Genomic DNA, 72,089 nt, shown 5'->3' with positions numbered 1-72,089 from the left:
ATTGCACTTTCTCCCAATCTCATTGTTAGATGTCTGTGTTCCCTTTCGCCTGCTTCATTTGCTGCATTTTTGTATTTGCTCGTTTCATCAATTAAACTGAATGTCTCCTGTGATTTCCAAGGATTTTTACTAGGCCTTGTGTTTTTACATATTTGGTCCTCTGCTGTTTCCAGTATTTCATCTCTCAAAGCTACCTATTCCTCTTTCACTGTATTTCTTTCCCCTGTTTCAGTCAGTCGTTGCCTAATGCTCCTTGAGAAACTCTCAGCAACCTTTGGTTCCTTCAACTCATTCAGATACCACCTCCTTAATTTCCTACCTTTTTGTAATTTCTCCAGTTTTAATCTAAAATTCAAAACCAATAAATTACGCTGGGAGTCCACTTCTGCTCCTGGAAATGTCTCACTGATTGCAATCTGCTTCAGAAATCTCTGGAATACTATTATATAAACGATCTGAAACCTTCCAGTGCCTCTAGGTCTCTTCCACGTATACAAACTTCTTTCATGATTCTTAAACCAAATGCTAGCTGTGATTGAATTACTCTCTGTGCAAAATTCTATTAGACGGCTTCCTCTTGCACTCCCCTCCCACAGTCCATATTCTCCTGTTAATTATGCTTCCTTTTCCATCGAATTTCAGCCTCCCATCACAATTAAATTTTACTCTTTCTTAAATATATGAATATTTTTTTTTACCTGATGACACATTCTTTCAGTCTCTTCATCATCTCATGAGCTAGTTGGCATATTAACCTACACTACTGTAGTACATGGTTGCTACGAGTTTATTTTTGCTACGACAATGCGTTCACTGTGCTTTCCACAGTAGTTTACCCATATTTCAGTTGTCTTATTCACTATTAAACCTACACCCGCATTATGCGGACCTGACCAGAAATCCTCTTCACCCTGCCATCGAGCTTCACCAATCCCCACTCAACGTAATTTCATCTTATCCCTTTCCTTTTTTTAAATTCACTAACCTACATAACTAAGGGCTCTAACATTTAATGCTCCAAATCATAGCATGCCAGATTTGTTTTTTCTTCTGATAAGATCCAAATGGGGAACTATTTTGTCTCCAGGAGGATGCTGTCATCATTCACCCGTACAGTAGAGGTGCAAGTCCTTGAGAAAAACATGACTCTAGTTTCGCCTTGCCTTCATCTGTGGACAGTACCAGCACAGCAAGGCCATGTTGGGTAATGTTACAAGGGCAGACCAGTCAATCTTCCAGACTGTTGCAACTGCAACTACTGAAAATGCTGCTACTCCTCTTCAGGATAGGATGGGAATATTTATTTATAACATAATAGGGGATAATACATGTGTTATTTGTTAATAAGCTCTCACATGTATTATCCCCTATCATGTCATAGATAAATATTCCCATCCTATCCTACTGCCCATTACAATCGTAGCACTATTTAGTAAGCTGTATGATGTCGACAGATGAAAAGACTTTACGATATAAAGCTTATAAGTTGAATCCTTGGTGTGCACTACCTTTGCTACGTGCACAGGCAGTATCTTTAGTAAATTTATTTTCGCGCCAACTGACTTAGCTACACATGTTTTCAGTGCACCTGAACCTGTATATGTGATAGATTATTAGAACGATGGTAACATCGACAGTTCAGTACATATTTAACAACATATTACGATGTAATAAGTGTCGTTCTCATCAGATCTTGTGGGACTCTCACAGTCAAAAGGCTGCATTTTGAGAACGACGTGCACTCATGTCAGATAGTTTTATATTCCGACAGAAAAAAGTAATGTACATTTATCTCCAATTTTTATAATTGAGCTACTTTCTAAACGAAATCGTGTACTCAAGTAATGTACATTTATCTCCAATTTTTATAATTGAGCTACTTTCTAAATAAAATGTTTGATTATTTATGTATATACAGCCTGTGCTTCACTTTTGTATTTTTGTGTTTAGGTAACTTTGCAGTGTTACTTGAAAATGGCCTTAAGGCCGAAATTACAATAGTAACAATAAATATTTTATACAGTCAACGGCGACTATGATTTTTAAGAAATATTATATGAATGTGAATCCCGACCATGAGAAGTTAATCAAAAAGAAAATAGGTGAATATTTTGACAGATCGTAGTAGCCACCAAAAAAAGAGGAAAATCAAACATCAGCTCTAAAATGCGAACTTTAAGAGGTATGAACACATCATATTCTTAGAGCCCATCTTTAATGTGCATTTCTTTCTTGTTCTGGTCAATACTACCTTCACCATAAATATGGAAAACAAAGAGCTTGCAGCAGGACGGATGTGTTGCATAGTATCGAAGATGAACACGATGTGCTCATGGCTCTTAAGGTGTGCATTTTGGAGCCCATGTTTACTAGACATTTTTCCTCAGTTTGAAGGGTACTAATAGCTCTAAATATATTCGACACTTTTTTTGATGCTCTGTATATCGAGTCAGCCCCTCAAGACTACACTATGCACACTAAGAGAGTTTATCATGTCCGTGGCGATTTGATACGCTGCGACAGGGCGCGCAGTGCTTCAGAACGGCCTAATCCCTAGCCAAAAGTCGAAAAGAGAGAATAATTATTCCAAAATTTCCAATTTTAGGTTTTTGGGGTCGCTGATTTGGAATTTGATATCAAAATTATGAAACACAAAATTCCGGACAAAAAATGGCGGAAATTTTGGAAAAATAAACACTTTATCGATCCGAAAATTTGCACCGATAAGTTTTCGAGGTCGCTGATTACGAATTTGGTATCAAAATTATGAAACACAAAATGCCGGACAAAAAATGGTGAAAATTTCGCAAAAATAATAACTTTATCGATCCGAAAATTTGCACCGATAAGTTTTCGAGGTTGCTGATTACGAATTTGGTATCAAAATTATGAAATTCAAAACTTCGGACAAAAAAATGGCTGACATTTTCGAAAAATAATCACTTTATCGGTCCGAAAATTTGCACCAATAGGTTTTCGACGTTTCTGATTACGAATTTGATATTAGATTCATGACATTTGAAATTCCAAAATGAAAAACAGTTTTGTAGAATATTTAAATCTCTATTTTACTTTGTCCGTCCCGATAGCGGAGTAGTCAGCGGGACGGATTGCCGTCCTACGGGCCCGGGTTCGATTCCCGGCTCGTTCGGGGATTTTCTCCGCTCAGGGACTGGGTGTTGTGTTGTCTTCATCATCATTTCATACCCATCCGTGGCGCAAGACGCCCAATGTGGCGTCGAATGTAATATGACCTGCACCAAGGCGGTCGGACCTGCCCCGCAAGGGGCCTCCCGGCCAATGACGCCAAACGCTCATTTCCAATTAATTTTACGTACATAATTCCATACATTACATTGGCTTAATTAAAAATCATAATCTAGGTCAGAAGGATCCGTCGTACATGTTTCGATTTCTGCTGAGGGTAAGCTATTATTTGCGACATACTCTTCTGGTTTTTCCAGTAGAAATTCTAGAACATCAGAAGGTAATGGTGCACTACTTTTCATTTTTAATTTTTGAAAATTAGCTATCAGTGGGTCCGAGGACGCAAGGAGCCGACGAAAAACGTCAGACATTGTCTTCTCTCGCGTACATTTTCGAGAAAAATTTTGACGCTACCGACATATGTCCTTGTTCCTCGCTTCTTGAGCGTCCTCGGAAAGTTGTCCGATTGGCAAGACATTCATTTCAATTATTGCGTAGCCATGAATTAAAACGGTATGTACCAATGTTGGCATCGGGTACCAGGAATATTGCTCAACATATCGTTTCGCAACGTCTAAGCAATAAACCCTGAACTTTTCGGTATGTACGGCGAAACCTCTCGCCATTGTCTGCAAAATTACTTTGCAACTTGCTACGAATTTCTCGTCCGAATTCAAAATTTCTGCTGTTCAGCGTTCTCAGAAACACGTCGGGCTGTATTGCCGTCATTTGTACTGCCAAATCGTTGCTTACGCATATCGATATTTAAACCTAAATCAGCTTTAAATTTCTTTTGTATTTGTTCCCAATGAACTTCAACTACTTTCTTTTCATCCACTGATCGCGCCTGCCTTTTTACTCGTTCCGTCATTCAGTTTATATGCAATATGAAGCATCCATTCCATAAGCCTTATCCACGTGTGTAAGGAAGAAATTCCAAAATTTAGTTTCGAGCTATCACATTCTGTTTGTTCCACCAATTGTAAATTGTTGAAATTTTTCTACGTCAAATTCCATAACTAACATCTTTGAGCAGATTTAGTGTAATAGCATTTCTCACCATTCCACCCATCATTGTAAACGATAAGTCATATTTTACTTCAACGTTAATACCCTCCGTTACTGTAGCGAATGTGATGAGAGATGCTATTCGCTTATCAATGATATTTTTTTCATCAACAATTGACTGTGCGGTTTCTTTCAAAAAATGCAATTTCAACGATTTGCAGTAACGGGGTCAAGAAGGTCTTGGGTTCTTCCAAACGACAAGTTGGTGCTCAGATTTGTCGTCTGAAGCTAGTTTTTGTAACGGAACCACGGAAGTAATAAATACATGAGCGTCAGAGCTGTCGCTTTCGTCAAATTCTTGTTTATACTGCTGCGATGAGGAACCATCCCATCCCCACTTCAAAATTAACTTCATGTTATCCGTGAAGGAATTGTCGAGCGTTTTCATGACGTCAAATTGTACTTGAAACAATCGAGATGTAGTATGGTCTATTAAAGCCTGCAATGAAACTTCCGCGCTTGTTTCCGTTATACGTATTGGAACACACTGGTGGGTAACAACGAGATTTAGCAGCTAATATTTCACGATAACTGGGATAAACCGACCTGTCGCTGTTTTCATTGGTTAATTCCTGGACCATATTGTACGTTTCTTTCGTCATTTTACCGCTTATTATCAAGTTTAAAGCAACTTCTGCGCTAATTTCTTGACGTACTTGTCTATAACTTTGTGCGAATGCTAACTGATAGGGAGAGGTTCGCGCAGCAGAAGTGGTTGTCTAATATCAAATGGTTCAGATGGCTCTGAGCACTATGGGACTTAACTTCTGAGGCCATCAGTCCCCTAGAACTTGGAACTACTTAAACCTAACTAACCTAAGGACATCACACACATCCATGCCCGAGGCAGGATTCGAACCTGCGACCGCAGTGGTCACGCGGTTCCAGATTGTAGCGCCTAGAACCGCTCGGCCACTCCGGCCGGCTGCTTAATATCCTTGAGCATCTTTGCTGCAGCGTGCGACCCAGAAGCACGATGATTCATTTCCGTTGCGAATGCCAATGCCCTTGGACTTGTTGATCTCCGAAGATCATCGACTTTTCGTCACTTACTCCGTTCGCTGGATTATGAAAAGTCCAATGACGGTCGTCCAAATTTCTGGCTTTTATCCGATCCTGATGAATCAGAATTAGGAGCAAGTCCGTCCCTGTTTTTTAATTCCGCAGTCTACAACAAATCGCAATAACGTTAGCTCGAAAGTGTAAAATTTCAGTGATACGCTGGAACCTCGTTTGTACTGACTCGCGTGTATGTTCACTTCCCTCCTCTCGTTTATGTTGTCAACACTCTGAAAAGCATAGCGGAATGCATTTGTGTTGGTGCGCAGAGGGGGAACGTGGAAGGAGATGGTCATAGTGGTGGAAATCCTCTCGAGTCAACATAAAAGCGCCGGCCAGAGTGGCCCAGGGGTTCTAGGCGCTGCAGCCTGGAACCGCGCGACCGCTACGGTCGCAGGTTCGAATCCTGCCTCGGGCATAGATGTGTGTGATGTCCTCAGGTTACTTAGGTTTAAGTAGTTCTAAGTTCTAGGGAACTGATGACCTCAGAAGTTCCCATAGTGATCAGAGCCATTTGAGCCAACATAAACGCGAGGTATACGTTTCGTGCTCCAGAATTCTGCGGCTATCCTGCCATTTTTCTTCATTGTAAATAGGAGGTTCCTTAAACATTTCCTTTCATCAGTTGAAATTGCTAAAGGACGTCCTTCCGATTCGGTAAAATATTTTTCCAGAACTTTTACTTGTTTGTCAAATTTTGAGCTCCAATCGTCACGCAGGACCAAGGATATTTGTCTGCGTGTACAAATAACTTCTTTGCATGTATGTCCTGTTAACATTACAAAAATGTTATATATATAGTTGAGAAAGTCCAAATTGGAGGGAAGTGCTACAAAACCATTGAAACCAACTGTTTTGCCTTCGCTGACGATCTCGCCTGTTTAGCTTACACACAAAAAGACATAATAAAACAAATAGAATTACTTAAAGAAACTGCTGAAAAAGCAGGCTTGCAAATTTCATTTGAAAAGACAGAAATCATTACAAATATCAAAAATCCACCAAAGAAAATAACTACGAAATACGGGAAAATACAGGTATCTAAACATTTTAAATATCTTGGTGAACTAATTCAGCCTGTGGCAAAAGGTCATCCAGCCTGCAGGGCTAGAATACAAAAACTAGGACAGCAACTCACTACTGCAGACAAATGTATTCAAAAAAATGTATATCCAAAAACATTAAACTCAGACACTATCAGACTGTCATTAGACCGCAGATACTATATGCATCAGAAACACGGGCAAATTTTACATACGCAGAACAGATAGAAAATCGTGAAAGAAGAATTGTGAGGACAATTCTTGGACACAGGAAAATAACAGATGATCAAGGCAAGCCTGTATACAGACTAAAAAGCAACAAAGAAGTGTATACGAAGTGCAGCAAAATTACAGACGAAATTAGAAAAAGAAGATGCTCCTTTTATGCTCACATCATGAGGATGAACCCGAATAGGCTTACAAAACAAATATTTTCGTACATCGCAAATCTAAAAAATAAAAATTTATGGTTTATCAACACAGAAAGAGATCTAAAAGAAATGGACATAGATCAGGAAACAATATTTAACAGAAACCTTTTTAGAAAAAAACTGAATTAATTCACGGGTTTCGGTGTGAAAATTAAGAAGACTTGTGGAACTAAATGGTCTGAAGAGAGAAAAGCCGCCTTCAGCGCAAGAATGAAAGAAGTGTGGACTGAGAAAAAGAAGACTTCCCAGAAGCGCAAGAAATAACTGTTTTCACGGTCTTTAACGGCCAAATTTGTATAATATATATATATTCTACGTAACGGAAAAATATTATAAGCGATCCTACAGTCATGAACAATCGATTGAAAACTATATTATTATGTTTTGCGAAATGTGTTTATTGTCCATGAACAATGTTTGAAATAGTATTTGTAAAAATTTTTCGATATTTCTATTAAAAATGGTCATTACGGTTGGAATTTTATTTAAAATCTTTATTCACAACGCTACACCGTTGCAATAAAAACCGTACTTATGTCCACAATACTTTACAAAGAGATAGAAAACATCTACGAAAAACCCTCCATACCTGGGACATTTCAAGCCTCAGGTATAGAAAGTGGAGGGGAGGATATCGCCCTTAGTCACAGTGCGTAATACGCACGACAGCGTGCGCGGTAACACTAAAATCGTTATTATTCAAAATGGGCAACTTTCGAGCAGCTAATTCTTGAAAATTTCATTAATAGATAGTTCAACAAATATGTCCCTGTCAATGCCAGCGCTAAAATGTGTTAACATTTTTTTTCTATATATCGACACAAATGTATTTCTAAAGAAGCGAAACAACGACTACCTTTAGCATAACGTTTCATAAATAACAACAAACATTTTCGAACATTGAAGTACATAAATTGTTTCTACATACCTTCATCAAAATTTTCCATTTTGGAAAATAGGAATCGGACGCGTCGTTGTAAAATTCTGTATGATTTTCACAGCACTGTATAACTGCGCACTGAAGCGTCGCGCGTGTGTTTCTACGAGAGGCAACTTACGACTTCGCAGGGAAGCAGGCACGCAATATTGTGACCTCTGCTAATACGATCTGAATGCCCCATACCCCCCTCTACAATAATCCATTCCAAACATATCGATCTTTCAACCTTCATATCTCGACTTTTGGTCAGGGAATCGACCGTCCTGAAGCACTGTGCGGCGTGGAGAAAGTGCGATGCAGCGCCACCGCTAGATGCATCATACAAATGGACACTGCTGGTAAGTAAACAGGAAACTGAAAATGCAGCCAAAGATCGTCAACAGACAGTTGCGGTGTAACACAGCCACACTGAACCATTCTTCCTCTGTTCCTCTAGGCGTTGCATCTCTCTTCAGCGTAGATAATTTTGGTTGTTGAGGGCGTATGTTGCAAGTGCTACTCAGAGATGAAGAGATTGGCGCAGGAGAGGAATTCGTGGTGGGCCACATCAAGCCAGTGGTCCATTGATCGTGACCGGGCGAAATATCGCACTAAATAAGCTTCAAACGAAAAAACTACAATGACCGAAACTTGTCTAGCTTGAAGGTAGCTTGAAGGGGGAAACCAGATGGCGCTATGGTTGGCCCACTAGATGGCGGTAGCATATATCAAACGGATATCAATTGCGTTTTTTTTTTAAAAATAGGAACCCCCATATTCGTGTAGTACGTAAAGAAACATGAATGTTTTAGTTGGACCACTTTTTCCACTTTGTGATAGATGGCGCTGTAATAGTCATAAACATATGGCTCACAATTTTAGACGAACAGTTGGTAACAGGTAGGTTTTTTAAATTAAAATACAGAACCTAGGTACGTTTGAACATTTTATTTCGCTTGTTCCAATGTGATACACGTACCTTTGTAAACTTATCATTTCTGATAACGCATGCTGCTACAGCGTGATTACCTGTAAATACCACATTAATGCAATAAATACTCAAAATGATGTCCGTCAACCTCAATGCATTTGGCAATACGTGTAACGCCATTCAACAGCGAGTAGTTCGCCTTCCGTAATGTTCGCGCATGCATTGACAATGCGCTGACGCATGTTGTCAGGCGTTGTCGGTGGATCAAGATTGCAAATATCCTTCAACTTTCCCCACAGAAAGAAATCTGGGGACGTCAGATCCGGTGAACCTGCTTCGACGACCAATCCACCTGTCATGAAATATGCTGTGCAATAAACGCTTCAACCGCACGCGAGCTATGTGCTGGACATCCATCATGTTGGAAGTACACCGCCATTCTGTCATGCAGTGAAACATCTTGTAGTAACATCGGTAAAACATTGCGTAGGATATCAGCATACATTGCGCGATTTAGATTGGCATCGATAAAATGGGGGCCAATTATCCTTCCTCCCATAATGCCGCACTATACATTAACCCGCCAAGGTCGCTGATGTTCTAGTTGTCGCAGCCATCGTGCATTTTCCGTTGCCCAATAGTGCACATTAAGCCGGTTTACGTTACCGCTGTTGGTGAACGACGCTTCGTCGCTAAATAGAACGCGTGCAAAAAATCTGTCATCGTCACGTAATTTCTCTTGTGCCCAGTGGAAGAACTGTACACGACGTTCAAAGTCGTCGCAATGCAATTCCTGGTGCATAGAAATATGGTACGGGTGCAATCGATGTTGATGTAGCATTCTCAACACCGACGTTTCTGAGATTTCCGATTCTCGCGCAATTTGTCTGCTACTGATGTGCGGATTAGCCGCGACTGCAGCTAAAACTCCTATTTGGTCATCATCATTTGTTGCAGGTCGTGGTTGACGTTTCACATGTGGCTGAACACTTCCTGTTTCCTTAAATAACGTAACTATCTGGCGAACGGTCCGGACACTTGGATGATGTCGTCCAGGATACCGAGCAGCATACATAGCACACGCCCGTTGGGCATTTTGGTCACAACAGGCATACATCAACACGATATCGACCTTTTCCGCAGTTGGTAAACGGTCCATTTCAACACGGGTAATGTATCACGAAGCAAATACCGTCCGCACTGGCGGAATGTTACGTGATACCACGTACTTATACGTTTGTTACTATTTTCAGCGCCATCTGTCACAAAGCGAAAAAAGTGGGCCAACGAAAACATTCATATTTCTTTACGTACTACACGAATATGTTATAAAAAATTGGGGTTCCTATTTAAAAAAACGCAGTTGATATTCGTTTCACCTATGGCAGCGCCATCTAGCGAGCCAACCATAGTGCCATCTGGTTTCATCCTTCAAGCTAGACAAGATTCGTTCTTTATAGTTTTTTCGTTCGACGCTTATTTCGCGAGATATTTGGCTCGGTCACGATCAATGGACAACCCTTTATATATATACACTCCTGGAAACTGAAATAAGAACACCGTGAATTCATTGTCCCAGGAAGGGGAAACTTTATTGACACATTCCTGGGGTCAGATACATCACATGATCACACTGACAGAACCACAGGCACATAGACACAGGCAACAGAGCATGCACAATGTCGGCACTAGTACAGTGTATATCCATCTTTCGCAGCAATGCAGGCTGCTATTCTCCCATGGAGACGATCGTAGAGATGCTGGATGTAGTCCTGTGGAACGGCTTGCCATGCTATTTCCACCTGGCGCCTCAGTTGGACCAGCGTTCGTGCTGGACGTGCAGACCGCGTGAGACGACGCTTCATCCAGTCCCAAACATGTTCAATGGGGGACAGATCCGGAGATCTTGCTGGCCAGGGTAGTTGACTTACACCTTCTAGAGCACGTTGGGTGGCACGGGATACATGCGGACGTGCATTGTCCTGTTGGAACAGCAAGTTCCCTTGCCGGTCTAGGAATGGTAGAACGATGGGTTCGATGACGGTTTGGATGTACCGTGCACTATTCAGTGTCCCCTCGACGATCACCAGTGGTGTACGGCCAGTGTAGGAGATCGCTCCCCACACCATGATGCCGGGTGTTGGCCCTGTGTGCCTCGGTCGTATGCAGTCCTGATTGTGGCGCTCACCTGCACGGCGCCAAACACGCATACGACCACCATTGGCACCAAGGCAGAAGCGACTCTCATCGCTGAAGACGACACGTCTCCATTCGTCCCTCCATTAACGCCTGTCGCGACACCACTGGAGGCGGGCTGCACGATGTTGGGGCGTGAGCGGAAGACGGCCTAACGGTGTGCGGGACCGTAGCCCAGCTTCATGGAGGCGGTTGCGAATGGTCCTCGCCGATACCCCAGGAGCAACAGTGTCCCTAATTTGCTGGGAAGTGGCGGTGCGGTCCCCTACGGCACTACGTAGATCCTACGGTCTTGGCGTGCATCCGTGCGTCGCTGCGGTCCGGTCCCAGGTCGACGGGCACGTGCGCCTTCCGCCGACCACTGGCGACAACATCGATGTACTGTGGAGACCTCACGCCCCACGTGTTGAGCAATTCGGCGGTACGTCCACCCGGCCTCCCGCATGCCCACTATACGCCCTCGCTCAAAGTCCGTCAACTGCACATACGGTTCACGTCCACGCTGTCGCGGCATGCTACCAGTGTTAAAGACTGCGATGGAGCTCCGTATGCCACGGCAAACTGGCTGACACTGACGGCGGCGGTGCACAAATGCTGCGCAGCTAGCCCCATTCGACGGCCAACACCGCGGTTCCTGGTGTGTCCGCTGTGCCGTGCGTGTGATCATTGCTTGTACAGCCCTCTCGCAGTGTCCGGCGCAAGTATGGTGGGTCTGACACACCGGTGTCAATGTGTTCTTTTTTCCATTTCCAGGAGTATATATATATATATATATATATATATATATATATATATATATATATATATATATATATGTGTGTGTGTGTGTTTGTGTGTGTCACATGATGAGTCTCTTCATTCGAATCAGAAGAGTTTTCAAAAAAGAAACTGCTAATCGGTAATATGGCTACTTTAATTGAAGTATACTGAAGAGAGACTATTCTGCCTGTACATTGAGCAACCACTATAGGAATCCAAGGATAAATTTGGAAATGGATTTTAAAGTGAGAGATAGGACAAAATAAAAACTTTGATAGTTCTCGACGACATAGTAACTGTGTCAGAGACGCCTAAGGACCTGGAAGAGTAGCTGAACGAAAGTAATACATCAGAGAAAAGTAGCCGAATCAAATCAGGCCATGCTAAGGGAATTAAACCTGGAAATGAGACACTAAAAGTAATGGGTTCGGTGATACACGAGGAGCAAGGGTAGGAAAAGGAGACTGAAAATAGCACGAAAAAGATTTCTGAAAAAGAAGAATTTATTGTTGTTGTTGTGGTGGTCCTCAGTCCTGATACTGGTTTGATGCAGCTCTCCATGCTACTCTATCCTGCGCAAGCTTCTTCATCTCCCAGTACCTACTGCAACCTACATCCTTCTGAATCTGCTTAGTGTATTCATCTCTTGGTCTCCCCCTACGATTTTTACCCTCCACGCTGCCCTCCAATACTAAATTGGTGATCCCTTGATGCCTCAGAACATTTCCTACTAACCGATCCCTTCTTCTGGTCAAGTTGTGCCACAAACTCCTCTTCTCCCCAATCCTATTCAGTACCTCCTCATTAGTTATGTGATCTACCCATCTAATCTTCAGCATTCTTCTGTAGCACCACATTTCGAAAGCTTCTATTCTCTTCTTGTCTAAACTATTTATCGTCCTTGTTTCACTTCCATACATGGCTACACTCCATACAAATACTTTCAGAAATGACTTCCTGATACTTAAATCTATACTCGATGTTAACTAATTTCTCTTCTTCAGAAACGCTTTCCTTGCCATTGCCAGTCTACATTTTATATCCTCTCTACTTCGACCATCATCAGTTATTTTGCTCCCCAAATAGCAAAACTCCTTTACTACTTTAAGTGTCTCATTTCCTAATGTAATACCCTCAACATCACCCGACTTAATTCGACTACATTCCATTATCCTCGTTTTGCTTTTGTTGATGTTCATCTTATATCCTCCCTTCAAGACACTATCCATTCCTTAAAAAGAGAAACATAAATTTTAGTGTTAGAAAATCTAAAGGTACTTGTCTAGAGAGCAGGCTTCTGCGGAAGTGATATACAGATGATAAACAGTTAAGACGAGAAGAGAATAAAAACGTTTGAACCGAGGTGTTGAAGAAGAATACTGAAGAACCAGCGAGCACAGCAAAGAGAAGCATAACCGAAGTACAATCTCGTCTAACAGCGATCCCTAACGGGGCTTACAAATCTACTATCAAAAATTCTGCTGGAACCGGGAATGCCACGTACGACGACAACAGAAGGGCAGACGTATAGCGGCCATACAGTTGGACATCTCTCCTAGACTGTGGCTCGACTATATCAAGCTAACTAAACGAAATATCATTCGTATGAGGCAAGAATATAATGTTACCCAGCGCATTTCCGCCGAATAAAAATTCTGGTTTGGAAGGCCGCGCGGGAATTCGTGGTGGGCCACATCAAACCAGTGGTCCATTGATCGTGACCGGGCCAAATATCTCACGAAATAAGCCGCGCGGTTTGGGGCGTCCTGTCCGGGTCGCGCGGCTCGCTCGGGCATGTGTGTATGTGTGTGTCGTCCTTCGCGTAAGTTAGTTTAAGATTAAACAGTGTGTAAGCTTAGGGACCGATGACCTCAGCAGTTTGGTCGCATAAGACCTTACCACAAATTACCAATTTTTTTTCCAGTTTGGAGGTTGTATCAGAATCAAATTGATGAGTGCTAACTCAATCATACGTACTCTAAAACAAAAAAAAGAAATAAAACAAAAAAGACGCACCACGAAGAAATTATCCGAATGGGGCGGATATGGGTAAATTTAATGCACGTGGACAGACAAACAAACGATTACAGTTTCAGAAAAACAGGATGAATTATTCAAAAGAAAGATCTTCACAAACTGAGGAAGTCAAACACGCAGTGGTCCATCTCTGGGCTTATGCAAGCAGTTAACGGCTCGGCATTGACTGGCTGAGCTGTTGGATGTCCCCCTAGGACATATCGTGCCGAATTCTGTCCTACTGGCGCGTTAGATCTCCAAAATCCCGAGCTGGTTGGAGGACCTCGACTAAAATGCTCTAACCGTTCTCAGTTGGGGAGAGATCCGGAGACTTTGTTGACCAGGTTAGGGGTTTGGCAAGCAAGAAGACGTGCAGTAGAAACTCTCACCGTGTGCGGACGAGCGATATCTTGCTGAAATGTCAGCCCGGGGTGGCTTACCCTGGAGGGCAGCAAAACGCGGCGTAAAATACACTCCTGGAAATGGAAAAAAGAACACATTGACACCGGTGTGTCAGACCCACCATACTTGCTCCGGACACTGCGAGAGGGCTGTACAAGCAATGATCACACGCACGGCACAGCGGACACACCAGGAACCGCGGTGTTGGCCGTCGAATGGCGCTGGCTGCGCAGCATTTGTGCACCGCCGCCGTCAGTGTCAGCCAGTTTGCCGTGGCATACGGAGCTCCATCGCAGTCTTTAACACTGCTAGCATGCCGCGACAGCGTGGACGTGAACCGTATGTGCAGTTGACGGACTTTGAGCGAGGGCGTATAGTGGGCATGCGGGAGGCCGGGTGGACGTACCACCGAATTGCTCAACACGTGGGGCGTGAGGTCTCCACAGTACATCGATGTTGTCGCCAGTGGTCGGCGGAAGGTGCACGTGCCCGTCGACCTGGGACCGGACCGCAGCGACGCACGGATGCACGCCAAGACCATAGGATCCTAAGCAGTGCCGTAGGGGACCGCACCGCCACTTCCCAGCAAATTAGGGACACTGTTGCTCCTGGGGTATCGGCGAGGACCATTCGCAACCGTCTCCATGAAGCTGGGCTACGGTCCCGCACACCGTTAGGCCGTCTTCCGCTCACGCCCCAACATCGTGCAGCCCGCCTCCAGTGGTGTCGCGACAGGCGTGAATGGAGGGACGAATGGAGACGTGTCGTCTTCAGCGATGAGAGTCGCTTCTGCCTTGGTGCCAATGATGGTCGTATGCGTGTTTGGCGCCGTGCAGGTGAGCCCCACAATCAGGACTGCATACGACCGAGGCACACAGGGCCAACACCCGGCATCATGGTGTGGGGAGCGATCTCCTACACTGGCCGTACACCACTGGTGATCGTCGAGGGGACACTGAATAGTGCACGGTACATCCAAACCGTCATCGAACCCATCGTTCTACCATTCCTAGACCGGCAAGGGAACTTGCTGTTCCAACAGGACAATGCACGTCCGCATGTATCCCGTGCCACCCAACGTGCTCTAGAAGGTGTAAGTCAACTACCCTGGCCAGCAAGATCTCCGAATCTGTCCCCCATTGAGCATGTTTGGGACTGGATGAAGCGTCGTCTCACGCGGTCTGCACGTCCAGCACGAACGCTGGTCCAACTGAGGCGCCAGGTGGAAATGGCATGGCAAGCCGTTCCACAGGACTACATCCAGCATCTCTACGATCGTCTCCATGGGAGAATAGCAGCCTGCATTGCTGCGAAAGGTGGATATACACTGTACTAGTGCCGACATTGTGCATTCTCTGTTGCCTGTGTCTATGTGCCTGTGGTTCTGTCAGTGTGATCATGTGATGTATTTGACCCCAGGAATGTGTCGATAAAGTTTCCCCTTCCTGGGACAATGAATTCACGGTGTTCTTATTTCAATTTCCAGGAGTGTATCATCGCTATTCCGCTGAGCTGCAAGGGTACCACGGATAACATCCAAAGCGGTCCTGTTCTGAAATAAACTGGCACCGCGGGCCGTCACTCCTATTTGCCAGGCCATATGGAGGGCGACAGTCGGTTCGTATGCCACCTCTGTCCGATGTGTGAGAATGAGATTTTCACTCTGCAGCGGAGTGTACGCTGTTATGAAACTTTCCTGGCAGATGGAAACTGTGTGCCGGACCGAGACTCGAACTCAGACCTTTGCCAAGAGAAAGTTGGGATTCACAAGGGATAATCCTCATCGACTATCTGGAAAAGGGTAAAACTATTACAGGTGCATATTATTCATCGTTACTGGACCGTTTGAAAACCGAGCTGCAAGAAAAACGTCGGCGATTGGACCGCAAAAAAGTCCTTTTCCATCACAACAATGCACCAGCGCACACCTCAGCAGTAGTGGTCGCAAAATTGATGTATTCCATCTCGTTTCACATCCCCCCTGTTCTCTAGACTTGGCTCCCTCGGACTACTATTTGTTCCCCAATCTGAAGAAATGGCTCGCGGGACAAAGATTTTATTCAAACGAGGAGGTGATTGCAGCAACTAATAGCTATTTTGCAGACTTGGACAATTCCTACTATTCGGAAGGGATCAACAAATTAGAACAGCGTTGGACGAAGTGTATAAGTCTAACAGGAGACTTTGTCGCAAAATAAAAATCGTTTACCCCAAACACGTAAGTAGTTTTTACTTTTGCACGGACTTTTCAAATGCCCCTCGTATGTTAGAAAATAATTGAAATATCTACACTACTCAGAAAACTCAATGTTACGTCAGAAGAGCTAAAGTTCTTTTCCAAGATCGCTAATAATAACCTTTATTCTCGGTACCAGGTTTCGGTAATCAATGTTAACATCTTCGGATCTCGACAGACGAGTTATTTATTCCATATTTGTTAAAATCGCAGTAAAAGCACTCTTTCTCATGAATTCACTGGTACGTAACAGACTAGAAGGCTAATGCAAAGCAAGTAATGAAAGTGTGGTGAATCGAAATGGGGAATCAGAATTTTATCGCACAAATTGACTAAAAGTAAGGACATACACCTATACCTACATACATACTCCGCAATCCACCATACGGTGCGTGGCGGAGGGTACCTCGTACCACAAATAGCATCTTCTCTCCCTGTTCCACTCCCAAACAGAACGAGGGAAACATTACTGCCTACATGTCTCTGTACGAGCCCTAATCTCTCTTATCTTTGTGGTCCTTCCGCGAAATATAAGTTGGCGGCAGTAAAATTGTACTGCAGTCAGTCTCAAATGCTGGTTCTCTAAATTTCCTCAGTAGCGATTCACGAAAAGAACGCCTCCTTTCCTCTAGATACTCCCACCCGAGTTCCTGAAGCATTTCCGTAAAACTCGCGTGATGATCAAACCTACCAGTAACAAATCTAGCAGCCCGACTCTGAATTGCTTCTATGTCCTCCCTCAATCTGACGTGATAGGGATCGCAAACGTTCGAGCAGTACTCAAGAATAGGTCGTATTCGTGTTTTATAAGCGGTCTCCTTTACTGATGAACCACATCTTTCCAAAATTCTACCAGTGAGCCGAAGACGACTATCTGCCTTCCCCACAATTGCCATTACATGCTTGTCCCACTTCATATCATTCTGCAATGTTACGCCCAAATATTTAATCGACGTGACTGTGTCAAGCGCTACACTACTAATGGAGTATTCAAACATTACGGGATTCTTTTTCCTATTCATCTGCATTAGTTTAAATTTGTCTATATTTAGAATTAGCTGCGATTCTTTACACCAATCACAAATCCTGTCCCAGTCATCTTGTATCCTCCTACAGTCACTCAACGACAACACCTTCCCGTACGCCACAGCATCATCAGCAAACAGCCGCACATTGCTATCCAACCTATCCAAAAGATCATTTATGTAGTTAGAAAAGAACAGCGGACTTACCACACTTCCCTGGGGCATTCCAGATGATACCCTCACCTCCGATGAACACGCACCATCGAGGACAACGTACTGGGTTCTATTACTTAAGAAGTCTTCGAGCCACTCACATATTTGGGAACCAATCCCATATGCTCGTACCTTGGGAGTCTGCTGTGGGGCACCGAGTCAAACGCTTTCCGGGAATCAAGGAATATGGCATCCGTCTGATACCCTTCATCCATGATTCGCAAGATATCATGTGAAAAAAGGGCGAGTTGCGTTTCGCAGGAGCGATGCTTTCTAAAGCCGTGCTGATGCATGGACAGCAACTTCTCTGTCTCAAGGAAATTCATTATATTCGAACTGAGAATAAGTTGGAGAATCCTGCAACAAACCGATGTTAAGGATATTGGTCTGTAATTTTGAGGATCCGTCCTTCTACCCTTCTTATAAACAGGCGTCACCTGTGCTATTTTCCAGTCGCTCGGGACTTTACGTTGGGCAAGAGATTCGCGATAAATGCAAGCTAAGTAAGGAGCCAATGCAGTAGAGTACTCTCTGTAAAACCGAATTGGAATCCCATCAGGACCTGGCGATTTATTTATTTTCAACCCATTCAGCTGCTTCACAACCCCAGGGATGTCTATCACTATGTCCTCCATACGGGAATCTGTACGAGACTCAAACTGCGGGATGTTTGTACGATCCTCGTGCGTGAAAGATTTCTCAAATGCCAAATTTAAAATTTCAGCTTTCGTTTTGCCGTCTTCCGTTGCCAGGCCAGTCTGATCAGTGAGTGACTGCATGGAAGCCTTCGACCAGCTTACCGATTTTACGTAATACCAGAATTTCCTTGGGTTATCAGCAAGATCTTTCACCAAGGTATGATGGTAGTAGTGGTTCTATGCTTTGCGCATCGCTCTTTTTACAGCAGCACGAATCTCTATTGCCTTTTGCCTGTCCTCATTCTGCCGATCTTTCTTGTACCGCGAGTGGAACTGTCTTTGCTTCCTGAGCATTCTCCGAATTGCGCTGTTAAACCACGGTGGGTCTTTTCCGTCCGTAACCCACTTTTTCGGCACATACTTCTCCAATCAATCAGTTTAGAAATGGAGGGAAATGTGGACTCTGAAAGGTGTAGACTATAGAGGGAGACCAAAGCCTGAACAGAGTGCAGGTTCAAATGGACGTTATGTTATAATAGTTACGCCAGGACGAACGGGCGAGCACAAAACAGGCCAACGTGCAGAGCTGCAGCTTCGGACTGAAGGCTAGACGCTGAAGTGTTTTCTTCCTTTCACGAAACGATTCCGAGGACTGTTGTGCAACAGCGAGGGTGCAGTATATGAATCTGCCCTTGACGTCCGCCGCGGTGTCACAGGTTAGTTAGATGATGGGGGGGGGGGGGGGGGGGAACGGCTAGTGGGATCTGAAAGAGAGGAGAGGGAGTGGGAGGGTGACAAAGGGGCGGAGGCGGTACGGTGCGCGGCGGCAACGTCAAACCTAATCAACGCAGATTCCTGCGGCCTTGTCGGGGCGGCGCGCGGTGCATGCAATTCGCAGCGCTGCGCGTGTCGGCGACCACTTCCCTCTCAGCGGCGGATTCTGAGTGGGCGCTTCCCTCTCGTCGCTCCCCCCACCCCTCCGGCCCACCGCTGGCTGACACGTGACGAGGGGGTCCGTCCGCGGCGTCAATTGGCTGCCGCACCTGCTGGACACACTCTGGCGGCGGGCGCGCGAACTAGCGCACTGCCCTGACCCTGGCCGGCGCGCGCGGACCCATTAGACCCCATCAGGAGTCCATCCTGCCCGCTCGCTCCTCCTTACCAATCCTCCACCCCCCCTCTCCCTCCTCCCTCCCCACCGCACTGGCGACAAGTGGTTCTTGTTACGGTCGCGACTAGAGGGGGCTGTCCGCTGCGCGCTAACCCGTCACTATAAAACGTCCAAACGGGGCCATCCAGTGCATCACTGCGTCCTCACGCTGCGACACCGGTGCACCAGTACCTCACTCGCTGCACGACAAAGCCAAGATGACGTTCCGCTGCTGGGTCCGCGACCTACAGGCCGTATCACTGATCCTGCTGCTGGTGGCTGCAGCGGCTTCGGCAATGGTCATCAAGGATGGGGACAGCGCCGAGGTCTCCACCGACGCCGACGTCGACGCGACCAGCACCGAAACTTCTCCCGAGGCGTCCTCCGAGCCCCCGACACCCACCGGCGTTCAGCTGCTGAAGAAGATCGGCTGGGCCTGTGGTGTTATAAAACCTGTCTCTAACGTTTCCCTGGAAACGGTGAGTCCAATGCTGCTACTGGAGTGTGCTTTCTTAGCTAAATATGTATGTATCAACACTACCATTTATACATTCATTCATCATCAGAACTTATCGCCAGTTGGTATTTATTGCGATCTTTCGAAAGCGTTTGATTGTGTTACTACGTTAGTCTCTTAGAAAAACTCTAGTTTTATGGAACTGAAGGCTTTACACACATCAGGTTTGAATCACACTTCACAAACAGTATGCAAAAAGGGGGTTTTGAATAATACAGATAATGTCGGAAACCGACTGGAGAAAAAAAAAATAAATAAATAATCACGAAGGGTCTTCCACAGGGTTCAATTTTGGGTCCACTGCTGTTCTTTATACGTGTGAATGAGCTTCCACCTAACATTCAACTAACAATAGTGGTACTTACGTCAGACGATGCTAATGTTATAATAAAATCCATCAGAGAGAAAGCAACAGAAGAGTTGGTAAATGATATTTTCCAGAGAATTATTAAGTGGTTCTCTGAAAATGGACTCACCCTTAGTTTTGAAAAAAAAAAAAAACACACTTCATTCAGTTCTGTAAAACAACAATTGATGTAGCACAAGAGCAGGAGCCAGTAAATACCGTAGAATGCTCCAAATTTCTGGGTGTACATATTGATGAATACGGAACCTGGAGCTTCTCAGTCAATTTGAGCTGCTTCTGCTCTTCGTATAATTAATAATCCTGGACTCAGACGTATCAACCTGCTCACATATTTTGCACATTTCCGCCCAGTAATGGTCTTACGGAATAATTTTCTGGGGTAACACATCACGTAAAAAGAAAGTATTGACTGCACAGAAGCGAGCAGTAAGAATAATATGTGATGTTCACTCAAGGACTTCATACAGGCGCTCTTTAAGGAGCTAGGCGTTTTAACTGCTCCGTCACAATACATATACTCGCTAATGAAACACATCCGTCACAATTTCAGGACAGTGATGTCTATACCTACAACAGTAGAGGGAAAAATGAACTTTATTACTCAATGTTCTAACTGTGGCTCAGAAGGGAGTTCAGTATGTAGGTACAAAAGTTTTTGATCATTTGTTCAATAACATAAAATGTCTAAAGAATAACGAAGCAAGTTTTAACTAATTTAAAACCATTCGTCCTGGACAACTCATGTTCCATTCACAAATTTCAGCTTAAAATTTGATAGCCAGTAAAAAATAAAAATAAAGAATAATTAGTGTGGTTGTACGAGTAGAGCTAAAAAAATTGTGTGTTCATTAATGTTAACAAAGATCATGTGTGCGTATCCTATAAACTGACTCGTTCCACAACGTTTCGATTCGAGAATCGCTCAAATGATCTATGGTACATGTAACTTACTAACTAATTAATGTAAAGTGGTGCAGTTCTCAGTTGGCCTAGCATTCCACAGTTAGTAGGCTTGTGCATATCGTTGAAAACCAATCTTTGTGTTGGTGGCAGCTTAATATTTTTGCAGTGTACTGTTTCAGGCTTTCTGAGCGTAGGAAAAATTGTTGAGATCATCATGCTTACATAGAGGGTGGTACTTCTGGAAATATTTATGCTTACCAGCTTCGCACACTTGTAATGTTGACTGTTGTTGCGAGATCTCAATGAGTCCCAAAGGAACCGGTGATGATGCCACAGCAATCAACTTCAGTGTAAAATAACTTTCATCTTATACAACGATGCGTTTAAAAACTGTCATCATCACGTACACTTTATGTCACTTCATTAAAGCGCACTCGTGCGATCAAAATATGAAACATTCATTAAATCAAGGCTCCCTGTATTACATGAATGCATGTTTTATATTTTGACCACAGTAGTGAATTTAATTATGTGATATCTGGATACCTGATGACATTTGTGACTGTTGCAACGTGCTTTTTTTTTTTTTTTTTTTTTTTTTTTTTTTTTTTTTTTTTTTTTTTTTTTTTTTCAAGCATCACGTTTCCTGAGGCTATGTGAACCACGCCAACTTGGTCATGAAACGAGTAATTCCCCAGGTCACATTAAACTTTGAGAAAGAGTTAAATATTTCAGAGACAGAAAATGTTTACACTGCGTTGCAACTAACCTTCGATCTGTTAGCTGTTACGTGACTAGCTAATGTTGCTCACTACCCTGTCTGCTGAATCATTAACACTGCATTCTATATCTTTGACAATGACATTTTTAAGTCCTGCTAATAGTGCCTTCTGCTTATACAACTTTTGTTTTTAATAAAGTGCCTTGTTTAGAGGCAAAACGTTGATAAACAATAATAAAACCGACAGATGCAAAACATAAAGCTATCCCATTCAGATCGTTCCCTGTTTATTGACACTGGGGATCAAAACACTGTACCTTGCTTTTTTGTTTTGGGAATTAACCATTGTACGGCTTTTTCTCAAATTCCACAGGGTTGCAGCTTAAGAAAACGTGTATCACACTCAAACGCTTTTGTTAAACCAAACAAAATACCTACTGTCCTTGACACCTTTGGCTCTGCAAGTACTTTGCAGTCAAAAGAAGAACCTGAACGTTTTGTTGATGTCCTTGTTCTAAAGCCAAAACTGCAAGTCTATCAAACTGTTTGGTAACATGTGGTACTACACTTTTACAAACTGCCCCCGTAAAAATTTTCGAACCACAAGCAGCAAGGAACTGTTCAGTAATTGTCTACATTGTCTCTTTTTATAAAGACATTTTTACCAATGCATATTTTGACATCTGAATTCTGACTGCACATGAAAGACACATTGTTTCGGCTACTGAGTGAATATTTTATTGTGAACTTGCCATCAATAGTCTACTTGATCTATTATTATTAGAGGACGAATTATTGCGAAAGCGCATATATATGATATATTAGAGTTTAAGTTCATTTATTATTTTTTAAATGCATATTCCAGAAAATTTGTCTTATATGTGCATCCTCTGAAGCCACCCTCTCCTGCGGCATAATTAGAATATTGTTGAATAATTATTGTAATAATACAACAATCACGAATATATTTCTTTCTGTGCACGCATGACGCAGAACTGGTTACATCAATTCGCAGCGCACAGGCGCTAGATCTATTACGTTAACACTGTACGTTGTGAAAGTTAATTGTTGAAAATAGTAATCATCTTTAATTTCTTGCCGTAGTAATTGATAAAGCTCATTGTCCTGAAAATAAACGCTATACGATTTCGTCGAGAGGATGCCTTGATCTTGAAAGTGTTTAAGAATAATATACTAACCTTCTTCTTGGACTCAGTATTTTGGCGCAATTCAGTCGTCTACAAAAAGGCCTTCTGTGTCGTGTTCTGAGAATACTGTAATCAGGTATAAAATGAAACACAGTTGAAATCTCTATTGTATACATTTTCTCACTCTTGAATAAACACAGAACAATGTTTCACATTTCTTCAAACATCGACAACATATTTCACATTGCATTGCAGGTAAGTTACATACAGTCTTACCTCAGCACGTCCAATCATCAACACAGTTATATCACGACTTCGCTCTTTCACTGCTCACTGCCAGCTACTGCTAGAAAAGAGCAACATTAATCAGAGATACAGAAGTTTTGTTCGATAGATCATAGGGTATCATTCATATCGATATCTCTTCACAGATGACGTTTGTGTAGAACAGTTTGTGTAGAATAATAATGGCATGTTCTCAAGTTTGATTAATAAATTAGTTTTAGAAACAATAAATTATAGTGGGTTATTAACAGATTTATATTCTGATAAGATCAAGATTCTCTGCTGACAACTGGTATGTGGAAACATATTAGTCAATATGATTGTAAGTGTTTCACCTTCGAAACTCGAAAATACAAAAACGTAGTCTTTGAGAAATAAAGGAAGATAAATAAACATGACATGAGAAATATGGGACCCCAAACTTCGAAATAAATCAATAAACTCACACTGAGAAATTATGCTTTGCCGATATAGGCAAAGCGTATTTTTGATTTTATTGATTTAGTTCGGTGTTTGGGGCCCATATTTCTCATGTAATGTTTATTAATCTTCCCCTATTTTTGAAAGTCTATGTCTTCGTATTTTCGAATTTTGTAAGCACAATTTTGCGGGATGCGGAATGTCTGTCTTTCGGGAGCTGCAACTTCAGGATTTCAGCGTCTCCGTCTCGCTCCACCTGGCTCAAACAAAACTGTGACCAACCGAGTTGTCCTTCTTTGTGTCCGTTTAACGCCCCCTCTCAGTCATCTTTGGTATGGGTCTCACACACTTGAGCAATTTTATGCCAGGCGACGCACAAGTGTTTTGTATCCAATCTCTTTTCCAGATTGATTCCCATATCGAAGCTTCCTAGCAATGAATCGTAGTCTGCTGCCTGCGGACCTACCTCATCATTCCACTTAACACACCGACAAATTGTTACGTCCAGCTATTTGTATGAGTTCCATAAATCCACCTGTGACTGACCGGTATTGTAGCCACAGAGTATTACATTTTTTTCGTTTTTCGAAGTGCAAAATTTTAGACTGCTGAACATTCAAAACAAATTACCAATCTTTGCACAAATTTGAAGTGCTATCAAGACCTGACTGAATATATGTCCAGCATCTAATATTGGGTGACAGGATATAAATATGCGACATGAACAGTAAGATTTCAAACACACTTCCCCTGCTATCTCAATTCCTGTAAGAAAAGATCAACATCTACAAAAGAAAAGTGGATGCACAATATCCTGGATGTAGTTAGCAGGGGATGGAACTTTAATACTGGCAGCTATTTATATACAGATCGTACAAAATAGACACGTGTTTCGAAGTTTTACTGACCTTCAAAGTAGTCACCAGCATTGTGTATAACCCGTTGCCAGCGGTGTGGAAGTCGTAGGATACTCTTAGCAGTGCCAGTTGTGTTGACAGTTCGAGCGGCGCGGTCTATTGGCCGATGAATTTAAAGCAGTTCTGAAGCGAATGTCGTGAAGTGTTCTCTTCAGTTTAGAAATCTAGCTGAACTCACGAGGGCTTAAGTCAGGGGAGTGCAGTAGGTGGTATAGCACTTAGCAGCCCCATCAGTCAAACAAATCGGTAACAGATTGCACTGTACGTGCTTGAGCATTGTCCTGCAAAATGATGGTCATGTCCTGCAGAAAGTGTCATCATGTTTCTCTCTATGCTGTTCATTTTTGGAACACAGCCTACGACCAGCTTAGAGACAGAAGTGATGACACTTTCTGCAGGACCTGACCATCATTTTGCAGGACAATGCTCAAGCACGTACAGTGCAAGCTGTTACTGATTCGTTTGACTGATGGAGCTGCTAAGTGCTATACCACCTACTGCACTCCCCCGACTTAAGCCCTCGTGAGTCCAACTCGATTTCTAAACTGAAGGAAACACTTCACGGCATTCGCTTGAGATCTGCTACAAATTCGTCGGGCAATAGATCACGCCGTTCGAACTGTCAACACAACTGGCACTGCTAAGAGTATCCTACGACTTCCAAATCGCTGGCAACAGGTTATATACAATGCTGGTGCCTACTCTGAAGGTCAGTAAAACTTTGAAAAACGTATCTATTTTGCACGAGCTGTAAATAAATAGTTACCACTATTAAAGTTCCAATCCTTGTATATACACTGTAAAATAAAAGGAACAAAGCGCCACGAAGACATTATCCGAATGGAATGGGAACAGAGAGATGTTACACAGATATACAAAACAAATGATTAGAATTTCAGAAAAATTCGATGATTTATTCAAGAGAAAAAGCTTCACAAACTGAGGAAGTCAATAACACATTGATTCACATCTGGCACTTATGCAAACAGTTATTCGGGTTGACACTGATGGACAGAGTGGTTGGATGTCTAATTCTGACCAGCTGGTCAGTCATATCGTCAAAACCACGAGCTGTTTGGAGAGCCCTGTCCTAATGCTCCAATCTTTCTCAATTGTGGGGAGATCCTGCGATCTTGCTCGCCAAGATAAGGATTGGCAAGAACGAAGGCAACCAGTAGAAACTCTCACCGTGAGCGGGTAGCAATTGTCTTGTTTAAATGTAAGCCGAGGATGGCTTGCCATGAAGGTAAGCGAAACGGACCGTAAAATATCGTCGAGCCGACCGTGGTGGCCGAGCGGTTCTAAGCGCTTCAGTCTGGAACCGCGCGACCGCTACGGTCGCAGGTTCGAATCCTGCCTCGGGCATGGATGTGTGTGATGTCCTTAGGTTAGTTAGGTTTAAGTAGTTCTAAGTTCTAGGGGTCTGATGGCCTCAGATGTTAAGTCCCATAGTGCTCAGAGCCAGTATCGTCGAAGGACTTCTGTGCTGTGAAGGTGCCACGGATGACTGGTAAAGTGGTCCACCTATCAAAAGAAATGGCAGTCCAGACTGCCACCCGTCTTTGTCGGGCTGTACGGCGGTCAACAGTCAAGCTGGTACCCCGCCGCTGCCTGCGGCATCTCCAGACGTCTGTGCGGCCTGGAATCTCTGGAGTAGTATTGCTGTCAGTGATCAGTCCAGCTTCGAATTGAGCCCTGAAGTGTCTGGAGTACTGCCCTTCGGGACGTTTACCATTACTAAAGCCAAACTGATCGTCATCTCAAGACTGGATTGGAAGTTCACACGCGGTCTAGAAGTAGCCTCTTCGATGGTTCAAATGGCTCTGAGCACTATGGGACTTAACATCTATGGTCATCAGTCCCCTAGAACTTAGAACTACTTAAACCTAACTAACCTAAGGACAGCACACAACACCCAGCCATCACGAGGCAGAGAAAATCCCTGACCCCGCCGGGAATCGAACCCGGGAACCCGGGCGTGGGAAGCGAGAACGCTACAGCACGACCACGAGATGCGGGCTAGCCTCTTCGATCAGTAATCAAAACGTCTTGGATTCCGATCTTGCCACTGCATGTATTTTGAGTAATCAGCAGCAATGACACCGAAGACTCACGGCATAAGAGGTCACTCTCGTTCTGCCAATGGCCTCGTCAAAAGAGGGCCGACGAACTGACAAAGGTTCAGGTCTCTCAATTGCCCTCGGCGTGGGAAACAGCCCCTAAAAGTCCGAAGTACCAGCCATGGTACATGAGAAGGAAATGCGATTTTGAAGAATTGAAAAAAATGTCATTATGATCTCTCCACAGCACAAAAGATTCCGAACTGGTCCCCCATTCGGATCTTTGGGAAGGTGACCCCGAGAAAAATATTGAAAAACGAACGAAAGGATAGTGTTCTACGAATCGGGGCGTGAAACTTCGAAGGCATGAACATCTATAAAATCTGAAAAGGGAAATTCTAAAGCGCAGTTTAGATATAGTGGGGGGCCATGAAGTAAAATGGAAAGAATAAAGGATTTCTGGTAAAATGAGTGTAGGATAATATCAACAGCAGCAGAAAATGGCATAACGGGAGTAGGATTCATCATGGACAGGAAGGTAGGGCAGACAGTGAACAGTTGAAAGATAGGGTAGCTCTTACCAGAATCTACAGCATACTAACATCGACGACGATAGTTGAGGTATATATGCCGACGTCACAGGGAGGAGATGAAAAGACCGAGAAAGTGTATGAGGATACTGAACGCGTAATTCAATACGTAAAGGGAGCTGAAAATCTAATAGTCATGGGGGATTGGAATGCAATTGTAGGGGAAGGAGCAGAAGATAGGTTTGCGGCAGAATATGGGCTTGGTAGTAGAAATCAGAGAGGAATAAGACTAACTGAATAAAATTCAGCCAGTAACACCGAATACTCTGTTCAAGTATCGTGAGAGGAGGAGATATACTTGGAAAAAGCTCGGACATACGGTCAGATTTCAGTTAGATTGCATCATGGTCAGGCAGAGATTTCGAAATCAGCTTCAGGATTGTAAGGCGTGACCAGAGGCAGATACAGACCCTGATCATAATTCAGTAGTGATGAAGACTAGGATGAACTTTAAGAGACTAGTCAGGAAGAATTAATGCGCAAAGATATGGGACACAGAAATTCCAAGGAATGAAGAGCGACACTTGAAGTTCTCTGAGGCTACAGATACGTCGATACAGCGCAACAGGCAGTTCAATTGAAGAGGAATGAACGTCTCTAAAAAGAGCAGACATAGAAGATAGAAAGAAAAACAAGGATGAAACTGCGAGGAAAACATGGGTAACAGAAGAACTACGTCAGTTGATCGGCGAAGGAAGGAAGTATAAAAATGATCAGGCAAATTAAGGTATACAGAAATATAAGTCATTAGGAATGAAATAAATAGGAAGTGCAGGGAAGATGGGGTGAAATGGCTGCATGGGACCTGCGAAGAAATCGAAAAAGAAATGATGGTGAGAAGGACCGACTCAGCCTATAGAAAAGTCAAAACAATCTTGCGTGAAATTAAAATCAAGAGTGGTAACATTAAGAGTGCAATGGAAATTCCACTATTAAATGCAGAGGAGAGAACAGATAGGTAAAAAGAGTGCGTCGAAGGCGTCTATGAGAGAGAGAACTTGTCTGATGACGTGGTAGAAGTAGAAACAGGTGTTGGCAGGGAAGAGGTATGGGATTCAGTATTAGCACTCCGTCTTCAGGCCACAAGTGGCCCATCGAGACCATCCGACCGCAGTTTCATCCTCAGTTGAAGATGCGGATAGGAGGGGCATGTGGTCAGCACACCGCTCTCCCGGTCGTTATGATGGTTTTCTACGACCAGAGCCGCTACTATTCGGTCGAGTAGCTCCTCAATTGGTATCACGAGGATGAGTGCACCCCGAAAAATGGCAACAGCTCTTGGCGGCTGGATGGTCACCCATCCAAGTGCCGGCCACGCCCGACAGCGCTTAACTTCGGTGATCTCACGGGAACCGGTGTATCCACTGCGGCAAGGCCGTTGCCATTCAGTATTAGACGCAGAATTTAAAAGAGCTTTGAAAGAAGAAACGGGAGTTGACACTAAGAGGTAGGGGATCCAGTATTAGAATCCGAATTTAAAAGAGCTTTGAATAACATAACAAAATGGCTCTGAGCACCATGGGACTCAACATCTTAGGTCATAAGTCCCCTAGAACTTAGAACTACTTAAACCTAACTAACCTAAGGACATCACACACACACCCATGCCCGAGGCAGGATTCGAACTTATGACCGTAGCAGTCCCGCGGTTCCGGACTGCAGCGCCAGAACCGCTAGACCACCGCGGCCGGCTAACATAATAACAAATAAGGCAGAAGGGGTAATTAACATTCCAAAGGAATTTCTAAAATCACTGGGGGAAATGACTATTGACGTTGGTGGCCAGAATGGTCGTGACTTCCGATATATCATCAGACTTTCAGAAAAAAACATCCAGGCAATTCCGAAGAGAGCAAGAGTCGGCAAGTATGAGAATAACACCACAATCGGCTTGAAAGCTGATATATGCAAGATGCTCACAATTAATGTACAGAATAATGGAAAAGAAAATTTAGAATCTGGTGGATGACGATCACTTTGGCTTTAGAAAAGGAAAAGGCTCCAGAGTGGCAGTTCTCACATAGCGGTTGATAATGGAAGCAAGACTGAAGAGAAAGCTAGACACTTTTATAGGATATGTCGTCCTGGAAAACGCTTTCGACAATGTAAACTGGTATATGATGTTTGAAATTCTGAGAAAACACGAGTGTTCCATAGGGAAAGATGGGTGAAGACAATATGCACAAGAATCAGGAGAGAAGAATAAGACTGGATGAGCAAAAACGAAGTGTTCGGATTAAAAAGGGTATAAGAGAAGGATGTAGACATTCATCCCTGCTATTCAATCTATACATCGAAGAAGCAATGACTGAAATAAAAGAAAACTTCAAGAGTGGAATTCAAGTGCAAGGTGAAAGGACAGCCGGCAGCGGTGGCCGAGCGGTTCTAGGCTCTTCAGTCCGGAACCACACGGCTGCTACGGTCGCAGGTTCGAATCCTGCCTCGGGCATGGATGTGTGTGATGTCATTAGGTTAGTTACGTTTCAGTAGTTCTAAGCTTAGGGGACTGATGACCTCAGCTGTTAAGTCCTATAGTGCTTAGAGCCATTTGAACCATTTTGTGAAAGGATATCAAAGACTCAGGGTGACAATTATTGAACTATATGAAATAAAATAGTCATAACTTCTGAACGCTTTGCGTCAGGTCGTTCAAACCGCACGGTTGGCTATGGGGCATGATGGGAATTAGTATGCGCATATGGTTTGGTTTAGCGACGAAGCCCACTTTCATTTGGAGGGGGTTCGTCAGTAAGCAAAACTGGCGCATTTGGGGGCTGAGAATCCGCATTTCGCGATCGAGAAGACCGAGAAGTGTCTTCACCCTCAACGTGTGACTGTGCGATGTGTAATGTCCAGTCACGCAATAATTGGTGCGATATTCCTTGACGGCACAGTGACTACCGAGCGCTACGTGAAGTTTTTGGAAGGTAATTTCATCCCCATTGTCCAAGCGACCCTGATTTCAAGAAGATGTGGTTCATACAAGACGGAACTAGACCCCATCGAAGCTGGAGAGTGTTTGATGTCCTGGAGGAGCACTCTGGAGACCGCATTCTATCTCTGGGGTACCGTCGATTGGCTACCATATTCTCCGGATCTGAAGACGCGTGACTCTTTGTTATCGGGCTATATTAAAGACAAGGTGTACAGCAATAATTCCAAAACTTTTGCTGGGCTGAAAGCAGCCATTCAGTAGGTCATAGACACCATCCATGTTCCAAGACATCAGCGGGTCACGCAGAATTTCGCTATTCGTCTGCGCCGTATGATCGACAATGATGGCAGGCATATCGAACATGTCATAACCCAAATCTGAATATCTGCAGTGAGGTTTACATGTCGAATGAAGTAAGTGCACTGCGTGGCTTGAAACTAATTTACTTTTTTTCATATAGTTCAATAATTTTCACCGTGCAAGATCCGCTGATGACATTGCTATAGTCGGCGAAAGTGAAGAAGATTTACGAGATCCGGTGTTGGAACGAACAGTCTAATGCATACAGGATGTGGACTGAAAGTAACCCGAATAAAACCTAAAGTAATGAGAAGTAGTAGAAATGAGAATAACGAGAACTTCACATCAGAATTGGGGCTCACGAAGTAGACAAAGTTAAGGAATTCTGATACCTGCCCGCATCTCGTGGTCGTGCGTAGCGTTCTCGCTTCCCACGCCCGGGTTCCCGGGTTCGATTCCCGGCGGGGTCAGGGATTTTCTCTGCCTCGTGATGGCTGGGTGTTGTGTGCTGTCCTTAGGTTAGTTAGGTTTAAGTAGTTCTAAGTTCTAGGGGACTGATGACCATAGATGTTAAGTCCCATAGTGCTCAGAGCCATTTGAACCATTTTTTTTCTGATACCTAGCCAGCAAAACAATCGACGATAAACGGAGCGAGGAGGAACAAAAAGCAGACTGGCGCTGTCAAAGGGGGCATTTCTGTCCAAGAGAAGTCTAGTAATATAAAGTCCGCCGCTTGTGGTCTCGCAGTAGCGTTCTCGCTTCCCGAGCACGGGGTCTCGGGTTCGATTCTCGTCGGGGTCAGGGATTTTCACCTACCTCGAGATGACTGGGTGTGGACGTGTCGTCTTCTTCATCATCAGTCATCCCCATTACGGTCGGAGGAAGGCAATGACGAACCACTTCCACTAGGACCTTGCCTAGTACGGCGGTGCGGGTCTCTCGCATCGTTCCCCTACTCTCTGTGAAAGAGTATGGGACTTCATCATCATCAGTAATATAAAACAAAGGCCTTAATTTGAGGAAGAAATTTCTTCGACTGTTCGTTTGGAGCACAGCATTGTAGGGTAGTAAAATATCGAGTGTGAGAAAACGGGAACAGAACAGAATTGAAGCATTTGATACGTGTTACAGAAGAATGCTAAAAATTGGGTGGATTGGTTCGGTGAAGAATGAGGAGGTTCTCCGCATAATCGGCGAGGAAGGGACTAGATGACAGGACATCCGCTAAGATATCAGGGGCTAATTTAGTTTGTACTAGAGGGAACTGCAGAGCGCAAAATCTGTAGACGGGGACCGGGAATGGACTAACATCCAGCTAGCAGTAGAGGACGTAGGTTGCAAGTACTTCTCTGATATCAAGAGGTCGGCATAGGAGAGAAATTTGTGTTCGGCTGCATCAAACCAGTCAGACTCAAGGAAAAAAGAAATTTTAGATCTCTATCTCTTCGCTATCGACTCCTGTTTCTTCTTTTAGGATGTCATCAGACATGTGCTCTCTATCCTAGTCCAGTTGTAGCGGTAACATCACAAATGGAGGAAATTATGTAGAGCTCAATTTAGTGATGTGTTTTGCATGTTTTCTTTTAACGGATATCTCCATGTGACATCAGAAGAGAGGTCGCCGCTAACATCTAGAGGCATAAATCAAATACACTGACCTCACATCCACTCTTTGGACAACCTGCCAAGCCAAGACTGAAGTCCAGGAAGAGTTTCCTAACAACCTCACAGCCCTTAGAAGGATAAGCTGCGGCTAACCGACTCACCAAGTGGAAAGCAAGATGCCAACACCTGTCAAACTGGATGACACCACAAGAATCCCTGCCGCGTGGACACATGGAGAGGTGGGTCACCTGGAAGTCCTTGAACAGACTGCGGACCGAAGTCGCAAGATCGAGGGACAATCTCCTTAAATGGAACTTCCAACTGCCAACTGTCGACACAACACAGCACGAATGCGGTGAATTGCAGACAATGTAACTCATGCCCAACCAGTTGTAGCATGAAGGTCTTAACGTCTGCAGCACCCAATACTATCAGAGTTGCCCAATTCTGGGTGAATACTGTATAGTTTTCTTTGTATGTATCCGTATTCATTTCTGACACTAATAAAGAAGACTTGTCTGTTGATACGCTCCTACTCGGATTTCCCGCAGTTATTTACAAGTCTGCTATAATCTTACTGTAAGGCAGATTTATAGCGACGTCATTGTTTTTAATACACTGTGACATCATTCTTTCTTAACACACTAGTAATGCAGGGACAAGTTCCTTAAAGTGAAACAAATATTTGGTACGTGGAATGAGTTTAAATATTTAGATAATGTACTGTGGTAATAGTTAATCATTAAAAGTGCCATATTTACATGTGTCTTTAGTTTTGACGACCTTGAAAAGTGTGTATTTTGAATACTTGCCGTGGAATAGCAGTCAAAAAAATGTAATAAATTACCCCAAAATTAGACAGCCTTCTTAATGTCGGAACCTTTCAAAAATCCGAATTGTGACTTGGACAATATTTCATTTCTGGTGAGATAGTTAAGAACACGGCATTATATTATCTTTTCTAAAATTTTTGTGGATGCGGGCAAAACTGAAAGTGGACATAAGTTTGATGGTATTTTCTTATCTCCTTTCTTACACAAAGGTTTCACTTCGTCATAAATCGTATGCATCACACACAGACAAGCAGCCTGTCAACTACACTTGCTTCCGCATAAAGGATTCGTCCTCATTGCAATCCAGATATATTATAAATGTGGATGTATGTATGTTCCACATCTCTTGCTAAACTACTGGATCGATTTCAACCGAACTTTGTACACGTCTAACTTACTGCCTGGAAATAACTACTGTGTGGCTGAGAACCACCTGCCACTCAAGGGGATAGGAGTGAAAAAGTATCGAAGCTGACGACGCACAAATAGCCAGACTATATTCATCTATTATTTGAGAATCAGAGCTCTTAGTGGCTTGCAACAAGGTTAACTAATAATCTTTTACGAGACACCTTCTCGCTGACACCCCCTACAAAATGATGAAAGGAAAACAGTTTATTACATACTACATTTTCGCTGATCATGCAGTAAAACTGCCGCATCAGGCATGACGTTTTAGTTTATTACTTCATTACTAATAACTCTTTTCACAACAAATTATTTATACAGTATTTACATGTAGCCCTGAATGTACTAGCAAAAATTTGTGATTATATGACAGATACGTCAAGATGACGTCGTAATGAATGAGACGCATGAAAGTGAAACTGCAGGACAAAAATCTCTAGAGATACAGGTGAAACATGAGCAAAAATATGAGTGGAATATGTTAAATGTATGTCAAATATGTGTGACAAGTACTCATGCGGCGCCGGCCAGGGTGGCCGAGTGGTTCTAGGCGCTACAGTCTGGAACCGCGTGACCGCTACGTCCGCAGGTTGGAATCCTGCCTCGGGCATGGATGTGTGTGATGTCCTTAGGTTAGTTAGGTTTAAGTAGTTCTAAGCTCTAGGGGACTGATGACCTCAGCTGTTAAGTCCCATAGTGCTCAGAGCCATTTGAACCATTTGAACTTAGGCGACCAAGTTGCAGGTAAAAAGCCCCTCCTAAAACTCTGAATCGATTGAAACCAAATTTGGTACACATATTTACTAGCTGGAAAGAAATATTGTGGGTGTAAAAAACAGCAACAATCTATGGAAATGGGGATGATAGTGCAGAGAAAGAAGGGGGGATAGACAGACAGGGGACGTAAAGGTGGACACACAAAGGGGGAGAGATAGAAGGGAAGAGGAGATTGAAACACAGAGGGAATAGGAGTGAATGGGTTGAGGATGAAAACAGGAAGAGATGAAGAGAGGGAGGGGGAGGATGAATTGGTCAGTGGGGAGAGGAGGAGATGTACAGGAAGAGAAGGAAGAGTAGGTGGACAGAGAGAGGAAAGAGGTGGTGCTGGACAGAGAGAGGTGGAGGAAGAGATGTATAAGTACAGGAGGGAGGAGGTAGTAGACAGAGAGAGGGGAGGATGAGATGGATGGGAAGAGGGGAGGGAGAAGGATATGGACAGAGAGTCAGGGGAGGTGGAGATGACTTAAGGTGGGTAGGGAGGAGATAAGTGGGTAGGGAGGATGAGATAGAGAGACAGACAGGGATGAGGCTGACAGAGAGGAGGGGAAGGAGGAGATGGACAGACAGAGCGAAAGGAGGAGATAGGCGGAAAGAAGTAGAAGGAGGAGATAGACTAATAGAATATTGAAATAAATACATACAAAAGCAAAGCCAGTACTCAGCTTGTCTGTTACATAGTTCCGTCATATTGTTCTCATAGCCGACACACATACTGATCTTGTAATGAAATACAGAATGAATTATTCTCTAATGTTTGCTTTTTTCTAGGTCTTGGGCCGCTGGTACGTGCTGGAGATAATGTCCCCAAATGTGGATAAGGAGAAGGAGAAGGAGAAGGAGAAGCGGCGGGACGCGTGTGCGGGTGTGGACTTCTGGCGCTGGGATATCGAGGAGAACAACCTGATGCCTGAAGTGGTGCCGCCACCTGCCGTGGGCCCCGAGCACCTGGTGATGCGCGGCTTCAACCGCCACGTCAACGAGCACCACACGTCCAGCTACCGCGTCGACACGACCACCGTCGTTCAGGGCTCGGGCGGCGCCATCTGGGATCAGCCCGGTGAGAGTCTCGCTATTCCTACCACTCCCTGCTGCCGATGGTCCCCACACTGTGGGGACACCCGACATCTGTTTTGAGTTGGCAGCACTGGTCACCCTGACACCATCTCTCACTGCAGTGAGGGAAGGAAGTCGACTCCTGACTTCCTCTGCTTGTTCACTGCGGCACTCTATCTTGTGCTGTGCCAGGCTTAATGTCTGTTCCTCACGATTGCAAAGTACTGGAAATTTATGACACCAGAGTCGTTCACAGTGGCATGCACAAAAAAAATCTCCTTGGTTTACAGGCATCATCGCTTTGAATAAAACACTCGAGGTTTCAGTAGCTCTGCCCACCATCAGGGGTGAAAAACACGAATGCCAGGAGGGTACAGTGTTCCTCTTAAACAGGTGCAATATCAGTTTCTGAAACCCAGGGGCAAGATTTGTATACAGTGCGTATCACAATCAGTAGTAAAAACTGACACGAGTGAAACTGTATGAGACGAGGAGGGGGGGGGGGGTAGTGAGAGGGGGAGCAAAATTGTAGGTCGTTTGTGTGGGCTTTGAATGTCCCACAAAAGTAAATATGAATTCTTGACGATTGTAGCAATGCAGGAGTGACAATTTCAAATGTGTCGCTGGCCTGTCGTGGCACATGACTTAACCCAGTCTCGCTCAGGGCACACGGGAAATATAGGCCCCACAACGAACTTGAGACATCACTCTAGTTGAATTCATCAACATACATCACGAACGCTCAAATTCATCTGGTCCCAGGTGGGAAATCGGTGTTACAATGAAAAGGTACGTAATAAAGGCCTTAAATTTGTCATGTGGCATGGAGGGCGTAAGTCTATTTAAACACGCAGGTATGGAATATTAAAGTGGTTTCACACAGTAACCTGCTCCCCGCTGGAGACGGTCGCTGCAAATCGTAAGACTGGTCGTGCCACGTGTTGTGACAGACGCCAGCGGGCCAATATATCTCGTTGGCCTTGGTCCGTCTGCAGGCCGGAGCTGCCCAATTCTCCCATGCATCCCATCGTCACTCCGGAAGGTTCCAGACGCTGTTATCGCTCCTACATACTCGCAACACGGTGCCCAACCCGGCAGTCAGTGGCTTTTTATTCCTGATGAAGACAGCGGTGACAGCTTTCGAAAACTGAATGTCTTATTCAAAGCCCAAAGCTGCCAGAGGTCACCAATTTATATCAATGGAGCAACTTGAAAATTTGTGCCCGACCGGGATTCAAATGTGGGTCTGTTGGTTACAACGCACATGTCCTGACCACTACGTCATCTGAACACAGTGGTCACCACTACCCCAGCACACCTACAGCAAACCGAAATTCTCAACTTATACCACACACAACCGATGTAAAGCCCCTATTTATTAGTCTCATTTCTAGCGGCATCGCCGGCCGCTGTGACCGAGCGGTTCTAGGCGCTTCAGTCCGGAAACGTGCTGCTGCACCGGTCGCAGGTTCGAATCCTGCCTCGGGCATGGCTGTGTGTGATGTCCTTAGGTTAGTTAAGATGTTAATCCCCACAGTGCTTAGAGCCATTTTCTAGCAGCATCTCGCTGATTCCCATTGGTATGCATCTGCACTGTACGGATCATTGGCCGTCATCGCTTTAATTATGTATGTGGTGTCGTTCTTTCGGACGCGGATTGTGAACCGAGAAGATTTTATACTGGAAGATTGATTTCAAATGGCTCTGAGCACTATGGGACTTACCATCTATGGTCATCAGTGCCCTAGAACTTAGAACTACTTAAATCTAACTAACCTAAGGACAGCACACAACACCCAGTCATCACGAGCCAGAGAAAATCCCTGACCCCGCCGGGAATCGAACACGGGAACCCGGGCGTGGGAAGCGAGAACGCTACCGCACGACCACGAGCTGCCGACGAAGATTGATTTCCTTGCAGCTACCTCTGTAATAAGCCTCGAGACACAATTACACAGCCAGTGGAAATATCCGCTATCAAGATGCTGTGTGGAGGGTTTCACTTTGCAAGACTGTACAAAACATACAAATAACGTAACTAATCTAAGGTTTCTCTGTCGTGGAAAATGTACTGTTCTGGGCTACTGAGAAACTGTATGAAAGGCAAAGCTGTATAGCATTGTTGTCTCTGTAATCGTGAGGAGTGGATTAAGTCGTCACTTTCTTTGTATGTGCTCAGCTTGTCATGCCTTAAGTGTACATGTTGAGGTGACTGCCGTGAGTGTATGTACAGTTTATTGCTGTATTTGCGGTAAGAGAGAAAGGAGATGGCAAAACCTATTGTGGGACATGGCGATTCCCCCAATTACCAAAGCGCACACTGAGATTAATGCTCCTATCCAAGGCGCAGGGGCCGGCCTTTGTGGCCGAGAGGTTCTAGGCGCTTCAGTCTGAAACCGCGCGACCGCTACGGTCGCAGGTACGAATCCTGTCTCGGGCACTGGTGTGTGTGATGTCCTTAGGTTAGTTAGGTTTAAGTAGTTCTAAGTTCTACGGTACTGATGACCTCATATGTTAAGTCCCATAGTGCTCGGAGCCATTTGAACCATTTGAACGAACACACCCAAATGAACATGGCCGATGACAACGAGGCATGTGTGCATGTGGATACTAATTCCCATCCTTCCCTGCGGCCAGCCACGCAGTTTTAACGCTCTCACACAACCGTTCAGAAGTTATGACGATTTTATTTCATTTAGTTCATTAATTTTCACCCTCTATGTATTTGGGATACAGCACTTTTTGTATTTTGCAAACTATGAGGTGCTGGCCTATCTAAAGGCAGTCCAATGGTGTTCTGAGGTTTGTCAGTTAGCTGCTGATGTTGAGATGAGACGTAGTTTTATTGAAGGGTGTCTCAGAACTGTAACGATACTGAATTTATAATAAGAAACAAATATTTAGGCCACCTCCATGATTGAGTGATCAGTGTGGAAGCCTGCCATGCGGAGGACCTCACTTCAATTCCCGTAACTGTCATCAGGGGTTGTTGCTTGGAACAGGGTCCAGTCAGCCTCGTGATGCCGACTGAGGTAGTTACTTGAAAGAAAGGTAGCAGCTCCAAGATTGTGAAAGCTAACAACAGCCAGGAGAGTGGGGTGCTGATACGATACCCACTGTTGAAGAGCAGTTCGGGGATGGCAATTGCATCTTTCAACATGATCGAGCACCTGTTCATAATGGGTGACCTATGGTGGAGTGGTTACAAGAAAATAACATCCCTATTATGTATAGACCTGAACATACTAGTGACCTGAATTCTATAGAACACCTTTGGGATGTTTTGGAACGCCGACTTCGCATCAGGCCCACCGACCAACATCAATACCTCTAAATGACGTCAAGGTTTTTTTATTTTTTTATATTACCGCTACCAGTCACAAACTTTGTCAACTGTTGTATTACTTGTTTATTTAGCGACATGTTTCGAGAGTTAAACCTTATCTGAAGGCTAAATGACATTACAAAAACAGCTTTACAATAAGATCATAATGATATTACATAGCCTTTTCGTAAATGCTGTGGTCATCTTTGTTCTTCTAGCGTGGCAGTCTCAAAGATACATATTTCTTGAGACATTCACGGTCGAAAAGTAGTCAAAATGGCTTCAAATTCATCAATACCTCTCGTCAGTGCAGCACTCCGTGAAGAATGGGCTGCCAGTCCCCAAGAAACCTTCGAGCACCTGATTGAAAGTATGCTGTGGAAGCTGTCATCAAGGCTACGGGTGGGGCAACACCATTTTGCATTCCAGCATTACCGATTAAGGGCGCCAAAAAACTTGTAAGCCACTTTCAGCCAGGTGTCCGGATACTTTTGATCACATAGTGTATCATTGCGTAAAGTGGTAACGTGACTATTCAAGTTGGCGTGTAGAATGTATGAGACTCGACACTTACTATGAGATTTGCGGGAAAATATCGCACACACAGAATCCCGATAATAGCGACGGAAGGTAAGTGCGAGAACTTTCGTACAATCAGCTTGACAGCTCTGCATCGAAGTTTCTGACAAGAATAACATACAGGAGAGTGGGAGAGAAAACTCGGGATGCGTTAGATGTCGATCAGTTTGGGGTTTGGGAAGGAATGTATTCTAGAGAGAAAGTTCTGTCGTTCTGCTTATAATGGAATTAAGAATTAACAAAAATCAATAAACGTTTATAGCTTTTGTCGACATGTAAAAAGTGCTCGACAATGTAAAATGGTACAAAATGTTAGAAATTCTTAGATAAACAGAAGTAAGCTGTAGGGAAAGACAATGTGTGCAAGAACCAAGACGGAACAATAAGAACTGAAGACAAACAACGAAGTGTTCGGAATAGGGAAGGATGCAGTCTCTTGCTCCGACTGTCCAGTCAACAGACAGAAGAAGCAATGACGGTAGTAAAGGTGAGAGTTAACCCTGTGGGGCTGTTATCTAAAATGTTTGAGAATGTATGCAAAATTTAGTTTTCTGACAACATTTATTTTCCGAAAACAAGGACAGACATACATTATGTTAAACAAGTTATGATTTAATACCGTTAACAACTGACAAGTGGTTTAAGACCACAATGAAGAAGGATCGCCGGCCGAGGTGGCCGAGCGGTTCTAGGCGCTACAGTCTGGAACCGCGCGACCACAACGGTCGCAGGTTCGAATCCTGCCTCGGGTATGGGTGTATGTGATGTCCTTAAGTTAGTTAGGTTTAAGTAGTTCTAAGTTCTAGGGGACTGATGACCTCAGAAGTTAAGTCCCATAGTGCCCAGAGCCATTTGAACCATTTTTTGAAGAAGGTTCCTGGGTGGCAGAAGTGAGTCAAGTACTCTGGCCCTAAAATTGTGGATAACGCAATCTGAATTGATCTGACGCTGAGCAGACTTGTTCAAATATACAGAAGTTTCTCTATACAGCTGCAGCTGTGAGCAAGTGGCGATTGAGGCCCTTTACAAGGCCTGGAGCGGCAGTACGTTACCCTGTTTGCTTCGTGCAGCGATGTAACTTACAGCTAGAGAGATACGTGAGGTGTCACCTGTAAATCTATCGCGGCCATGAAATAAATGCAAAAATATCACGGTCTAGTGATCAGACAGACAGATCGCAATTTACTCTCTACCAGAGCCCTGAAATCATGGTTGTACCAAGGACCTATTCGGCTCACTTATACGACAGAGCGCACAAGGACACCAAACGTCAAGACCGGTAAACCAAACACGAATAAGTGTGCCCTCGACAAAATATTCCGAGACGTTTGAAGTCACACTATCGGTACCGTAAGAACTTCACCACAGGCTCCCCAGTCCAAACTACTCACATGAGAAGTCAGTCTCAGGATGGATCACAAGTACCAACCACACATGTCAGAGCTTCGACCAAAAGATCTCTTACAAGACAAAATACAGCACCCGAGTGCTTCACACCTCTTCAGAAAATAAAATTCGTTTTCCCACAAAGTGCATGAACTACGTCGTCACGTCGTCTTGAGCCAATCATAGGGCTCTAGGGGCGCTAAATCTCCCCTCCCACACTACAGCACAAACTCCTGTCGAACCAGGGCAAGAGTTACAAAACCTGTGTCTCTGGAAAAAAAGGAAACCGCCAATTACTGGCTTTTTTAAGTTTACATGGACGGGAAGATATTTTCCTCCAAAGTCCCACTGCAACAAGTGAACAGATACAGTCTTACAGGTCTTTATCTAAATCGCCTGTGCCTTGGAGCTTGTCAGTCCTAGCTATGAGGTGAAATAAAGATTCTACCTCTAAACGTTTCTCAGACGCTGGAGTTTCTTATAGAACCGAGTCAGCCAATGGAATGGGTCACAGGCCTATTTGCAGTATCAGCGAACATGAAAACTTGTGAATTTTTATTATACGTGGCTCTGCACACAACGCCCAGTTTGCAACTCCACTGTGTAGACATGTCCCTTCAGTCCGTCACCTGCAGCCCAGCCTTCGGCTGGCGCCAATGCTGGTATAGCAGCATTGTGCTGCTGGAGACGTGTCTCAACTAGGGGCTGCTCTGTCTGCCCTGTATGGCTGTTGGCCTGTCCAGCGAGATTTGCTGAGGGATGGGCTCGCTGCCAATCGCTTTCAACTCCCAACATGCCGTTTCCACGAGCTAAGAACCATAGAAATACCTCATGCTTTCAGAGCCCTTCCAGGCTCCATCAATGTCTGCTCAGGTCATTAACTGTCTAGAGTCTCACTCACAGTGCATGAGGTTGTAATAAAATCTTTAATAATTTTCTGTATACGATAAATAGCTGAGAGAGTAACTTGTCCTCTTTCAAAAGAAAGGGTCGAGAGTGGGACTAAAATTCAGGGTGAAAGAATATGAACGATAAAGTTTGCTGATGACACTGCTATCATCAGTGAAAGTGAAGACAATTACGAACTACATTAAATCGAACGGGCAGTCTAATATGTACATAATATAGTTTGAGAATAAACCTAGGAAAGTAATGAGAAGTAACAGAAATGAAGTCAACTATAAACATAGCATCAAAATTTCGGACTGGGGAGTAGCTGAAGAGAAGAATTCTGCTACTTTGAAAACAAAATAACACATGAAGAACGAAGTAGGGAGGCAGTGGAAAGACAATAGTAGCACTCGCAAAGACAGCATTTCTGGCAAAGAGAAATGTGCTAGTATCAGAAGTTGCCCCTAATCTGAAGAAGAACTTTCTGAGAACGTAAATTTCGAGCATGGTATTGTATGGTAATCAATCATAGACTGTGGAAAAACCAGAAAAGAAGAGAATAGAAGAAATTGAGATGTGGAACTATAGAAGCATTTTGAAAACTGGGTGAACTCATAAGATAAGGAATGATGAGATTCCCTGCAGCACTGGCGAAGAAAGGAAAGTAGAGAAAACTCTGAAAGGAAGAAGGGACAAGATAATAGGGCATGTGTTAAGACGTCAGGGAATAACTTCCATTGTACTAGAGGAAGCTGTAGATTGTAAAAAATATATAGGGGATGTCAGGAATTAGACATACCCAAAGAAGAATTGAGGACGAACAGTGCAAGTGTTACTCTCAGGTGAGAGTAACACCATTCAGAAGACTAATGACTCAACAAAGAAAAGGGAGTAGTGACAGGCATGTAGTGACAAGAATGTTATTAGAAACCAGCAGGAGGGACAGAGTGACGGTTGGCCAATGAAGCAACCCAATGGCGTGTTCCCTCCCTACAAAGAAAGTACAGGGTCCTTCGACACAACAGTAGGAATAATGATGGGTAAAGCTGGCTTACAGCGAATATGTTGCAGCAGAATACACTCTCAGAATAAGCTGTCAGTTATTCATTCAGACGTACCAATAAGCACTATGCCGGTCCCAGGCACCTCATTAGCGCTACCCCCTTTGTTGTAGCTCACATACCTGTGAGTGAAGTGATTCTTGAAGTGGGAAGCGTGGCTCAGACACAATTCCATCTTCTTGATGTTTCTGGAGCGATGTACGGAGCTGGTAGTAGATACTCTCAGAGCCCAACCAACGGCAGGCTGAGAGGAAGTCGACGGACGAAAGACAAACCTTTTCCATATTTCCTGCAAGTGGCAGCATCTTATCGCGATTTTTTTGTTCATTTTAAGAAGCCCTAGTTTCGTCCTGATATTTATCTAGAAATTAAATGGCCAGAATTTCGGGATTAGAGGCACTGATCCCTTTCCATTGGCCTCTTTCACCTATTATACTTTGTACACTAGTGTACGAATACTATAGAAAGCGACGTTCTCTATGAGTCATAGTAAGTCAGTGTGTTAACGAAAAAAATGATTCTTCCAACATTAGGATGGAAAGTAAAGAGTTGCAGGAAATATGTGAGTAGTTGAAACTTCAGACAGATGTCTCCATCCACAGCGACCTTCGGCCTTTCTTAATATGTGGTGCGGCAGGCTGGTAAACTTCTTCGCTTGATCCAACCATCTGTCTCCGCTCTCCCACATGGTCTTCTGCCCTCAATTTTTGCCTGCACGATGGTCTTCCCTAAACTATCCCCTTTCCTTCTCATGATGCGCCCAAGGAACTGAAGATATCTTTGGCTGACACGAACAGATAACCTTCTTGTGATTTTAAGTTCTTCTATTACTGAAACATTTGTTCTTTTTTGTGTCCACGGTACACGTAGCATCCTCCGCCAACACCACGTCTCGAAGGAATGAATGCGGCTCTTATCACTACCTTTCATGGTCCAGGTCTCGCATCCGCATAAGAATACAGGAAACACCAATGCTTCTACCAAGCGCACCTTCGTTGTCTTGGATATTGCGCGATTCTGCCATGTCTTAGTGAGTTCGACCGTTGCGGCTGGGCTAAGAATGTATATATATATATACATTATATAGGCCAAGGTTTAGACTAATATCTTTCACTCTTGAGAACAGATTACCAAGTTGTATGTGAATGTGGGCTTTCCTGGTGTATACTGCTGATGAAATCTTCTCGGGCTTCCATCCTTCCATCCGGGTAGCTGCGAAGATGATGAGAATAACATTCGTCGAAACGTCGCGGATTTTCGACGCAGCTACCTGCATGGAAGCCCGAGAAGATTTCATCAGATTACGAAGTTGTTCCTCACTTCCTGCAATGAGTGTAGTATCATCTGCAAAGCGTAAATTGTTGATTTTCCTGCCGCCAATTGAAATCCCACCGTCCCAGCCATCCAGCACTTTCTGATTACACACTCTGCATAGATATTGTAGAGCTGAGGTGACAGTATGCAGCCTTGTCTGACGCCATTTGTCACATCTAAAAACTCCGCGTCTTCACCATCTACTTTTATGGTTGCAGTATGGCTATTCTAAAGACCTTTTAGTAAGGATACCAGGTGTTTTGGAACCCTAGACTCGTTGAGCACATGCCACAACTTGTCTCACGTGACACAATCAAAAGCCTTTTTATAATCTAGGAAGCAGATGTAGGCAGGGACACAGAACTCAAAACACTTTTCAGTTATATGCCTTAAATTCAAGACTGCTTCTCGAGTACCTTCACCTGACACGAAACCCGATTGTTCTGTGAAAATCCAAGACTGCAGAAAAATTTTAGGCGTTGATTTATTATATGCAGGAGGACTTTACTAGCATGTGATATTAATGCTATAGTCCTATAGTTGGAACAGTCCCTAACTGATTCTTTTCAAAAAGTTCAAATGAGTGTGAATTCTTATGGAACTTAACTGCTAAGGTCATCAAGTCCCTAAGCTTACACACTACTTAACCTAAATTATCCTAAGAACAAACACACGCTCCTATGCTCGAGGAAGGACTCGAACCTCCACCGGGACCTGCTTCTTTTCTGTGCAGAGGAATTAGGATAGATGTAGCCCAGTCTTTAGGCTATCACCCGTTTTCTACACCTTATTACATAGTTAATGTAGGGCATGCATGCCTTCAAAAAATGGTTCAAATGGCTCTGAACACTATGGGACTTAACTTCTATGGTCATCAGTCCCCTGGAACTTGGAACTACTTAAACCTAAGTAACATAAGGACATCACACAACACCCAGTCATCACGAGGCAGAGAAAATCCCTGACCCCGCCGGGAATCGAACCCGGGAACCCGGGCGCGGGAAGCGAGAACGCTTCCGCACGACCACGATCTGCGGACATGTGCATGCCTTCCTCTCCCATCGTAATCAGCATTTCTCTGATAATACCATTTATATCTGAGGCTTTGTTGTTTTTCAGATGCTTGATGGCATTTTCGATATCACTGTATAGGATATCAGGTTATTTATTTGATTCCATACAAATGTTCTCTTCTTCGATGTTGTTTCCTTTGCAGTACAGTGTTTCACAGTGTTGTTTCCACCTAGCTATTGCTAATTGCTGATCACTAATAGCAGTGCCATCTAGATCTTCTACCACCGACGTGCGCGGTTTGAACTCTCGGGTGATGCTGTTTATCTTCTTAGTCCCCTTATAATTGGTTAGGTTTAGGATGGAATTAGTTTTGTAGGTCTAAATGTTCTGACCTGGGCTTACCTTCTGCTTAATCTCCCATACTGTGAGCTCAAGATCAGCCACCTGGAATGCAGCAATGACGGTAAGTGAACAGTGGGGTAGTTGTAATTCCTTGGGCCCTTCAGGATGTATGACCACAGACATAGCACTTATAAAGGTTAAATTGGGGAGCTCACACAGAATAAGAGCTTAGAAGTCCGCATGTGGGGAATTTGTGATGGCTACATTTTTCCAGAAAATGAACTGTAAAGTTGTGTGCCTTGGAGTATTCTGTTTTGTTTCAAATGATATGGTTTTTTTCATTCAGATATTTTACTTGGGATTTACGTAAGACAAAGGAATTTATTCTGGATAAACTATATGGGATGTAACGGTGATTGAGCACAAGTGTGTTCTGTATCCAGCTTTTTAAGAAGTCGTTTAGCCACAGACGCACATGGGGTCTTGGTACCAAGTCTTTACAGGGGTTTATTTTGTAATAACGTTTTTGTTGATTCTGATTGTTCAGTGGATGGTACTCATTTTAACAAGATGAGTTTCATAGAGCATCTGCTGCTTACAGTAATTGGTGTTATGGATACAGACAGTGGATGCAGTGGGGATAGTGCAGTTTAGGGTCTTGAGGCAACTTGATATTGTCTACAGACACTGACAGGTCAGTTTCCCTTCTGGATCATAGTGTGACTACAGGCTGTCTGTATCTCTTCAATGAGATGCTCTTCTGTTTTACAATGTACAAATGATTAGTGTTGCCACCTCACACCGAGATACAGGTGTCCCCAATGTTTCCTTTAGTCTTCTACATGTGGGAGCACCATCTGGCTTCACAGGGCCCTCAGATAGGTGCTATGCTTTGCTGTGTGCTATGTATGTATATCTCTGTGGTAATACTGTTCATTGTTTCTCGTGACGACAGTACGTTCTGTGTCTGCGTGCACAGTCACAATGGGTGCCTCGGTCGCCGTGGTGGACTTCACGCCCGACGCGCGCTTCATGACCGTCACCACGTGCGTACGACCCACCGGCTCCGAGTGGACCTCAGTCCTAGGAAGGGATCCTGCCTCATCGGCATTGCCCCGTGAGGAGCTCCACCAGCGGCTCGAAGCCGCCGGGCTCCGCTATGTGGACAGCGCCAGGCTTCAGAACAACACCGAGTGTGTCTATCCGTAGAGCTGCCATTTGCTCTTACCCTCACCAAGATGGCGGTGCCGTTGTAGGCACCCTGTGGCGCTTCCAGTCTATCAAGCTCTACTGTACCCACCTAGAGCTGTGGGATGATCATTCTTCCTGTGTACTGTAAGGAAAGGCCGCTGGCTCTAACAGACTGTATCATTAAACAAATATCTTCTTTGTACCCATTTTTTGTCATCTAATGGGTAAAATGTTGTAGCTGTATTACAGTCTGAAAAGTTTCTGCACTCTTGCTTTGTTATAAATTTCCAATAAAGCATATTTTTCGAGTGAGAAAGAGGAAAATCATTTACATATTTATTTACATGTGGATTGAATAACACAGTTTACAGTATACATTATATTATTACGAACAAATGATTTTCTACATGAATCACAAAAGAAAATGCTGAACAAAAAAGTAACGTTAGATGATTTGCAAGTATAACTGAATGATATCAGCCGTATACCTCACAAAGACATTAATAGACAACGGTCTTAGTCTTACAAACAAATAAATATATTATATGGGAATGGTTGCTTTAGTAGATGTAGTGCAGTGAAGAAAATTTCTAGACTCTTTCTTCGTTATTAATGTTAAATAAAGCACGTTTTTTGGCTAACAAAGAACCAAACTCAACTGAAGTCACTTGTATTTCTGTTTGCCAGTATATCAGGTCTCAGAGTTTACATTTAACTGATATTTCATTGCACACGAATATGCAATAATCTCCTTTACATTTCCTTGATGAATCATAAACTAAAATGGAAAAAAACAAAAATGTTGCATAATTCAAGCAACCCAACCAAGCCTTATGGTGGTGCTAAGTATCTGTGGCTGGACGACTTGTCTCGTATAGCAGAAGTAAATTACACACAAAAACCTTGATCATGAATCAGTCTACTTATTATAGAAAACAGTATAAAGCCCCTGCAGTATTTCCTGAGAATTACCTTCATGTGCAAACAAAAAAACGCGTCAGGGTACTTCAGTTTGTACTACATACTGAAGGTGCCAGCAGCAACATTTGCTACGTTCAGCCTATCAAACACTACAGCAACCCTCTCGTCCCTTGAGATGATTGATGTCCCTTGTGCACCATAAGAAAAGGCTGCTGGTTGGAATGCCCTGCAATGTTACATAACTAACTTCTTTGCCGCCATTGACATATAACACTAGGCATTTTCCTAAAATTCCGCTGCTAATCTGGTTAGGCCAGAAGGGATTTCCATACTCTTTCTGCTGTTATTGTGTAGCAGTGCCTCTACAGTACGAAAAGTTTCAACACTCCTGCTTTGTTCATGAATTTAAGTATAGCTTAGTTTGGGAATGAAGAAGAACTACGTGAATCAAAATAATTTTCATGTTTATATAGTGCCAGTTAAAATAACAGAGCTTACATTCAAGTGATACATCACTACAAACAAATACACATAACTCTCTTTCCATTTTCTTCTTGAATCATAAAATAAAAAAGTAACTAAAATAGAAATGTTAGATTGTAGACATGTACCTTTGAATGACACCAGCATTACATCTTCCAAAAAACTTAAGAGACACTAGCTTTACAAACAAATGAACAAGTTTAAATCTGGGAATGATTCCTATATCACAAGATGAAATATTTCTACACTCTGATTCGTAATTAATTTCTAATTAAATATTTTTTACGAGTTAGAAAAAAGATAATGTGAATAGTTACTAGCCAGATCAGAGTTTATGTTCAACTGACGCTTCATGACATATAAAAACACTAATTTGCTTTACATTTTCTTTGTGAAACATAAAATAGTATGGCAAATTGAAATAATAATGTTGAAAGATTGACAAATACTATTGGCTGAATCCAATGGCAGGGAGTTAATTAAGACTGGTGTTAGTTTTAGAAAAAAAATATGTATGACTATTGTTGAAATTTTATAAGAAATATTTTGATGTGATGCTGGGTATAAATGTTACCAAATAATCAAGTAATTAAATGCATGTAGTAAATGGACAACTATTTCAGTGCATAATTAAATAGACTGAAATATTTTTCTGTCTTATTATTGTTGTTATGTACAGATTATTAAAACAATACCTTCCTGAATATAGTTTAGAATCTTTGCTAGAAATACATTTCATAAGGAGCTGATGGGAAACACCAAACTGTGCATAATTATTTGCCAGTGAATCCTATCCTAGCATGAGTATTTAACTAGTACTTTATAGAAAATGTATATGCCAAAAATCAATATTTAGAAAATAACTGATTGTTGCTGTTTTGTCAAATAAAGACACAGCTCATGACCATGGCTGTTATATGCAATAAATTGTTGATAGTGTACAGCAACCAGCCACAAAGAGGTTTTAGGTTGCTGTATTCAAAAAGTGCTGTTACCAGTTTGAACTTTTCACTGTTCACCATGAGACAGTTTTTCATGTTCTCATTAAAACACATGATACATCGGTTTTCCATAAGTTGCCGTAGGATAAACAGTAATTCACAATTACAAACATGTAAAAAAATGATTGCGCTATAGAATTGTGTTACAATGCGACTTATGTGAAATGTCCATGTGGCGCATTTGTTTTTCAATTTTCTTCCAATGAAATACATTTTCGAGGATATTCGTATTTTCACCATAACATACATTGGTTTGCATTGTAAAATACTTTCGCTTACTCACTAAACGAATTTTCAATGTGTACCACAAGTTTTAGTTCACAACATACTAAAACAAATACAGAGTTTACAAAGTACATGAGTGTCAAAGACGCTGCAATACAATTAAAGTGTAAATTACTGATTCTTAAGCTGAAAAAGTACTTTAAATGTAGGGCATTAAACACAGGTAGATGACGATAAATACATGGGATTTTACGAATTATAGCGTTAAAAACTTATTTTATATAACAACAGAGAAACAAATGTGGACAAGAAGATGTGTAGAATCCTTACATGCTATCTGAACATTGATGAATATAATGCATCAAAATTTATTAGTATTTATAGCCATGAATAACTATTACTATTATAGTTATATACAATGTTGTATGATTAGTTACTTGATCTGCAGACAGGTGTACTTTGTGGAAGGTTTTCAGGAATGGAGTGTTAGCCTACTCAGTCTGCTCATTAAGAGTATTTGTTTCTATTTCCTCTAACAGATACATAATGGCTCACTTTTCTGCAAAATGTAATATTTTCATGTTTCTCTCGGTGTTTCTCACTGAATGGTTTTCTTCTGCAGTGTGGGCTGGAAATATAGAGTTGTTAAAATTTCCAAATTTTATTATATCAAGGTGTCCTTTGTATTTGATCTCGTAACTTCTGCCTGTCTGACCAGCACAGAATTTTTGGCATGAATCACATTGGAGCTTGTATATTCATGATTCACTGTAGGGGCCTTGAGATGTTTTACATAATGGATCACTTTTTGCTGTAATTTACTATTAGCAGAGAAGCTGACATTACTATCCTTCACTTAAAATATATATGGAATTTGGTACAATATTGGGTCTTTGTAATGGGATAATGGGATAATGGGAATATATTGGTGTGGCTTCTGTGGGAGGCTGATCTGTTTTGGATTGAATGCTGTTTGAACTTGTGTTCTGCCAAACTGTGACTTTTATTTTTATTTCGTTGTGGAGTTTGTTATTATAGGATCATAGCCATTATTATCACAATTATTGTTTTGATTTAATTTCATTTTGCTTATCTGTATGACTCATAGGTACTTTCAGCAGTCCATGTACCATGGCTCTGAAACATGTCATTTTTTTCCATTTAGTGGGATTACATCAGGAGTTGTCAATGTTGACATTTTTGGTCTCAAGAATGTTCGTATTTTCACAATCACACGCGTTGGTTTGCATTGTAAAATACTTTCGATTTGCCACCGAACAAATTTTCAATGTGCACCACATGTTTTGATTCACAACATGCGCAAACAAACACAGAGTTTACAAAGTTCGTGAGTGTCAAAGATGCAGCAATAAAATGATGCAAACATACAGCATCATTGGGAAAGAAAGTGAAATTACTATTTTATTAAACTGAAAAAGTATTTTACATTAACGTAGGGCATTAAACACAGATAGACAACTATAAGTACATAGAATTTTTGTGTATTATAGCGTTAAAAACGTATTTTATGTAACAATAGAGAAACAAATGTGGACAAAAAGATGTGTGAAATCCTTAAATGCTATCTGAACATTTATGAATACATTACATCAAAATTTACTAGTATTTAGCACCATTAATAATTGGTGGTAGGCTTTCTTTATATGCTAAGTTGATGTTTATGGTTAAGGTTACAAATTTTCAGACCAAGAAAATTTATGCTCTTCTTTGTTTCGTGCTGAACTCTGAATTTAATATTTTTAATCATTTTGCTGAGGTCTGATGCCAGTACAACAATTTCACTATTTGTACCATCAAAAAGGAGGACTGCATCATGAACATTTCTTTTGCAGTATATTATTTTGTTTGTGATTTGCTGATTAGTTGAGAAGTATTTTTTGTTCTACATAGTTGGTATGAATGTCAGCTAATATTCCAGCCAAGCTACTTCCCATTGCCAGTCCATCGTAATATAAATAACTGATTATAGTATCTGAAGTCACAAGCAGGTAACCCACAAATTATTCTCTTGATACCTTGGTAAGATGATAAAATTGTGCAGTATTTTGGACTGAATTTCGATTTACATAAAACTTTATTTTCGTAATGGAAATAAACATTAAACCACAGCTAACCTATAAAGGGATTATAACTAACCAAGAGGCTAGAGTTTTTGGCCTTCGATTGTTTTGAGTAGATTATAAAAGTTGTACCCTCAAAAGATATCGAATAAAAAACGTATAACCATTTCATACTTACTGCAGCAGATGCTTTTACATCTTGTTCATAAAGTAATCACTTTTTATCTCTCATTCCCTCTCCCTCTCTTTCTCTCTTCTTTTTCCCCCATCTGATTTGTTATGATGATATACATTTCAACAATTGCTCTGTTATTAACAACAACTAGCATATTTAACAGTCCAACATAACTAGTAGAAAATATTAAGAATAAAAACGCCACTGGGAGCTGGTAAAACCACACTGCAAGTTTCACAGCTTACAGGCACAGCTTCAGGTGGAACTTACATATTTAAGAACTTAAATATAATGATAAGATGTTTTGCAATTTTATGCTATTATAGATGATTATTTGAATATTTATATTCCCAAAAAATATTACATTAATCTATCATAGGTTGAACCCAACGTTCTTAGTCTAGATATTTTCATTCTGAGAATACTGTCATCACTTAAAAAACTAGATGAACAAAGGATAATTGAGAAGGTGATACATATGATATCCTCTAAGAATGTTGCTGCATAGATTGAACTGGCATTCTAGTCATTCATTGTATGAGAGAGTATCTATAAGAAAAGGAAACAATGCAGTTAATGGTCGAAATAGTGCAAGATTGTAGGTACAGAGCAGAATAAATTAGGTGCGCTGCTTTCTTACCTGTGTCAACCCAGACATATAAGGTGCAGCTTCTAAAAGTAGGTCCTGTCTACTCCAGCCACCAGGAAACACTGACTGTTCAGTAAATACTAGCAATCGTGTGGATGCTGTGTCACAATGCACACGTGACTAAGAGTGGTGCATCATCCCCTTACATTGAAAATATAATATTTAACATACTTCCCTTTATGCAGCTAACCGTACAGGCAATGAAAGTATGCCAAAATATTATGTTGCTTTAAGGTCAACAAACTATTCAATGCGTTGTGTATACTACCTTTCTTGTAGCTAAAAATTTTCACTTCCTCCATTAGATTCAAAAAGTCCTTTTTTCTTTCCAATGGAGGATTACAAGATTTCCAGCAAGATCTGTGATGCTATGACCCTCTTCTCGTTAATGGCGTAACTCAGAGTATGCTGTACACACATCCGATTCCTGAACGTTCCCCATTGCATACAAATGTCGCATAGTGGTGCACTGATCACAGTCCATCACATCTGCTAGTTCTCGAGTACATTGATGTGTATCACTATGGAGTAATGTGTTTAAACGATCTTCATCAAACACCAAAGGTCTCCCTGAATGTGGAGAGACACTAATGTCAAAACAATCCTCCTTAAAACGAGAAAAACATTTTCTTTCTGCGCTCTGTAAAATGGCATTATTCGCTTACATGGTTCAAATGTTTCTGGCTGCCTCTGATGCTGTCACCCCTCTACTGAACTCAGACAGAAGAGTACGTCGGAAAGGTTACGATTTCTCCACTTTTCACTGCATTTTATAGTTTCCACAGCTCCACTCATTATTTCTAATGACAAAATGACAATTTGCAATCTGAAATAGCAACATTGAACCAGAAATTAAAAAATAACAGTCTATAATAATATCAGCAGTCAATAACAATATCAGCAGTTAATAATAATATCAGCAGCCAATAATAATATCAGCAGTCAATAATAGTACCAACATCCAAAATAAAAACTGAACAAATATATGCATCAACCACATAATTATCTATAACAGCACAAAATTGCACTACAGTTTATTCTTATATTTCAATTCTTAAAGATGTAGGTTGCTGCAAAACCAATAGTCCAGTCAATTAAAACTAAGTATTACCAGCTGCCTGGGTCGTCTTCATTCATCATGACCTTCAGCAGCTACAGATGGCCTGCATAGAAAATAGTTTGTAATAGAAAATAGGGTGTTGCATGATTATATGGCAGTGAATTATTTTGAAAAATGAATGCCCTATCTTCATCTAGCATAAAACAATCGTTATATGAACTAGGTCTTCCACAAAATCACAGGGTATAATTTTAATCCACTGAAAAACGCAACAAAACTTATGCTGAGTTATGTAATGACTGCAGACAAGCTCACTAGTATAAATTATCGAATTTTCATGTATTTCTGATTACTAGCCCAATAAATTCTGATGGTGAACAAATGAACTAAAATTACTATCTACAATCATACTGTTTGAACTAGGTTATTGAAGTATACCATCCAGCACATGATGCTAAATAAACAACTGAAACATTCAAAATCTGTGAAAATATCTATTTGCAGTTTTTTTATCATCTTATGCAAAGTATGTACACAAGAGAATTAAAATTAGCTGTGTGGGGAAGCCGCGCAGTCTCAGGTGTCTTGTCACGGCCCATGTGGTTCTTCCCGTCGGCGTGGTTGTGTGTGTTGTCCTTAGCGTAAGTTAGTTTAAGTTAAGTAGTGCAAAAGCTTAGGGACTGATGACCTCCACAGTTTGGCCCCATAAGTCCTTACCATAAATTTCCAATATTTTTCCAATTAAAATTAGTTTTCTTGGTTTTCTACCGTAGTGTATATATGAAAGATGAAATGTTTCCCCATTTTTACCTGTAACAGGCAAGCAAAGGTTAATTTCCTCTACTATATTGTTCCCTAACCAGATAACCAAGTTTTATAGCATTTACTGAGAGCTTCAGTGACTGAAAAACGAACTCATTGGTTGTAATCTGAAAAGGTGATTAAATACTAAAGGATACTCTATGGTACTCTCTGTACAGATAACTAGCAGTTATACATGAATGATTTACATTTTAGATATGGCGACATACTAATCAATAAGCTATCAAAGGCTTCCTCTTATTTATCCTTTTGTTGCAGTATCTGTCCATATGTGGATATTCTGTTGAAGGTTTAAATTGCTTCTTCTTCTCACAGAGCCTCCTCAACCTTTTCGTCCTTCTTTTGTCACTTTTCTGTTGAGATCGTCAGTATCCTCTGCTCACCCCATCACACTGTGTCCCACTGCAAAAGGTCTGTCCCATTCCAAAGTTCCAGAAAAATTTCTCTATGCAGGGCCATTAAATGTTAGCTACAGCAAAGTCTCTTCTCTTCTGCCCTTTTTACGCTGTAATATCTAATCTAATCTGTGACATTGTGAGTTTCAACAGCATCATTGGTTTGTTATTATCAGTGAATAAAGAACACTTTTGAGTAAATAAGGGCTAATGTAAAAGGTTCATTACTAACTGAGCATCAAACTGCACAAGTACATTTAACATACTCGTATGTTTTCTAACATATGAATTCACTACAATCTTCTACTTCAATAACTTCCTCAGTGAAGAAATTCTGACTGCTTCTTTACTGGCTAAATAGAAATGAGTGCTGCTTGAAACCACAGATACAAGCAAAACGAAAAATAAATGACAACGGAACTCCAGTAATCGTGAGAGGAGGTCGAGAAGTAAACACCTAGAAATGATTTTAATCTAAGAATATTCTTTAATAATGACACCAGTATTAAACTTGATTTAACCCAAAAGGCAGATGAAGCAAGGGGACTGAAATTCCATTCTACACTCTTGTTTTTTGCGCAAGTTATTAAAGTAATGTCTTCCCACACATCACTTGTATTCACATGTTGTAATTAATATGTTTTTGCAGCTCTCATTTGACACAATATATGAAATGTGGAAAACAAAATCAGTATTGGTTCTGTCGACAGCTGTTTTTCTGCAATGCAGTAAATGTATTACAAGCTTCTACACATTTTCGGTGATGTTAATGGCAAATAAAGAATAGTTTTGACGGTGAAAAACAGTTAGTGAGAACATGTGTGTCTTTTCCTGAGCTCCTGCATCCAGTTGCTTTCTGTCTCACCTCTCGTCTTCCCCATTTTCTCCCATACCATTTTGGCCATTCTATCCATGCCCATCCTCAATATATTCGTGTAAATGTTGCAGTCTCACATATTCATATTTTGGTACAATTTCTTCTTTACCCTTTGTCACCCATCCTCTCCTCATTTTCTTGGCTCCCATGTTTGTGGAGATATTTCTTCTATATTTTTCCTCTACTTGTTATACATCACATCTTCCTTTTTCTTTATATATGCAGGTAAGCAGATACGTGGGTGTTCACAGCAGGATAAACTGTTAACAGTACCATGTTTGTATGGTGGATGAACAGTTTAACAAAATTTCGAGGGTGCTGTCATAAACTAATGTACACATCAGTAAACTAATGCAAAAAAAACAGTTCTACAGTTCTAAGGAATATAAAACAAGCTGCAGTGAACAATATTGGTTGGTTAAAAAAATATCTGAGTTAGCACCATTACGGTGATAAACTGTATTTATAGGCTGTTACCGTTTTATACATGTAACTGTATTCTGATATATTATGAAGCATGTAATATTACGTATTATAACATGATAAAGTATTTACTGTGACAATACTGTACCAAACTTTCTTTGCTATGTCGCCTTTTTCAATCAGATATAGAAGAAATGTTGTTGAAATACAGGCCATATGCACAAGGCAATACCCTCTGTGGTAAATCAGATAAATTCCAGTGGTAATATGTTGATCTCATTCCTATATTGATTCGCTAATGGAGTTGCATTCATTCAATTGGAAATATGACTTTTCACTAATCTAAGCTGAGTAAATGCGCAGTCTTAGACATAAAAAGTGACTGCCGGCCGGTCTCTTTTTTTTTTTCTTTTTTTTTTTTTTACCGCATTTCGGCCCTCGTCTAAAGTTACAAGTCCGATAGAACATCTAACATAATTCGCTTGACATTCTACCCACCAGTAATAACAAGTACTTCCAGAAACAATTCCGCAGGACATCTCGCGGCTGCGTCGCGATCAGAACAGCTTAAGCTCGAGCGTTTCCTCGCGCTGCAGCGGCTACCGGCCACCGGCCAGACGCCACCCGCCGCCTGAAATCCGGCGCCGCCCAGGTGAACGCGGCGTGAAGCCGTCAGTGTGTGTATCAACTGTCATTTTCGAATCTGAAGTTCTAGTTATCATCTTGCAGTTAAAGATTGGAGATTACATACTTGTAAATCATGAACTACGGTTAAGGGTTGTAAAATTGGGTCGCAAGTGAAGAAAGGTGTAACATCTGCAACACATTATTTACTTTTCGTATAATATAGGGGTAATTTCTACAGAAACCAGATGGCAGTAATAAGAGTCGAGGGGCATGAAAGGGAAGCAGTGGTTGGGAAGGGTGTGAGACGGGGCTGCAGCCTCTCCCCGAAGTTATTCAATCTGTATATTGAGCAAGCAGTAAAGGAAACAAAGAAAAATTCGGAGTAGGTATTAAAATCCATGGAGAAGAAATAAAAACTTTGAGGTTCGCCGATGACATTGTCATTCTGTCAGAGACAGCAAAGGACTTGGAAGAGCAGCTGAACGGAATGGACAGTGTCTTGAAAGGAGGATATCAGATAAACATCAACAAAAGCAAAACGAGGATAATGGAATGTAGTCGAATTAAGTCGGGTGATGCTGAGGGAATTAGATTAGGAAATGAGACACTTAAAGTAGTAAAGGAGTTTTGCTATTTGGGGAGCAAAATACCTGATGATGGTCGAAGTAGAGAGGATATCAAATGTAGACCGGCAATGGCAAGAAAGCGTTACTGAAGAAGAGAAATTTGTTAAGTCTTTTCTGAAAGTATTTGTATGGAGTGTAGCCACGTATGGAAGTGAAACATGGACGATAAATAGTTTGGACAAGATGAGAATAGAAGCATTCGAAATGTGGTGCTACAGAAGAGTGCTGAAAATTAGATGGGTAGACCACATAACTAATGAGGAGGTATTGAATACAATTGGGGAGAAGAGGAGTTTGTGGCACGACAAGAAGAAAGAGCCGGTTGGTAGGACATGTTCTGAGGCATCAAGGGATCACAAATTTAGCATTGGAGATTAGCGTGGAGAGTAAAAGTTGTAGAGGGAGACCAAGAGATGAATACACTAAGCAGATTCAGAAGGATGTAGGTTGTAGCAAGTACTGGGAGATGAAGAATCTTGCACAGGATAGGGTATCATGGAGAGCTGAATCAAACCAGTCTCAGGAATGAAGACCACAACAACAACAACAACAACAGTGGTAAATGCAGATGAGGCAGCTAGGAACATTTGAACTGTATGTTGCGCGAGTACTTTTGGGAAAAATGCGCAAAGAAAAGATATTCTTGTTTTAACTGAGATCGTTCTGGCATGAATAATTTTCCACATTAAGGAGGTCTCGACTACTGATACAAGTGACGGATTACCATTTAACCATCATGCGACATTTGCATTCAACAGGCAAGGTTCAGAAGTCTGGTATAGGAGTATTGCACGCTCTGATTCGAAACAAGAAAAATCAGCAGAGTGACTATTATTGCAGTTTTGCTTGAACGTCATCAGGTCGCTCAATGAACATTCCTAAGCAATGTTGTTGCTGGTGACGAATTATGATGCCTTTATTGTTAATTTCCTAAGAAGAAATTAAAAGCTGAGTCCTACAAAAAGACCTAAACTCGAGCAAAGAGTAGTGTGAACATAATATTTTATATCTGATGGCTCCAAAAGTGTGTTTTGCACTAAAAATTCTTCCCCAAGAATTTGATGTCAACAATTGAGACAACTTTCGGTCGCCGCGCAAGAAAATCGACCGACAAAACTACATCACGCGTGCTACTGCATGATAACGCACTCTGTTGATTTGATAAACAAAACTATCTAGGAGATTGATAGGGAAGTCATCTCTCAGGTATTTGTTCCTCAGATCGCATACTCGTAAAATTTTACTTTTCCCGCTCCTCATCGAACATCCGCCAAGGCAACTCATTTCTAGACGAAATGCTCTTCAAACTACACTAGTTTAATGACATCGTTAGAACCAGTAGGTTTCTACAGGCGTTGAATTTGTAAACTACTTTAGCATTGTCAGATTGTTCTAGATATGTGAAAGAATGTACTGTTGCTGATTAATTTCTTTCTGATGTTTACCATTGTATTCAGTAAACTAATGGAAAATGCAATTAAAATTCACTGTACTAATACAAATTAAATTCAATTTGCTATAGAAACATTACGACGGCAGTCTATCTTAACAAATCATTAAGTGACTGTAAGACTGTTGTGCCTATTTTAACACGAATTAGTAGGATATTACCGACTTCTGACATCGAGAAGGTGTGTTTTACTTCATGTCTTGTATCATACTCAAGTATTATGAAAATGTGGCAGTTTATAGATAAAATTATGAATTCACAACAACGAAAAATATGCCAGCAGAAAACAAAAGTTGCTTTATGAATTTTGCAGTACCGTAAGATTTTCGCAGCACATTACCTCTGAGCTAGCGAAGAGGCAGAGGATAGGGGCCTTACGAATTTGGCCCAGTAGCCACTATGGCAGATAAATCGTAAAATAAAAATAAAAAGAAGTTGTATTACTCGTGTGGGACGACTTTCGTGGACTCAAAAGCATTAACTGATATCCTTATATCACATCTCAAGAGAAAATCCTCACATTATGCAATTGAAATGACACGATAATATCAAGTGAATTTAGTAGGATAGTTGTGTCCCATCAATGAAATAACACGTCGGTCACAGAGTTGCCAAACATTCTGCGTTGTTGCCAAGTTTCAGTTATACTACAAGGAAGGATACTGCTGATGTGTTCTGTGAGTGACTTCGGAAGTGACTATAACTTTGTCTCAAAGTTGTGGGGTGGAAAGAGCCGGAATATCCTCATTATATTTCAATGAGTCTTATTCGGATTTCTGTAACTAGGTTTAAGGGCGAGAGTGTAATTACTTGTAATACCTTGATGCACTGAGTGCAAGCGAAACGTCATAAATTAATAACTGCGACAATTATTTGTGTTTTACTGTCTTAATCGGACCGAAACCGTGAAAGTGTATTCACCAGACGCGATTCACAATTTAGGAGGTTCTCCAGAGGCTAATTTGGCAACTTGTCTTTGCTATACAATATTGTTACTGAGATCACTGTCATTTTCACATGTGCAGGGAGTCAGGTCATGCCTTCTTGTTGTCAGCTTTTCTGACGGATATAACGCCGTTGCTCGAAACGCGAAGACTTAAGGTGAATTCGAATATTCCATATCGCGAAAATCTGATGTTTCTATTGTTCCAGCTCTAACATACAAAAAATAGTTACAATAAACGGTATAAAAGCTCATGTGGACAAACAATTAATAATGCAGTCATAATTAGTAGAATCTGGCAATCTCCATCCTTCGTCTGTTAATTGTGAAAGACTACATTTTTCATCTGCACAGCACCGTAATATTTTCATTGTGGATTTCAGGTAGAAAATTTGTTCGGTGCCAAATCTGTGTGATTTGAATTCTGCTTGATGTTCACCAAGTAGGAGTTTGACTTGTTCTTGTGCACGTTATAAGAGACACATGGAGATGATTTTATGAAGGACTGAAAGAAGGGAAATTCCCCTGTAGTTATTCACCTCAGATCTGTCTCCTTTTTTGTGGAGTGGTTAAATCAGTGCACATTTCCTGTCGTCTATAAGGTCTTCACATCGACAGATTTCCTGAATTGTCTGTGTGATTTCCTGTAGTGTTTGTGGTCCATGTTTTTCCAGTATTCCTGAGATGATTCCTTTTCCTGTAGATTTTCAGTTCTTGAGTTTTTTTATGTGGAGCTGGATTTCTTCTTGTGTCGGTGGATAGGCATCCGGATTTTGTATCTTGGGGATGTGTGTGTGGGAATCGTTCAGGTTCTTCGGGGCAGTTAAGGAGATCGGAAAAGTAGTATGCCAATTCTTCACAGTTTCCTTGGTTGGTGAGGGTGAAATTTTCATTTTTTTTTTTCTTGAAGGACAAATTTTGTGGTGAGTAACCTATAATTTTTTTCGCGAAAGTTCTATAGAAATTTCTACTGTTGTAGTTTCCGAAGATGTCCTCAATTTATTTCAGCTTTTTTGGTGACGTAGTTGCGTTTGGTTTTTTCTGATGGTTCTGTTTGTCTTTTTGCGGATGTCGAGGAAGTGTTATATGGTTCCTGTCGATTTGTTGCTGATGTATTTCTGGAAGGCGAGTCGGCGATTGATGATGGCTTGATCGTTGTTTGTGTCCCACCATGAGTGTTTTGCCTTTTATAAAAGTGGGATTAATTCTTTGGCTTTTCTGATAATTTTACTGCAGAAGTCAGTCCAGTTGTTCGTCGGTCCTTTTTCCCATTCTTCTGTGATATTGTTTTCTTCAATTTTGGATGTGTCGAATTTTCGGATGCTGAGATTTTTGAGGTGAACTCTCTTCAGAGAGAATTTCACTTGAACTCGTGTGAGGCTGCGGTTTGAGTCAATGTTCGCGCCTCGTCGGACTTCAATAACGTGGGTGACTCTGTAGTGGGCGTAGCAGATGCCAACGTGGTGGATCTGGTATTCACCAAGATGCTGGATCGGGGATCGCCATGTTTTCTCTTTTTTTTCCTAAAGTGGGTAGAGATTATTTTGAGGTTGAATTGTTGGCAAATTACAATCAGACGTGTGCTGATTTTTTACCAACGATTTTCCTACATGTCTTTTTTTGTCCCAAATTGAGTGTTGAAGCTCCCATTACGATTTTCACGTCATGTTGGTGAATTTTGCTCACGGTTCTTTCGAGTGTATTCCAGAATTTTTCGACATTTTCTGAGTTTTTCTTATTTTCGATGTTGGTAGGGGCATGTGCATTGATGAGTGTATATTTTTTATTGGCGCTCTGAATGCTCATAGTCATAAGTCCATTGTTGATGGGTGTGATTTATTTGACAGAGCTGATGATGGATCTGTGTACGAGAAATGTCATGCTCAAAATTGGTGCGTCTTTCGCTTTCTTTTGTTGTGTTTTGCTCTTTATGATGCGATAGTCTTCGCAGTGCTACGATCCATTGTCAGTCATGTTTCTTGAAGAGCAAGGATGAGAATTTTTTTTTCGGTCGATTTCTGATGTGAGACTGTAGTTTTCCTGTTTGGGTCAATGCATTGATATTTAGTGTTCCAATTAATGTTTTCTGCTTGTAGGGAAGTTTACCAGAGATCTCCGATATTCTCTGCTGTGCTAGCCTGGACTCCCCAGAGTCCGAAAGTCCAGTTGCAGTTTTCGTGTTCACGCACAATCTGAATCAATACATCAGAGAGACAAGCAACAATAAATGTTGCATCAAATATACTGTTAAGTATTTTAATGTAATGGCTAGTTACTACAAACTGAATATTTACCCAACCCATGTCCTGAATATTACGTTAAGTAAGTAAGATGTATTAACTTCGTAATATCGTTAGCAGATACAGTGCGCTCTTGTTGTCCAGGCTCGCGACAAGTGCAGCGATTAGCGGTGACTATTGCCGCCGCGGTCTGTTTATGTTGGTTGAGCGTGGACACTGCAGCAGACGCTTCGCCATAAACAGGAGGAAATCACCTTGGCTCTGACTACAGTGAGCGGACATTACTGCCTGCTTGTTCTCATAGTAACCAACATGAGACTCTACTCACAGGCGCCATGGAGGAATTGGAACGGGTATCAGAATATTAACAAGTGATGAAATGTCGACTCTATTTGAATCCCAAGAAAACAGTAGCCTTCTCACAAAGGAATGTGAGGTGATATCAATATTTATACAACACACAAAAATTAACTGCAGAGCTTTCATGCTCGCAGTAGTAGCGTATAAGGAAATAATATGTCTTGGAAGCGTGTACTTCATTTCCTCCTCTCACATCAACACCCTTGTTTTAGTACGATGTGAGAAAATAAGCATAAAAACTAAAGCTTTCCTCTTCTCATATCATAGCTTTTGTTTTAGTATGAAGTTAAAAAATAAACAGCTTAGAGTTAAGAAGCATAATATGACACCGGATTCTTACCGTAGGACCTATCGGAAACGCAAAAAGCAGGGAGCTCTCCATTCTTTTGTCCAACAGTCTGTTTCCTTTCATGCATTATTACCGCTCGCAGATTCTTATTTAAGGTCTTGCTGGCATCAAGCTCTTCAGCAGAGTGAGCCTTATGTTATTGTGCTAATTACGGCATGGAAAAAATGGAACAAAGACGAGTTTCCCTAGAGCAGTGAAGATATTTGCACATGTTTGTATTCAGCAATGGATGCCAGCTGCCCTAACACTTTACGGAACTGATGCGGCACGCAACACAACTGCGAGTGCACTTCAGACTTCATTCAATAAGTCGTCAGGAGACGGAGGGAAACGTCAAATTAACGTCGCTTTCCGAGTAATATTCTAGCAATTACACTTTGATAATTCCCATATGAGTAGCCAAAAGAACCCGTTAGTGTTAAATCATCGGGACTACTTTAATATCAAACTGCAAGAACTCTAGACAGTACGTGGTCTCTTCCCTTCATTGGGTAACCTCTTACTGTTATTTTGTATTCTTTCTGTCCTTCACTTCATGAGGCGCTTTCCGCTATTCTTGACAAACAGCAGCAACTTGTATTCACCGCGTGTATGATGATAATGGTACAGGTTGTCAGTGGATGTATTATGCTGTGAAACTGCTTACAGCAACGTTAATGGTGGCGCAAATAATCTAGCGCTGACTACTTGAGCAAAGATACTGTGGTGGAGTCGTCGCTTCTCTTTACCTGGCAACAGCTTGACTGATTTTATAAACATAGTATTCCATTCACGAGCTGCTAATGATACAGTAGACTACAGAGATCATCGTGCGGGTATTACATTAATTATCCAGTGACTACTTGACAAATATTATCGTCAGCTATGCAGCTGAAATGACTCACTACACCGGTACTCTACGTTGCACGTGGTTAAGTGATCAGCTCGGTGCAGTTCTGCTCCTACTGCTCGTAAATACACTCCTGGAAATGGAAAAAAGAACACATTGACACCGGTGTGCCAGACCCACCATACTTGCTCCAGACACTGCGAGAGGGCTGTACAAGCAATGATCTCACGCACGGCACAGCGGACACACCAGGAACCGCGGTGTTGGCCGTCGAATGGCGCTAGCTGCGCAGCATTTGTGCACCGCCGCCGTCAGTGTCAGCCAGTTTGCCGTGGCATACGGAGCTCCATCGCAGTCTTTAACACTGGTAGCATGCCGCGACAGCGTGGACGTGAACCGTATGTGCAGTTGACGGACTTTGAGCGAGGGCGTATAGCGGGCATGCGGGAGGCCGGGTGGACGTACCGCCGAATTGCTCAACACGTGGGGCGTGAGGTCTCCACAGTACATCGATGTTGTCGCCAGAAGTCGGCGGAAGGTGCACGTGCCCGTCGACCTGGGACCGGACCGCAGCGACGCACGGATGCACGCCAAGACCGTAGGATCCTACGCAGTGCCGTAGGGGACCGCACCGCCACTTCCCAGCAAATTAGAGACACTGTTGCTCCTGGGGTATCGGCGAGGACCATTCGCAACCGTCTCCATGAAGCTGGGCTACGGTCCCGCACATCGTTAGGCCGTCTTCCGCTCACGCCCCAACATCGTGCAGCCCGCCTCCAGTGGTGTCGCGACAGGCGTGAATGGAGGGACGAATGGAGACGTGTCGTCTTCAGCGATGAGAGTCTCTTCTGCCTTGGTGCCAATGATGGTCGTATGCGTGTTTGGCGCCGTGCAGGTGAGCGCCACAATCAGGACTGCATACGACCGAGGCACACAGGGCCAACACCCGGCATCATGGTGTGGGGAGCGATCTCCTACACTGGCCGTACACCACTGGTGATCGTCGAGGGGACACTGAATAGTGCACGGTACATCCAAACCGTCATCGAACCCATCGTTCTACCATTCCTAGACCGGCAAGGGAACTTGCTGTTCCAACAGGACAACGCACATCCGCATGTATCCCGTGCCACCCAACGTGCTCTAGAAGGTGTAAGTCAACTACCCTGGCCAGCAAGATCTCCGGATCTGTCCCCCATTGAGCATGTTTGGGACTGGATGAAGCGTCGTCTCACGCGGTCTGCACGTCCAGCACGAACGCTGGTCCAACTGAGGCGCCAGGTGGAAATGGCATGGCAAGCCGTTCCACAGGACTACATCCAGCATCTCTACGATCGTCTCCATGGGAGAATAGCAGCCTGAATTGCTGCGAAAGGTGGATATACACTGTACTAGTGCCGACATTGTGCATGCTCTGTTGCCTGTGTCTATGTGCCTGTGGTTCTGTCAGTGTGATCATGTGATGTATCTGACCCCAGGAATGTGTCAATAAAGTTTCCCCTTCCTGGGACAATGAATTCACGGTGTTCTTATTTCAATTTCCAGGAGTGTACTTGTATACTGACCATTCGTTATTTGACTAAATTTGCTCTACAATCTTATTGGCATGCATATGACATGGGTTAGCGCCATCAAAAATCAATGACTAAGGAATAGATGCTGTTGAAGTCCCGTTACGTTGATGGCAAGACAAATGTTCGAATATCACCTGTACTGCCTCAAATAACAACTGCATCTTAAATATCGAAGGACAGACGTCCACACTGTCACAGCGTGTTGAAACACAGCAACGTCAGCAGATGAAAATTTGTGCCCGACCAGGGTTCAAGCCTGGACCTTCTGCTTACTAGGCAGATGCGCTGAGTATTGGGCTACCAGGACCTATCTACACACGCTCCTCGTCAGACGCAAATTCCCACATTTGCCGCATACCACATACGCTGTACCGCTCCGTCCGTTATTCCACTCGCTCGCAGCCACACTGTATTCCCACGAGGGTTCTGACGATGATGTGAGTCTAGAACTGAAAAGTTTCGATGGCCCGTCGAGACCTGAATAATTACACAGGATGTTTCAGGAGGAATAGCAAATGTTGTAAGAGGTGGTAGTATAGACAAATTGCAGAAAAAAAATGTCATATAACATGTGTCCAATTTTTATTGAGTACATACAGCTGTGTTCAATGCATTTTCGTTTCGTTTGTTGGTCCTTACAAGACCCCGTTGTCTACACTTCCTTGAAAATGAGCTTCCGGCATTATTGGATGAGGTTCCTTCGGCTGCAAGAATGCGTATGTTCCCCCAGCATGACGGGACTCCTGCACATTATAGCCGTCAGATGACACATCATCCAAACCTAACATTTCCCGGAAGATGGATCAGTAGATATGGGCACTTTCCTTGGCTACCAAGGTCCCCAGACCTTATCCCTTTGGATTTTTGCCTGTGGGGATGGTTGAAAGGCGAAGTCTACAAAGAAAAAGTAAACCCCAGAGCCGATTTGATCGTTTGTGTGACGACTAGTGCAGCACTCATAAAAGAATACAAAGAGAACCTCAGAAGAGCTACACTTTGTGTTATCAAGAGAAGTCAAAAATGCATTGAAGTTGGTGGGTAAATTTTTGAAAATCACCTTTTAATGTCCTCATTCGCCTTAGTTTTGAGTTTGTTAGGGTTACATACTGACAGCTGTATCTCTGTACTCAACAAAAAGTAGACACATTTATATGGATTTTTTTATGTAATTCGTCTATACTACCACCTGCTAAAATATTTACTTTTCCTCCTGAAACACCCTGTATATGCATATATGTGTGGTATCTGTTCCTTCTGACATGTTCGAAAGAAAAGACACAACGAACCCGGGTTCGAACGTGGTCAGGAACAAATTTTCATCTGCCGTAGTAGCTGTATTTTAACGCCCTGTGACAGCAAGGACATCCGTCCTTCGATATTTAATTGATTAACAAGGCTGTCTGCTTCGAATTGTAGTGTCTGTTCATTCCGACATGTCCGAGAGAACAGACACCACACACACACACACACACACACACACACACACACACACACACATGCTATTCGGAAAATGTTTGGCAACTCAATGATAGTGACGGTCTGCGCTGAATTAACCTACTCAATTCGCTATATACAGTTGTAATTTCCTGAACAATTCATGCTTAATCAGTGATAGCGATTTGAAAAATTCACGTTTGCGAGATGGTTACTTTAGGCATTAAGTACAGCGTCTCTCATAGTTTACTTTGTGGGAAACCTGCTTCTTTGTGCCCTAGCCTATACTACAGCAACGAATGAATGCCCACATTCGTGATACCACACTGGGTGTGCTACTGCAACTGTAGCCAAAGACTCAAACCCCGCTGGAAAAGTATATTTCATGTCAGATAGCATTTCCCCTACTGTCATTGAAAACGGACACAACGAAATTACGTGCAGGAATCCAGCAAAACCCTTGAGTTCATCAAACTGCGGTGCTGTGCAGATGAAAAATGTAGTTTTTCACAATTATCAGATGACAGATGGAGTTTAACAGATTCCACAGATTATGACCGCATTATTAATTGTTGGTTCACAGGCGCTTTTCTGCCGTTTATTGTAACTATTTTTGGAATGTTAGAGCTAGAACAACAGAAACATCAGATTTTCGCGATGTGGAATATTCGAATTCACCTTAAGTCTTCCCGTTTCGAGCAACGGCATTATATCCGTCAGAAAAGCTGACAACAAGAAGGCAGGTTTCGGTCCGAGTAAGGCAGTAAAACACAAATAATTGTCGCAGTTATTAATTTATGACGTTTTTGCTTGCACTCAGTGCATCCAGGTATTTCAATTAATTACACTCTAGCCCTTAAACCTAGTTACACAAATCCGAATATGGCTCATTGACATATAATGAGGATATTCCGGCCCTTTCCACCCACAACTTTGAGACAAAGTTATAGTCACTTTCGAAGTTACATAACATAACATATCAGCCAGTAGTATTCCTTGTAGTATAACTGAAACTTGGCAACAACGCAGAATATGTTTGGCAACTCTGTGACAGATGAGTTACGTCCTTGATTGCACAGAACTAGCCTACTAAATTCCCTTGATATTATCGTGTCATTTCAATTGCGTAATTTGAGGATTTTTCTCTTGAGATGTGATGTAAGGATCTCAGTGAATGCTTTTGCGTTCACGAACGTCGTCACACCGTGGTCGCCGGCACGGTAGCTCAGCGTGTTCGGGCAGAGGGTTAGCTGCCCTCTGTAATAAAATAACTGAGCTAATCGATCAACAACGAACTTAAACGGATGTCTTAGGACGTCCGCGCCGAGTACATGCAACGAACAAAAGCGAACAAAATGAGATTAAAAAAAAAAAAGTGGTAATGTGCCAACTACAAACTGTTTTCGTTGGCCTTTCGAGACTCGTTGAACGCCAGTTCTTCAATTCTTTTGTAGCACAGCCACAAGCAGGCAGATAGAAACTCAATAAGGGAACAGTAAGACAAAGCTCGAGCAAAAGTCGTCTCACTACTTTCAGTACCCCATAGTGTCAGAGCGAAAATCTTACGGTACTGCAAAATTCATAATGCCACTTTTCTTTTCTGCTGACATATTTTTCGTTGTTGTGAATACATAATTTTATCTATGAACTGCCACATTTTCATAATACTTGAGTATGATACAGGACATGAAGTGAATACAGACCTTCTCGAAGTCAGAAGTCGGTAATAAACTACTAATTCGTGTTAAAATAGGCACAATAGTCTTACAGCCACTTAATGATTTATTAAGATGGACTGCCGTCGTAATGCTTCTATAGTAAATTAAATTTAATTAGTATTAGTACAGTGAATATTTTAATTGCACTTTCCATTAGTTTACTGAATACGATGGTAAACATCAGAAAGAAATTAATCAGCAACAGTACATTCTTTCACAATATCTAAAACAATCTGACAATGCTAAAGTATTTTACAAATACAACGCCTGTAGAAACCTACTGGTTCTAACGATGTCATTAAACTAGTGAAGTTTGAAGAGCATTTTCGTCTAGAAGTGAGTTGCCTTGGCGGTTGATCGATGAGGAGCGGGAAAAGTAAAATTTTACGAGTGTGCGATCTGAGGAACAAATGCCTGAGAGATGACTTCCCTATCAATCTCCTAGATAGTTTTGTTTCTCAATTCAACAGAGTACGTAATCATGCAGTAGCACGCGTGATGTAGTTTTGTCGGTCGATTTCCTTGTACTGCGACCGAAAATTGTCTCAATTGTTGGCATCATATTCCACCTGTGATGGACACATTCTTGGGGAAGAGTTCTTAGTGCAAAACACACTTTTGGAGCTATCAGATGTAAAATATTACGTTCACACTACTCTTTGCTCGAGTTTAGGTCTTTTTGTAGGACTCAGCCTTTAATTTCTTCTTAGGAAATTAACAATAAAGGGATCATAATTCGTCACCAGCAACAACATTGCTTAGGAATGTTCAACGTGCGACCTGATGTCGTTCAAGCAAAACTGCAATAATAGTCACGCTGTCAGAGCGTGCAATACTCCTACACCAGACCTCTGAACCTTGCCTGTTGAATGCAACTGTCGCATGATGGTTAAATGATAATCCGTCACTTATTTCAGTAGTCGAGACTTCCTTAATGTGGAAAATTATTCATGCCAGAACGATCTCAGTTAAAACAAGAATATCTTTTCTTTACGCATTTTTCCCAGAAGTACTCGCGCAGCACAGTTCAAATCTTCCGAGCTGCCTCCTCTGCATTTACCCCTATATTATACGAAAAGTTCATAATGTGTTGGAGATGTTACACCTTTCTTCACTTGCGACCCAATTTTACAACCCTTAACCGTTGTTCATGATTTTCAAGTATGTAATCTCCAATCTTTAACTGCAAGATGATAACTAGAACTTCAGATTCGAAAATGGCAGCTGCTACACACACTGACAGCTTCACGCCGCGTTCACCTGGGCGGCGCCGGATTTCAGGCGGCGGGTGGCGTCTGGCCGGTGGCCGGTAGCCGCTGCAGCGCGAGGAAACGTTCGAGCGTAAGCTGTTCTGATCGCGACGCAGCCGCGAGATGTCCTGCGGAATTGTTTCTGGAAGTACTTGGTTTTACTGGTGGGTAGAATGTCAAGCGAATCATGTTAGATGCTCTATCGGACTCGTAACTTTAGTCGAGGGTCGAAATGTGGTTAAAGAAAGAAAAGAAGAAGAAGAAGAGAGAGACACAGAAGCAACCACGCGACTATACGTTTAGATTGCACAACGGTTACCACTAGACCACTGGCTCACACAACACACCAACATCTCGGCAGTAGCCAGCACTTCCTCCTGACACTTCCCCATCTTACGGTGTTGCCAAATTGTGCAGATGGCCGCACTTAGCGTTATCAGGGGCGGTCAGTTTTATTGGCCACCTTAAGTGAACGTCTCGGACTTAGTCTCTGTGGCGGCCGGTCGGCGGTCAGTTTTTATGTCTAAGACTGTACATCCTAAAGCGAAGAAAATTATGGTCAGAATTTGTTTCTGCACACTACAATAACAGCTGACTCCTGTAAACAGCTATACTGGTTTTATACTACAAACTAACTTTATAAAATCGTAAGAGATCCCACTGCTTTGAAAAACCCTGCACTTTCGTTAGTCACTTTTTAGCTACTATACTTACAACTTAAACTTTATAAGTTAATTCTGGTAATTGTCGAAGAATGCTAGATGTATATATATCACATGAACTGAAGTTTGTTTTCAACTAACATTGTGGACTGACTTGCTTTGATGCAGATTTTCAACTTCATCATAGGCTATTCAGATGATATGTAAAAGGAGTACCTAATGTAATATATTTTTTAAATTTTTTTCAAATTTGCAGTCACCCAGTTGTATACCTTATGCCTTAGCACGGTTTGTTACAGTTCTTTCCATCAAAAATGCAATCTTAATTCAAATCCGAAACAAGGAAAAAAGTTCTACATGGAATTTATTTTTCTGACTATTACTGTAATTGTGTACATCATAGTGCATTCCATAAAAACCTTACTAATAGCCACAAATTTCGCTGCATATGCACATTGTGTAATTACGCACTTTATACAGCAGTCTGATTATTAGTCCTACTGAATAGATCTTTCATTGATTTTTTAGCTGCATTATCTCAGAAGATAATTTGGTAGATCAACTGGAAGCCTAAGTATGTATACGATGTAAAATCCTGTCATTCTCATTTACAAAAAACGTGGAATGTCTTTGGTGTTTTCTCTGCCCTCAATAAAATACTTCATTCTAACTTGTTAAATTAACAAAAATAATATGTAATTGCTGTAGAACAGAAACATCATTTGCTTTGTGTAAAAATAAAAATAAAATGGAGGTAGTGAAATCAGATTATCGACAAAATCAGCTTTTAGTTTGAAGAATCAAGGAGAAGTGTAACATCAACAATGTGAATATGGTAGTAATACTCAAATATTTGGCTTGAAATCAAACGCTAGATCAGCTGAAATAATTAAATGTACTACACAGACAGCGAGAACAACAAAAATCTAGTAAGATAACCAACTGACAGCAAAACTATGAAGAATAGAACAAAACAGTAACCTATTTTGATTTGACACTGTATTTCATATTGCACGATGGAGGACAGGACGGTAGCTAATGGTATATAGAGAATAATTCTGTTGTTTCACAGTTTCAAAAATGGTTCAAATGGCTCTGAGCACTATGGGACTTAACATCTTAGGTCATCAGTCCCCTAGAAATTAGAACTACTTAAACCTAACTAACCTAAGGACATCACACACATCCGTGCCCGAGGCAGGATTCGAACCTGCGACTGTAGCAGTCCCGCGGTTCCGAACTGCAGCGCCTAGAACCGCACGGCCACCGCGGCTGGCCTGTTTCACGGTTTCTTTAACTGTGTTCTTCAAGATATGAACAGGAAACACAGACTAGTTAATAATGAAAATAACAGCATTCTTGAATTACTGTTAGATAACTGTATAACTTATTCAAGGTATGAAGAGAGGAAATTTGCCAGGAGGTGATGGGATTTCAATAGAAATTATTTAAGCTAAAGTAAATGGAATGAAAACAAAACTTGCAAAATTGTTTACAGATAGTCTGTGGAGCAAAACAGTTCTCCAAAAGGAGAACTATTCTATAAGTGTTCTACATCACAGAAACGTTTCGTTTGAAAGGAGAGTGTAGACGCTGATCCACACAAATTATCCAGCTATACGCCAGAAGCAGTATTTGCGTCTCCCTTGATAGAAGGACAGTCACGGTGCTTAAGGCACTCGATTTATAAAGCATGTCCAACGGGTTCCTGAAGATGAGGCAACAGTGTCTCGAAATCGATAGTACATATATGAGATAAATATCTCCTGTTTATGAATCAGAGAATTTCGCATGTCCGGTCAACAAGGTCGAGCCATCTTTTCTCTGCTCACCTGCCTGAAGCGATTTAGGTAAATCACGGAAAACCTAAACTGGATGGACGGACGTTGGCTTGAATCGTCGTTCTCTCGAATACGAGTCTAGTCAGCTAACCACTGCGCTACCTCGCTCGGATTATCTCCTGCAAGGCAAATGCCGGAGTGGTTCCACTGAAAGGGCATGGCCGACTTCCCTCCGCATCCTTCGCTGTTTGGTTCCTTCCCGCAAATCAACCAATCAACAGTAATTAATTTATCGGCTATTATTGCCTAATAGAGATATTTAATACTTTCCACTTTGCAGTAGCTGTATCCTAAATTTTTCTACATCTTGATCAAATTTGATAATTAGAGTATACCGTAAAGGGATCTGAGGCAATCCATTAGCACTCCATGCATTTTTATTAACTTTTTTACTTTCGAAAGAGAGTGTTGGTTGTCTTCAAGGAATTAAAAGCGGAGAAATCTCTATCCTTTTGGCCGTTTCCGAGAATTTGTGTTTCTTTTCATATTCCCACTATCTATTTGTTTTGTGGTTTCCCAACTGCAGAATACATATATCCGATTATTAGGGGAACTCGGGGCAGAACGGGATAGTGTCCCGTTCTGCCTCGTCATATTTTGATGCAACTAGAAAGCAAACCCAGCCTGGATGTTCACGGATGTCAGACTCTCCCCACCAGCTATGTTCGCCGAAAACTCAGTTTTTCAGATATCGCCCGCGGCTGTCATTCCAATCCCTCTAATCTGTCAAAATACTCGGCGGACTACAAGACGAAAAGGAAAAACCGTCGTATTAACAGACTTTCTTTATAAGAAGGAACTGTAGAATGCTGTCGCACGTAAAGCAGGCCTACAGA

The 72,089-nt window shown here is 42.2% G+C and overlaps 1 protein-coding gene across 2 annotated transcripts; it reads left to right on the top strand.

Moving 5' to 3' along the window:
• The first annotated feature begins 19,285 nt into the window (after positions 1–19,285).
• Positions 19,286–47,925, top strand: LOC126106330 (uncharacterized). Of its 2 annotated transcripts, none has more exons than XM_049912578.1 (3): positions 19,286–19,772; positions 34,851–35,139; positions 46,027–47,925. In XM_049912578.1, the coding sequence occupies exons 1-3, from the start codon at positions 19,512–19,514 to the stop codon at positions 46,254–46,256; spliced, it is 780 nt and encodes a 259-aa protein (XP_049768535.1). In that variant the 5' UTR covers positions 19,286–19,511; the 3' UTR covers positions 46,257–47,925. The 2 variants fall into 2 exon arrangements, with proteins under 2 accessions (XP_049768535.1, XP_049768534.1); XM_049912577.1 differs by having other exon boundaries at positions 19,288–19,772; positions 46,003–47,925.
• Positions 47,926–72,089: the final 24,164 nt, after the last annotated feature.

Source organism: Schistocerca cancellata, chromosome 10 (assembly GCF_023864275.1).
Source record: "Schistocerca cancellata isolate TAMUIC-IGC-003103 chromosome 10, iqSchCanc2.1, whole genome shotgun sequence".
NCBI lineage: Eukaryota > Metazoa > Arthropoda > Insecta > Orthoptera > Acrididae > Schistocerca > Schistocerca cancellata.
This window is presented reverse-complemented; position numbering and strand designations above follow the sequence as displayed.

Excerpts from the sequence above, each read along its gene's own strand:
- LOC126106330 (XM_049912577.1), top strand. The coding sequence starts at position 19,512 with ATGACGTTCCGCTGCTGGGTCCGCGACCTACAGGCCGTATCACTGATC. Across the intron at positions 19,773-34,850 it reads CTAACGTTTCCCTGGAAACG|GTCTTGGGCCGCTGGTACGT; the intron begins GTGAGTCCAATG and ends GCTTTTTTCTAG. Across the intron at positions 35,140-46,002 it reads CGCCATCTGGGATCAGCCCG|TACGTTCTGTGTCTGCGTGC; the intron begins GTGAGAGTCTCG and ends TCGTGACGACAG.